This window comes from Neophocaena asiaeorientalis, unplaced genomic scaffold (assembly GCF_003031525.2).
Source record: "Neophocaena asiaeorientalis asiaeorientalis breed wild unplaced genomic scaffold, Neophocaena_asiaeorientalis_V1.1 scaffold684, whole genome shotgun sequence".
In the NCBI taxonomy this organism is placed as follows: domain Eukaryota; kingdom Metazoa; phylum Chordata; class Mammalia; order Artiodactyla; family Phocoenidae; genus Neophocaena; species Neophocaena asiaeorientalis.
The window spans coordinates 3029429-3097549 of NW_020174048.1; the positions used below are offsets into that span (position 1 = coordinate 3029429).

The 68121-nt window shown below is 39.5% G+C and overlaps 1 protein-coding gene across 1 annotated transcript; it reads right to left on the bottom strand.

Annotated features, from left to right (window-relative positions):
• Nucleotides 1-24854: 24854 nt before the first annotated feature.
• TNFSF13B (TNF superfamily member 13b) lies at nucleotides 24855-59830 on the bottom strand. Its single transcript, XM_024754000.1, has 6 exons — nucleotides 59302-59830; nucleotides 59136-59223; nucleotides 42596-42652; nucleotides 29660-29772; nucleotides 29422-29572; nucleotides 24855-26306 (listed from the first exon to the last, which is right to left on the bottom strand). The coding sequence occupies exons 1-6, from the start codon at nucleotides 59629-59631 to the stop codon at nucleotides 26194-26196; spliced, it is 852 nt and encodes a 283-aa protein (XP_024609768.1). The 5' UTR covers nucleotides 59632-59830; the 3' UTR covers nucleotides 24855-26193.
• Between the last annotated feature and the right edge of the window lie 8291 nt (nucleotides 59831-68121).

Sequence of the window (68121 nt, forward strand, 5' to 3'; positions counted from 1 at the left end):
TTTGTCAATGGATACTGGCCAAAACGTATATTTTCACAGTACTTTTTAAAGAAACAGACACCAATTTGCTAAGATTTGAGAATGTTCCAAGAAGATCTTACAACTTATCATTTTTCCTTGTTTACTGTAATAATAAAATTCAATTATCGCATATTTATTTCTTTGGTCAAATGCCATCCTTACCACAAGAGCATTATTTACAATATGACGTATAAACTTTTAGGGGTCTAAGGACACTATAGAGCTGAGAGGAGATGCATGATAGAGAGGAAGGAGATTGTCACTTATTTAGTATTATTCTCTAGACGTGTTTATATATATTCATATTTAATGTCTGGAACAACCCGTTTTATAGATGAGTAAACCAAGGTTCAGCAAATTTAAGAAACTTATCCTAAATAATCATCTCATAACTATCAGATTCTAAACCCTGTCAGAAGACTACAAGGAAAAATGCTGAAAAACAGTTTCACCCTCTTCAGATTCAGTGCTCACATCAAAGTGGCTGGTTAATTTACTCCATTAAGACTGCAGGCACAAAAGCATTTGCATGAAAGGTAAAAAGAGTTACCAAAATGATTCTGACTTTTCTCTATTCGAACTAGTTGCTTTTGCCTAATCAAGAGGAAATATAATGTAGGAAGAGCATATTTTTTGGAAATATAATGTAGAAAGAGCATATTTAACTCAAGTGTATTTGTGTACACTTGAATTAAAAGACAAGTTTTTCACTTTCTGGTTGTGTGACAGGAAAAATTAGTTAATCTTGCTGATAAAATTAAATTGTTCTGAGAATAAAATGACTTGAGAATGAAGAATAAATACTCTTATTCGAGTACCTCGCACAAAGTATTTACTGAATAAACTAATGTCAGGATAATATATAATAATAATAACAGAAAACAGTAGTGGCAAAAAGCCTAAGAAGAAAGAAAAGACACTGCTTCCCAAATCTTTCAACGCAACAGTCATGGTATAGATTGTAAAACACAAAGCAGAAATCCTCACGTAACATGAAGACATGAAGACATTTATGTTCACTCTTGCTTTCATCTTTATGTCCCGTGTTTTCACAACGACTTTTTGCATTATGCAGTTTGAGGGGACTTCAAACCTAATCTAGGCTTTGTTTTCTAAAAGATCTACACCTCAGCCACCCTAGTCAAACAGCTGTGGGTCCGCTGTGTCCCAGCTGGGCTCCACCTGTCTCTTCAGACAACTGACAGCTGCTACAAGCTGCAGATAGAAGCTCAGCCCCGCCAGCTGGTGCCACTGCTTCTTGACATATATTTCGATTGTGTGCCTTCCCTTGTGCTTGGGAACACTCCAGTTGGGTTTTGAACCACAAGATTTTAGTTTTCCCTTGAGTGAGTACTTTACTGGAGACCTGAAGGCTGTAACCCAGGTTAGCAAAGAGGATGGGAGGTCAGGATAATGAAAGGGGGTTCCAGGAACTGACAAAGCAGGGCCATGGTGTTAGAGAAACTATTGGCTAAACACAGATCATACACCCTCTGGATCACTGTAACCATAGAGCCGGAGAGATAGAACACGAGACCAGGAATCTATTTGAAATGTACATGGCAAGGGAATTCCATGGGGAAGCAAATGGTAAAGCAGGCCAAGTATGACGGGGTCGGCCGGCCCAGTTATCAGAGCTCTTTCTTCCCCTGCTTTTTACAAGCCTCTGTCTTTCCACTTCTGGGCTTCCATGCCCTCTTTTCCTAGCCACCTCCAACACTCTCATTTTCTCCCCTCCAACATCCTTCACACGTTTGCCCACTTTGTCCTATAGCACGTGTACATAACTGCCTTCCTTCTGCTTAATAGAAAAACTGATTCCCCACTTCTCCTACAAGGTTGAATTTCCCTCCTTAGGTGACGTGTAAAGACCTGCACGGTCTAAAAGACTTCTCACTCACCAGCCTTAGCCCCTCACCGTTCCCTTCTGGCCACAAACACCGACACGTGGGGTCACTGGTGGGACTCAGCTCGCATCCCCTCAAATATTCTCTTACGTGGATGAGCAGTTGTACCAACACTGTCTGTTAAATAAGCCACACTCTTCTCTCCGGACTAAAACACCACTTATGTCTAATATTTTATCGCATGTATACTGGACTGTATTTCTCGATTCTCTTTGGTTAAAATTATTTGGTTTACCACTTTGTTAAACTAATCTATTTATCTATCTGTATTCCAACACTGTACTGAGTCGATTCTACTGGCTTTATAGTATTCGTTGACATCTGCCAAATAGGTTTTAAAAAGAGTTTTCTTGGCTATCTCCAAAGATTTGCACTTCCGTATGAATTTCAAGATCATTTTATCCAATTCCAGATTGGATAAATTCCACTGGAATTTAAATTGTAAATTTAATTAAATTTACATATTAATATTTAGAGAATTGACTTGTGCTGTAGACAATTCTCTTTATCATCACTGGCTTTTTGAAAATGTCAGATACATTTAAATTTCTTTATTAAAGGTCCTGTTAATTATTTTACAAAAAGGGTATGACAAACCAAAGTAGCCATTTCAGACATCTCAAAGCTATTCTACCTTTTTATAGCATTCTTGAGAGTAAGAAAAGAAAAATACATGTTGAAAGGAAATATTGGTGGGGAACTTCTAGGGAACCGAGGGACGGGCAGCCGCTTAACTCTGAACCACTTTACACATCCTTCAGAACACTATTTAGATCACCAAGAAGAACAAATAGCACCAAATAAATATTATGCCTGCAGCAAAACAATATTAATGGAAAGCACAACAAATTCAACAAAAATGACGTGACAGAGCTGAAACTAATCACATCAGTCATATCAATATTTTAAATTTGGTTCACAAAGCAAGAGACACACTCAAAACAAAGTGATTCAGCAAAGCCAAACTAGATGATAAGCAAATACACGAGGCCAGTGGAAACAACAGAATATCAGGGTGCTGATCCTGAGAGCAGACAACAGAATTTGAATTAAAAATGGCAAATGAAATGAATTAAATGCCATTTCATTATTTTAAATACTTTATACTAAGATATAGGAGGTATGAATAACTAGGCTCTAAATAACACAATTCATTCATAAGACAGAAACTATGGAAGACACGGGATAGATTGAAACACACTCTTGGTGCAAGAGATAGCTGGTGGGCCAAAGATCAGTAAGGATAGTAAAGATCCCAAGTGCAATTCTAGATAAGTTTCCCCTTAACCAGACACTTTTTATTGAAAGAAAACCCCACAATGAACAGAAAGTAAAGAAATCCCACAGCGATGGGGACATGTCAAAGGCCTACAAGAAACCTACTGAAAGAACCTCCAGTAGCCAAAGCCGAAAAAATGTGAGCGATAAAGTAGTATTGGATTATAACCTAAAGTATAGAGTAAACACCCATAAGTCCATATGCTATAAATAAAAAATTGAATAAATTAATAAATATTAGAGAAGAAACAAATCTTCCATGAAGAAGAATTTCAAATAATTTGTGTAGATACTCTACCCTCAAAAGGTGAAGCATAACTTCCATTCCTTAGGTATTGGCTGAACAGTGATCTCCTTCCAAAGTATACAGTAACAAGGGGATTAAAAAACCAATAATTTTGCAGTGGAGAAATCTGATAAAACACTACCTGAGCCAAGTGATCAAGCCTCACTCTCCCAGGCATTCTAGCAGTTTCCACAATCTCAATTCCCTATATTAAATCCTTTAAACTTGAAACACTGAGAGTGATTTCTCTTTCTCTGACAAAATCCTCCTTGGTTCTCAGACCCTGTCTTAGTTTTCTGGGGCTGGCAGAACGAAGTCCCACAGACTGTAGACTTAAACAGCAGACCTTTACTGTCTCATAGCCTGGAACCTGGACGTCCAGGATGGTGTCCACAGAGTCTGTTCCACAGAGTCCCAGGGCTGTAAGGAACGCTCTTTTTCACTCCTCTCCCCTTGGTTTGTAAATGGCCATCTTCTTCCTGTGTCTCTTCACATTCCATTCTCCCTGTGAATATATCTGTTTCCAAATTTCCCCTTTCTGTAAGGACACCAACCTTACTAGATTAGGGCCAACCCTACTGACCTCATTTTTACTTAATTATCTTAGTAAAGACTGTATCTCCAAATAAGATCACATCCTGAGGTACTAGGGGTTAGAACGTCAACATATGAATTTGAAGGGAAGACACAATTCAACCCATAAAAGATCCAAAATAATAGTGACTTATACAAGACAGAAATTGATTATTTCTTGTATAATCTAAGGATATTACGTAAATAGCTCGTTTACTGCCCAATAACATTCTCAGCTTGCCAAGCTATTTTTTCTCCGCTTGGCGTGGATGTTTTCCCTAAATTCACCTCATGGACCAAAACTATTGCTGCAGCACCAGCCATAAGGACTATATTCCGGCTAGCAGGAAGTAGTACTGGACAAAGGAGAAAGTGGCAAAGAGCATAAGCAAGTTACCTGTTAAGAACGTTTTCCCAAGTCCTTTTGCTTACATTCTTTTGGCCAGAATTAAGTTAAATGGCCCCATCCATCTCTTGTGTGAGATGCTAATTAACATAATATTTATTCTGAGAAGAAATTAACCTGGTGAAAACTTCTGTTGCTATGAAGGAAGGAGAGGATGGATATTGAGGTCAACTGGCAAAATGCTCCACAGTGAAGATATTACATAATTATAGGCTGTGGTTCCAACTATTTGGTTGGAAAAAGTAGTGAAAAGACTTACATAGGTCAATGGAAATACCGTCTATTCTGTGGATTAGTCAAGATCTCAAAGTTATTTATAAAAGCAAGGTTTCTTCTTTATCTTTGGACACACTGTATGTCTTGTCAAAGGAAGACTCAGAAGCAGAATCACTTTAAAAAGCGAGGAAGCGTTTTTTCACAAAGACTTCTAGGAAAGTCAGGCTTCAGAAGACTGGCTCACCAAACATAAGACGCAACAGATATTTTTAACAATGGCAAATGACCAAGCTTAGTCCATTTATATTAGTCTGCTCATGGTGGAAAAGGAGCAATTCTCAAGCAGTTATATTCACAAAGTTATGTTCCAATACCAACACATTAAAAAAAAATCAGGGATAAAATTTTTTGTGAAGTCCAGTTTATACAAAATAGTCAAGATTTTATCTTTTGGGCATTCCAGAACCCGTAAGTATGAACTGTTAGTTTATCCCAAGGGCACGCCGTATCTTTTATGACAGTTCTTAGACATCTTAGCAGCAAAGTGTTCCATTCTGATTCTGCAACGTCAACCAAAAATGTCAGTTTCTTCCTGCACGCCTCCATTTCCATTTTCCCTTTTATCTCCTTGGCAACAAGGACAAGACATCAGCATTGAGCTTTGCTTCCCTTCTTTGGCCTGTAGGTAAAATATCTGGATATTATTACTCTAGGCCCTCCTGGTGCTGATTTCCCAAATTACCAGCACTCCCACGCCACCCGCGTCCTGCCATCACTGGTTACCTCGCACTGTGGTCACTTCCTGCTGTTTCTCAGGCAGCACCTAGAGGACAGGGCAGGGATTGGGCAAAGGGCTATCCAAACACAGAACTGGTAAAACAGGAGGCTGGACTCAATGACAATTAAATGATCGATCTCTCATTTTCAAAAGACAGTTTATCAGTTATGTGAGCATTTGAGTGTACAGTTTTTGCAGCTGCTGAGAAGAAATGCTTGCTATTATTAGCCACTGAAGAAACGGAGAAGCGGGCATTGTTGCTGCATCCCATCTAGTGGTCATCACTGCTGAGACACAGAGCAGCTTTTTGGATTCAAAATCAAGGACCAGGACGGGACTGAAGCCAAATTTTCTCGTGCCTTCAACTGTTCCCTCTTATAAAGTAAGCCACCTGGAAAAGTATTATTTTTTTTTTAGCTGTGAGATGATCAGCCAGTGAAATTTAAGGCCGATACTTGAGGAAGAAATGTATTTCTCTGAAGATTTAAATTAAATGAGAGGTAATTATCGAAGATCATCATAGTTCAAGATTAGCCTCAGTAAATCACGACTTCCCTTTTATTGTCTCTTCCCTCTTCTCAGAAGAAGGCATCTTTAATATCATTTTATAATGCAGGAATTTAAAGTTCTGGCATTAACACTTTACTAACACTAGTGTCTATGTAAACGCCCTATTGGTTGTTTAGGTGCTGCTAAAGGCTTACACTTTTCAAGCAAGCAACAAAATACCGGGAGTGTCTTGCAATTTGGAAACTGTTTCTCAGTCCTGATTTCTTTTCTTACAAACTCCAAGCAAATGATTCATTTATCCCTAAAGACAATCTTACTAATGAAAAAGAACCCTTTAAGATCACTCCAATTAATTGGTAGCAGCTACACAAGGCCCTGTGTTAAGAAATCGCATATGATTAGGCTGAAGGCAATTTAGCCAAAGCAATCTGGCTCACTGTGATGGAGCCGAAAGTAACCGAAAGTTCTGCTTAAAAGCCTAATTGCAAATGAGTATTCTTCCAACGATGCGCTTGTCTTTTAGCACGGTGCTTCGCACGATGATTTCTTAGATATCTAAGAATTTTGGAGAGAAAGATTTCCATTTTATTCCTTCCTGTCAACTGAAAAAAATGCACAGCCTGAAAGTTGAGAATTATGTTTCATTCGGTGGACAAATCTGAGGACTTAAGCCAGGGACACAGCATCTCAGATAACTGTGAGAAACTGTTCCAAAGAGGCAAGGGGGGAGGGGAGGGAGCCAGGATATATAGGAGTTTTTGGCAACAAAAGACAAGAAGTCAGGGACTTTCCTAGCGGTCCATTGGTTGGGACCCTGCACTATCACTGCAGGGAAGAGAGAATAAGATCCCACATGCCTGGTGGCACGGCCAAAAAAATACATAAATAAAAAGACAAGGAACTCAGGACATCAAAATATTACTGTTAACGCAAGAAAACCAGATATCTCAAGTTAAGGAAGTTAGCACTTTGCTATGTATGGGAAGATGCAAGAGTCTGGGCTCACTGAAATCATTCCTTTGATGTGCACCTCAGCTCTCTGGGGCCAGTACCCTGTGCTCTCTCATCCTGTGGCTGCAGCAGCTGACTGCTAGATGGACTTGCCAGTGGGCAGACCTTTTGTCTCCATCCGGAGTTCCCTCAGGGCTCACCATCCGGGCACCTGTCACGTGATGGCGTCATGGCTGCAACACCCTTTGTTTCCTGATATGACAGGCAATATCTTAGTTCACATTCCTAATGTGCTTTTTTAAAATTTATATTCTTCCATTACTGCAGTGCACTCTTTGCAGTAGCAGAAATATGGAGAAGTCCAGCTCCCCACACACGGAGAATTGTGAAGTCTTTCTGGTGATTAGCTCTAGGGCTTTAATGTTGTGATACGTCCTTTGCAGGGGGAACAGTTATTTTTCTACTTCAATGCATTACAAGCAGAACTAAATCAATGAGAAAAATTATAAAAAAAAAGAAATTGAAGCTATTGGTAAAGATCTAAAAATTCGATGGAAATACTGAAAGACAGAAAGAGGTGCAAAACTCCAGTGAGGCACCGAAAGTATCACCGTTCAAGGAATATTGTGTGCTAATCATTACCTCTAACATTATTATTTGACTAAATTATCCTGGGGCCCAGCTGACACTTGGCTAAACAGTATTGACCAACCTATGAGCACAGGGGGATGGACCAAAAGACCTTGGGCCTCAGCCAGGGAAGAGAATTAGATTGATGAGAGATGAAGGGGCAACCACATTACAATATGCTCACCTGATAGAAAATAAATACTATTCCTATAAACAAAGAGAAAATGTTTGAGGAGAACACCTTGTCATCATCGTGCTGCAATGAAAACAGCAAAGAAATCGTGAAGACTTTCCCCAAGTGTTAGCCTTTAGTGGAGAAATATACTTCAAAACAGAATAATCTTCCAACCCGGAAATCCTCTCCATAAAGTCAGGAGAGAAAGAAAATAGTTTTATTGTTGAATAAGCATTAAACCAGAATGTGATGCACGTAGCAGGTAGTCTGCTAAGAGGTTTGTCACCAAGCGGACGCGACCCATTAGATACACGTTCTCAGGATAAACGGTAACTCGTCCTCAAGTAACGGGACTTGACGGAAACGTTTGTCCCATGTAATTCATCCTAAATCTACCCGGTAATTGGGGTGACCATCCGTGTTGGTTAATTGACTTTATACAAAGGAAGAACAAACACCGATCTCTCTACGGCAGGAGATGGAGCCCTTACCTTCCTTGATGTTACGTCTCAAGGAGATGGCTCCCAGGTCCTTGAGAAAGACTTTCCCGGGCTGGGAAACCTAAGTTTAGCTTTTGGAAAGATTTACAAATACTTCGAAGAGACAGAGAAAGAACTTTCAAGTTTTTTAAAGAAAATGTTCTAAGAAAAGGGAGATCTCCCTGATCTCTAACAGGTAGAATGATGCCTCTTCTTTTCACTTTTTATTTGCCCTACACCTTCCACGTTTGCTTCTCTGGCAGCAGCCTCACTGCCTCTGCCACCCTGCATCTTCAGTGCTTGCTGGTCGCCTCCGGGAGCCTGCTGTCAATGTGACCCCTTCCCCTCCAGTGTTGCCTGCGGCCACCTCGCCTCTTCTTCTTCAGTTTGCTCCAGACCCAAGCTGCCAGCCTTCTATCAAATCTGAAGTGCCTGAAAACACCGTTCTCAGGGAATTTCACCTGATAGTGTTGTTATGTCATCTATCATTTCCTTTATATACTTCAGTACAGACGGAAGGATGCACATGTGTGTGTGCAAGTTGCCTTTCGTTCGTAAGGGAGGGATGGGGGTCAACAAGGAGGAATCAGGAAACAAACTCCGGGTGGGCAACTCGAAGACCCTCGTTGGTATTCCAGCCTCCAGGGGGCTACGCAACTCTTCCTGTGATGCCAGCTCCATTCTGCACTGCAGGACTGTGAATCTACATAAGAGATGTAGTAAATAATAGTTCATGGGAGGAATGAGCGGTGTTCACCCTGCATGGCTGCAAAAGTTGTTTGGGGCACTTCAACTTTTACATGATCATATAGAAAAACCTGGAGAGTAAAGTAGCTTAACTTTCCAAAAAGGTGCCAAAGGTTTAACGTCCTAGTCAATCATGTGACCAAGAGCTTCAAAAATGTGGTACATCCACCTTCAGAACATTGCTGAATTTGCATCTGAGGAAACTTTTCTTGCAAAGTACTGGGCTATACACCTGACACTAACACAACATTGTAAATCAACTACACTTCAATAAAAAATGAAATTAAAAAAATTTTTAAATGTACTTAGTGAAGTACCGAAAAGGACAGAGAACTGACCATGTGACTATAGGCAAAACACAATACTCTCTCTTGCCGGGGTGCAGAGAGGTACCTGCCTCTAATTGTTAGAAACCACTGATACCCCCGCAAAAGTATATGGCAATTACGCATCACCAGACTATGTCCATTTTCAACAGATGTATATCTGTCTCAGAAAAAGTTTAATTCTTTAAGTAATGAGATAAATGATTGCGTATATGCCAGTACAAGACACTGAAGGTAATCAAACCAAAATTTAAGAGCATAAGTGCAGTTTAAATTTTTTCCAGAAAAAACAATGTTAACAGTAAATAAGTGAAAAAATACATATAGAGAGAAATAAAATTGGTTTCATAAATTATGAATCCACCAAAAAAAACTGCAATGAAAATCTAAAAAGATAAACTGGTAGGGCATTTTTCTTTTGAAGCTACTTGTTAAAAAAAAAAAAGGATTAAATTAGCTGAAAATAGCCCACAAAAGAGACAAAATTCTCAATTACAGTTAAATCAGGCTTTTCTAGTTTACCTTCATTGTTTCTTTTTTACTAAGATAGTGTTTATATAAAACGGCATATATAATTTTAGGTATATAGGTAGGTGAATGTCAGTAATTGTAGAAAATCATGTTAGCTGAGTTTGGGCTACAAACTGGATTTCTTCAGCAGTTAGTTTGGGTCTCAGTTCAGATATTTTGTCCTCCGCGTTTGTGCTTTGCATCTGTTGATTAGAGATGAGAGGGGCTTCCCTGGCGGCCCAGTGGTTAGGACTCTGTGCTCCCAGTGCAAGGGGCACACGTTCAATCCCTGGTGAGGGAACTGGGATCCCGCAAGCCAAGCAGTGGGGCAAAAAAAAAAAAAAAAAAAGAGAGAGAGATGGGGAGGTAGATTTTGGACATCCATTCTCAGACTCCTTCCTTCCAGGATTCCCCACACTCCTCAACAGTCATGTTTTACCAGCTCATTTCTGATTTCCTAGAAATCCTTCTGGAGTTTTCCACATGTGCTCCACAGCCCCCCAGAGAAACCTCCATGTACAGTTCCACCTCCCGGTTCAAGCAAGTGTGCTCTCCCCCCGGAGTCTGCTGGCTTCTCCTCACCCCCATGGCCTCCAGGTAGTTTTTGTACATGTCCGGTCTTTATAGTTTTTCCTTCCAGGGCTTTGTCTGGTAGAGACTTGGTCCATTTTAGGAGAAAGATAGACTCCTGCCAACAGAAGCTCTCCGACTCTCACCCTAACAGTTAATTCCCATCATTATCAGAAATCTCCAAAGGAGACGATGCTTGGACTAAAGAGGGAAAACTAAGCCAGGTGCAAATGCCCTCAGTTTCTCCATTAAAACATGCAGACAGTTGTATTACTTTTCCAGTTAGCCTTTTTCTATGGCGTTTAAATCCAAGGAACCCAAACAGTATCAACTTTACATCAAATCTTTGCTAACTGAATTGCGACTTGGCCAGAGTCATTTCTATTACTAGCTATTGACCACAAGTGCTACTGAACTGCTGTGTGGACACAGCAGGCGTTGTGTACACAGGAAGCAATACAGCACCCTCAGGAAATTCTCTGTGGGCATTTCCACTTTCTCTATCTACTGGAGATGCAAAAATGTTTTACTTCTCTCAGTAAGACCATCGATGATGCACAATGAAAGGGCCTCCATCTCTTGACAAAGTGGCATAATATATGGAAAGAAATGGATGTAGGCGCAAGAAAGTAGACGTGACACCGATTTCCAGATTTTCTAAGTTAGGGGTTATGAGGCGCTTCATGCCCTTAATAATTTTTTTAAATTTATTTTATTGAGGTAGAGTTGATTTACGATATTGTGTTCATTTCTGCTGTACAGCAAAGTGACTTAAGAGCACACATATATACATTCTTTTTCACAGTCTTTTCCATTATGGTTATCACAGGATACTGAATAGAGTTCCCTGTGCTGTACAGTAGGACCTTGTTGTTTATCCATTCTATATTGAATAGTTTGCATCTGCTAATCCCAAACTCCCAATCTAACCCTCCCCCACTCTCCCTCCCCCTCAGCAACCACAGGTCTGTTCTCTGTGTCTGTGAGTCTGTTTCCATTTTGTAAGTTCATTTGTGTCATATTTTAGATTCCACATATAAGTGATATCATATGGTATTTGTCTTTCTCTGTCTGACTTATTTCACTTAGTCTGATAATCTCCAAGTCCAACCATGTTGCTGCAAATGGCATTATTTCATTCTTTTTTATGGCTGAGTAGTATTCCATTGTATATATGTACCACATCTTCTTCATCCATTCATCTGTCAATGTACATTTAGGTTATTTACATGTCTTGGCTATCGTGAATACATTCCTTAATTTATTTCTCAATTAAGAAATGTAAGCTGATATCTTTTATGAGCAAAACACTGGGCTAAGTGATGGGGGATAGAAAAGTGGGTAAGACAGAGACATCCTTTGCCCTGCTCAGCATCAGCCTGGTAATAAAGGCACACATGGGATGGAGATCATTACCACACCTGCCATGGGCAGGAACTGAGCTACTGAGTGAGCTTACAAGTTTTATAAACTTATCTCTGGTTCCCACATCAACCTTGTACAGATTCCTATCCCTGTTTTACAGATCAAAAAACTGAGACTTGGAAAAGTTAAGGGCTTACTCAAGAACACATATCTAAAATTAACACAGTTGCAATTCAAACCAGTTCATCGGATTCCAAGGACCCCATGATCCTGTCACAACTCTATACTGCTTTTCAGGGTAATTTAATAAGATACACCAAACAGGTAAAAATGAAGTTCTGTGTCATTTCAGAAAAAGGCTTAAGCAACTCCCAAACGGAGAGAAATGCAAAATCTTCATGGCAAAGAAAGTAAATTCCTAGACAAGTACATACTGGTATTCAATTTTTAATTAATCAAGCAAAATGGACATGATTCCACCCCAACTGCCATTTTAGAGACGTATGTATACTGCTCTGCAATATTAATTCAAACTTGTATGTTCAGGGCTTCCCTGGTGGGGCAGTGGTTGAGAGTCCGCCTGCCGATGCAGGGGACACGGGTTCGTGCCCCGGTCCGGGAAGATCCCACATGCCGCGGAGCGGCTGGGCCCGTGAGCCATGGCCGCTGAGCCTGCGCGTCCGGAGCCTGTGCTCCGCAACGGGAGAGGCCACAACAGGGGGAGACCCGCGTACCGCAAAAAAAAAAAAAAAAAAAGCGTGAAGGTACCAGTCGTGCTGCCCTCCACCGCCCTCCCCTATCTCATCTCCCAAGTCCTCTCCCTCTCTCTCTCTCTTTCTTTTTTAAGAAAGATTGGTAGAGGTGACAATATACCCACAGTGTTACTCATCCACCTTTTCTCCTATGCATCTGTTTGGATGAAGTGGATAGTCTAGCCCTCTGCTGGGAAATTTCCAGGCCAAAGTGATTAAAAGTAAGGATAGTTGACCCCACGGCCTGACTTCTGAAGCTTCATTTTCACTTCTACCAAGGACCAAACGAAAATCCCCTGGGTTAAGTTATAGCGGATTTTTCCCTGCTCTTTCAAGAAACCATTGCATTGTTCTCTGACATTGAAAAAACCCCCGCTGTTGGTCTGAATGCAACTTTTTGGAAGCTGGATTTGATTTTACAGTATTTCAAAGTCTATTCTCAAACACTGACTATTGCTAGCTCACTGCATGTCCAAGTAGGCACCAGTATCTAGGGCAACATAAATGGAAAGTGGACCAATATCAGGGTCTCAGCATCACTACTGACCTCAGTGGAGCACAAAGGGGTGTAAAGCTAATAAACACTGAATACGAAAGTGAAGAAGCAGTTGGCTCTGCAGACCCTGTCCCCATCAGGGGTCACAGTCCAGATGCACATACTCTAGTTTCTGAGACCTTGCATGAGATATGGCCCCAGCTCCTCGTCTATGAAAGAGAGAGAATAATAGCACCTGCAATTCCACGGTTGTGGCGAAAACTAAATTAGATTTAAGGGAACAGAAAGAAAAACGACAGACTAGAAGGGGACCTTCACAGAACACACATCTGACAAAGGACTTCTACAAAAAACAGACAAAGAACTCTTACAACTCAACAGTAAGAAAACACACACCAGTTGAAAAGTGGCCAAAAGGTCTGAAGAGACCCCTCGGCAAAGAAGATCTGCAGATGGCAAAGAAACCTGAAAAGGTGCTCAACATCACGTGTCAGGAGGGAACTACAAGTTAAAACAAGGAGGCAACTCTGCTCACCTATTAAACGGCTAAAATCTGGAACACTGACAGTGAGACCCTTGCCAAATGCCGGCAAGGACGCAGAGCAATAGGAACTCTCATTCACTGCTGGTAAGAAGGCAAAATGCTGCAGCCCCTTTGGAAGACACTTTGGTAGCTTCTTACAAAGCTAAGCATAGTCTTACCATACGTTCCTGCAGTTGTTCTCCTTGACTTTTACCCTAGTGATTTGAAAATGTACATCCACGCAAAATTCTGTGCACAAATGTTTATAGCAGCTTCATTCATAATTATCAAAAATTGGGAGCGGGCTTCCCTGGTGGCGCAGTGGTTGAGAATCTCCCTGCTAATGCAGGGGACACGGGTTTGAGCCCTGGTCTGGGAGGATCCCACATGCTGCGGAGCGGCTGGACCCGTGAGCCACAACTACTGAGCCGGCGCGTCTGGAGCCTGTGCTCCGCAAAAAGAGAGACCGCGATAGTGAGAGGCCCGCGTACTGCGATGAAGAGTGGCCCCCGCTCGCCGCAACTAGAGAAAGCCCTCGCACAGAAACAAAGACCCAACGCAGCAAACATAAATAAATGAATTACTAAACTCTTACTACCCCCAACATCTTCTTTAAAAAAAGAAAAAAATTGGGAGCAACTCAGATGTCCTTTCATAGGTGAACAGATTAACAACTGCCAATCATTCATACAATGGAGGATTATTCAGCAGTAAAAAGAAACAAGCGTCAAGCTACAAAAAGACATAGAGGAATCTTAAGTCATATTGCAAGTGAAAGAAGCCAGACAACTTATGGATACCAAACGGGAAAGGGGGAGGATAAATTAGGAGTTTGGGATTAACATATACACACTACTATATATAAAATAGATAACCAACAAGGACCTGCTGTATAGCACAGGGGACTATACTCAATATTTTGTAATAACCTGTAGGGGAAAAGAATCTGAAACTGAATCACTGTGCTGGACACCTGAAACAACTCACACAATGTTACAAATCAACTATACTTGAATTAAAAAAATAAACATTAAAAAAAAAGACTATACACTGTGTGATTCCAACTCTATGACATTCTGGAAAAGGTAGAACTATGCAGACAGTAAAAGAGCTGAGTGGTTACCAGAGCCTCAGGGTGGGGCGTGAAGGGAGTGGAGGGATGCATGGGGGAGCACAGGGGACTTTTAGGGCAGTGGAAGTACTCTATATGATCCTGAGATGGTGGATACACGGCTTTAAGCATCTGTCAAAACCCATAGACTGTCCAACACCAAGAACCCTAATGTAAACTGTAGAACTTTAGTTAATAATTGTGTATCAATGTGGGTTCATTGATTATAGCAAATTTACCACATAAATACAATATGTTACTAACATGGGGAGTTGAGGTGGTGATGATTAGGTGGACAGGCTCTCTCTGTTCAATTTTTCTGCCAACACAAAACTGCTCTAAAATATTGTCTATTAATTTTTTTAATTAAAAATTAGATAGTGTGTACAAATTGGCTTAGTGCGGTTATATATATAAATGATTTTTTAAATTAAACAGAGGTAGACAGTATGCATTATATATAGGTATTAAAACATACTGCTCACCATTTCCTGGTTAAAAAGTCAGAGATGGGGGCTTCCCTGGTGGCGCAGTGGTTGAGAGTCCGCCTGCCAATGCAGAGGACAGGGGTTCGTGCCCCGGTCCAGGAAGATCCCACATGCCACAGAGCGGCTGGGCCCGTGAGCCATGGCCGCTGAGCCTGCGCATCCGGAGCCTGTGCTCCGTAATGGGAGAGGCCACAACAGTGAGAGGTCCGCGTACCACAAAAAAAAAAAAAAAAAAAAAAAAAAAAAAAAGTCAGAGATGGGAAGAGATTTCTATGAAAACTTAGGAAGGAAACTGTCCTCCAAATTTCCTTTCTCCAGGTTCTTCCTGCCATCCTTCTGCCCCTAACTTGTGTGGACTCTAGACATTGGCCACATTTTCCAGGTTTGCCAACCAGTTAGAACAACCCCACAGGAATCAGTCTGCGTCACACAGGACAGAGTAGAAACTGTGACATTGCAAAGCTTTCATTAGGAGTTGGATGTGATTGAGGAATCACTAAAAGGGTCTGGTTGGTCTTTTAACACTTGTCCAGTTCCTGGTTTTATCATTTTCAGTATTTCTCTACCCACTTAGTTGTATTTAAAAACAAACCATTTGGAGTGAGTTATTTGTAGTGAGGTGGATGGACCTAGAGTCTGTCACCCAGAGTGAAGTAAATCAGAAAGAGGAAAACAAATACCGTATGCTAACACATATATATGGAATCTTAAAAAAAAAATGGTTCTGAAGAACCTAGGGGCAGGACAGGAATAAAGATGCAGACGTAGAGAATGGACTTGAGGACACAGGGAGGGGTAAGGCTGAGCTGGGACGAAGTGAGAGAGTGGCATGGACATATATACACTACCACATGTAAAACAGATAGCTAGTGGGAGGCAGCCGCATAGCACAGGGAGATCAGCTGGGTGCTTTGTGACCGCCTGGAGGGGTGGGATAGGGAGGGTGGGAGGGAGAGAGACGCAAGAGGGAGGGGATATGGGGATATATGTATACATATAGCTGACTAACTTAGTTATACAGCAGCAACTAACACAACAATGTAAAGCAATTATACTCCAATGAAGATGTTAAAAAAAAAAAAAAGACCATTTGGGACTTCCCTGGCGGTCCAGTGGTTAAGACTTCGCCTTCCAATGCAGGGAGTTCGGGTTGGATCACTGGTTGGGGAACTAAGATCCTACGTGCCTTTCGGCTAAAAAACCAAAACAAAAAACAGAAGCAATATAGTAACAAATTCAATAAAGACTGTAAAAAAAAAAGACAATTTACTTTAGTTGTTCTAGGTTTCCCTCTGGTGGTTGTACGTGGGTACAACATCTCTACAAGGCAAAGGTAAGACACTGCTGTGTTTCCAAAGTAAGGAGAAACATGAATTTCCAAGGGATCTCTTGGGAATTTGGCAAACACTACCTAGCCAGGTGATTCTGTCTGATTTGATGTGATGAGAAGGGCACTTCTTTGGTGTTCCTTCCCAAAAGGCATAATGACTCCATCCTAACCATGAGAAAAATATCAGGCAAACCCAAACTGAGGGTCATCCTACAAAACACCCTCAAAGCTGCCAGGGCCATGCAAACAAGGACAGTCTGAGAAACAGTCACAGATCAGAGGAGGCGAAGACAGTGTGACAACTAAATGCAATGAAGTGCCCTGGGTTGGATCCAGGAAAGCAAGAGGACAGCAGAAGAAAAGCCAATAAAATCCTAATAAAGTATGGAGTTCAGTTAACAGTAACGTACTAGTGTTTGTTTCTTGGTTGTGGCAATGTCATGTATGTATGACACTCTACGGGAAGCTGGGTGAGGAGTGTACAGAACACTGTACTATCTTTGTAACCTTCTGTAAATCTAAATCCATTTTAATATAGGAGGATGCGCAAAATCTTTTCTCAGAAAATTCTTTTTCTTCTTTTTAGATCTTTCTCTAAGCCTCTCCCTTTCCTTCCTGAGACTATAATTTCAAGTTCCTAAGGCTTTAAGTTAAATTTGGTCACTTTCTGCACAACTCTTCAAATGTATTTTAAACAGGTAAATTTTATAGTATGTCATTTGTACCTTAAAAAAGTTGTTTAAAAAAGAAAAAATTCCAGGAGGGATAAATTAAAAGTTTGGGATTAACATATACACACTATTATATATAAAATAGATAATCAACAAGGACCTACCGTATAGCACAAGGAACTCTACTCAATATCTTGTAATAATCTGTAAGGGAAAAGAATCTGAAAAATAATGTGTATATCTATATGTATAACTGAATCACTTTGCTGCAAACCTGCAACTAACACAACACTGTGAATCAACTGTACTCTAATATAAAATACAAATTAAATTAAAAAAAGAAAACATTCTGTAAGTTTCATCCATTGATTCTAGTTTTACCCTCTAGCATGTTATGCCTCTTTAAATATTGAAAAAGTTTCTTCCCTCCTCTCTCCCTCCTTTTCTCCTCCCTCCCTCCCTTCCTCCCTTTCTTCCTTCTTTCCTTCCTCCCTTCCTTCCTTCCTTGCTCTTCCTCTCTGTCTCTTTTGACTTCTTTTGGGGGCAGGGGCTTTCTTTTTCATTTTTTTCTCTTGTACAGAAATTTGTAGTTTCTTGACACTTCCTTCCTTGACCTTTTCCACATTTCTCACTATTAGGTGACAGTGGGAAATCCGGGGGCTCTTTCACCTCATGTGCAAAAAAGCAGGCTTCCTCCTACATGAGACCCAAGTGGACCACCCATTCCCTGAGATAAGACTCAAGCAACAGCTAGAACTCCAATTAGTTTTAATTTTCACAAATGAAAATTCTTGTAGCTTTGCAAACTCTTCCAAATGGCTGGACGTATCCACTCAGATAATGAGGGTTAAAAAGAACTTCTGCTAAGTGCTGAATTTCCTCTCCTGGGATGTGGGGAGAGGGACTTCTGAAAGCACAGACCGCATCCTAGTTTCCCGAAGGAGATGCGATTTCAGCACTAAAGCAGGCTGTCTTCTCTGGAGGTGTTTCCTCCGAGGCTGGATGACAACCTTCCAAAGTGGCAGAGCAGAGTCCTCCGCAGGCGGGAAGCTGTTTAGAAATGTCTTGTTCACTTTTACTGTGATTTTTAGAGTAGCCCTGTCAACTCTGAAGTTAACGCTTACAAAAAATAATAATTTTTCTTCACTTCCAAGGGAGTCAAATTGTCATGTATTATGCAATAGGCTTCTCTGAAATGCAGAAGGAGAAAGTGGGCTGTTTTCATTTCCAACTGACTCTCTACCCACACAGTCCTGTTCATATTGAGTGTGGCTCCTATTCCACTGGGAAACAGGGACCCCAGCACTATGCTCTTCCCTGATAAGACCCCTTAAGAGGATCAATCCTTTCTCAGCACTTAAGAGAGAGGCTAGGTAGGGGCGGTCCTGAGGGATGTGAGCAGACCACGCCCCCATCTCCCTACTTGCCCCAGCTCAGACCTGTAGGCTGCTCCCATAGGACAGCCCCCGGCCCCGGAAAGACTCTTTCCCATGGACGTTTTCTTTCTCATAAACTCCCCCTTATTCTGCTTTCTTGCCACTCCTCCCAGATCTCCTGAATCCTGGTTCCTTTCACTCCTTCCATCGAGTTAAATTTCGGACGACCTTCCGCTTCCACACTGAAGCTCTCGCCCCACCTGCCTCTTAAATCCTGGAAACACGTAGCCTCCGGGCAGGATGTGGTCAGAGCTGTGTGTTCCCTTTTCCATTTGCACTACTGGACAGAAGGAGGCTCCCATGGGGCTGAAGAAGGGCAGGAGAGGTGTTCCCAGTCCCAGGGGGCTGCTTTCTCTCTGGTTCGGTTTCTTTATTTCTGGTCTATTCAAGAGATCTTAAAACAAAATAATAAAACTAGATTTCTCAATTTCCTTCCAATTTAACTTTCATATTTTTTCTAAAATAAAACCGAATAGTGCATGTCTATTTCCTTCTTTCGAATTCTGGTTCAAATCCCTCCTCCTATGTGTGTGTTTGAGGATGGGGGTGTCTTTTAAGCAAAAGTACTTAGTACCTATACGCCAATTGCTATTAACAGAAAACATGGAATAACAGATGTAATAATTATGTAATATTCTGAAGCTGTGCAAATGCATAGGCCTAAAAAGAATACTGTTACAGGCAGTGATCACATATGAAAACCTGCTAAGAAATTTCCCTTGGTATTTAAAGGTGGAACTATAATGTTAAAAACTGCACTTCCTTTATAACCACGAGACTTTTCTAACACATTTTTATGTTAATGTGATGGTCTGGATAGGAGCACAACATTTTGGCCACTTTGTGGTTCTTTTATTGACCTGGAAAACAATGGCAGCGGTGTCTATGCCACAGGGAAATGTGACTCATTACTGCAGTTACTATGGCAGACCCTCTGCCACAGAAAATATGGAAAAGCATCGTAACAGGCAGAATAGCTGTGAATAAGGACAGCTTGAAAGAAAGGAACCACAGAACATCCAAAGCAGCCAAAGTCTGAAAAGCACAAGGTCTAGAGTCACTATCGAAGTTTTATATATATATATATATATATACACACAATAAAATGTTTCATGCAAAAAGTTCTCATAGAATATATTCTACCACTATAAATACATGCCTACAGGTAAAAATATAAGCAGTGTTTCCCTCTAAGTGGTCTAAAATGGATTTTGTGAGTTTTCCCATTCATTTGTGAAAAAAAATCGTTGCTAAACAGATGGAAAAAATAAGACCCAGAAAAATTAATCAACTTGTACTCCAGATATATCATAGTTTTGTGTTGTTGGTCTTGTTTGTTTAGTCCTTTAAAGTGACAAATTAACTAGATGTCGGGAGATCTAAGTTGACAGTTCCATATCATAACACCAAACCTAACAGTCCCTCACACAGAGCTACCCACTCCATCTTAGCCCATTAGTTCCCACCTTTGTGATTAGTTTTAAATACAGTGTGTGATCGCAGCGGGGTCTAGAAACACAAGATAAAACAAAAACTAAACAAATGCCTAAAATCTTTTCAGGTGCACAGGATTAAGTATTCAGGAAAAGTATGGCATACTCTAAATACATGATCTTAACTTTTGGTGAGGTTCATGCTAGCATAAGATTGTAAAGTAAATCTAAATAAACAACAAATTGATACTCGTAACTGTTATTAACATCCTTCTACAATTTTATTATCTTTATTTTTTCAATGATCTTAAACATTATTTCCTTTTTTTTTAAGTAACAAAAGACTTAGTCAACTTAGCGATGGGGAAGGTGAGGAGGAAATCAAAGACACCCTCAAACGGAGCTTAAAAGAAAATTGCATTCGCTTCTTGATGGCCCGGGCATGGCTGAGCAGGGACATCCCCAGTGTTTGGAATTGCTGAGGGCCCCATGCCAGCCCCTGGGGCCCTCCCGTCCTCCACAGGAGAAGGGAAACCAGAGAGGAGAAGCTGATTTGATGGACACCTAGAGATCTTGGACCCCCTTTAACCATGATGAATCTGTGAAAGTTAATTAGATGTATGCCCATTTACAAAATTAATTTAGAAAAGTGAATGAGCCCACACATATCCAGAGTAAACTCTCTTTATAATCCCCAGGATCCTAGCACAGGCCAGACAGATAACAGGGGGGCAAAGAGAGTCCCAGGGGTCTGCAGCAAAGCAGAGAGCACGTGTCTGGCTGCAGTGGGCAGAGAAAAATTAGCCCTGTCAATTGTGGCCTTGAATAGCCTGGTTCTGTGTGATGTTCTGGAAATTATCATTCAGACATCTTTTTAGCAGTATTAACTGAAGCCGGACATATGCATAGTCTATGTCGTAACAGTTCCACTCCTAGGTATAGATCCAGCGGAAATAGGTACATAGGATCCCCAAAATATTTTCAGAGAATATTCACAGAAACACAACTCATAATAGCCCCAAACTAAAAATAGCCCAAAGGTCTTTCAACAGTAAAATGGACAAATACATTGTGATACATTCACAAAGTGAAATTCTATTCAGCAAAGAAAGAGAATGAACACTTCCTACAGGAAACAGTGTGGAAAGATTTCACAAAGCGGTGAGCAGATGTTCAAAAGATGACATCCCGTAAGGTGCCATTTGTATAAAGTTCAAATGGTAAAACTCTTCCTTTAAGACAGAAGTCAGAATGGCGATTACTTAAAGTCAGGAAGGAGGTGACAGGCTTCGGTGTGCTGGCGATGTCCTGTGCTGAGATTGCGGAAGTGGCCTCAGGAAGGGTCCACTTTGTAAAAATGCATCACCAAACCGTGCCCTGAAGATTCTGAGTATTATTGTACGTATATTATATTATCACCCTCCAAGGTTGTAAAATAAAACGTCTGTATTTCTGAAAGAAATGAGTGTCCTGTTTCATGTAATGAATCTTAGAAACCAACTCAGGCTGCTGAGTGGTGGAGAGCTTCCGGGAAGATGGCGGAAGAGTAAGACATGGAGATCACCTTCCTCCCCACAGATGCACCAGAAATACATCTACACGTGGAACAACTCCTACAGAACACCTACTTAACGCTGGCAGAAGACCTCAGACCTCCCAACAGGCAAGAAACCCCCCACCCACCTGGGTAGGGCCAAAGAAAAAAGAGTAAACAGAGACAAGAATAGGGCCGGGACCTGCACCAGTGGAGGGAGCCGTGAAGGAGGAGAGGTTTCAATACACTAGGAAGCCCCTTCGCGGGCGGAGATTGCGGGTAGCGGAGCGGGGAAGCTTCGGCGCCGCGGAGGAGAGCGCAGCAACAGGGGTGCGGAGGGCAAAGCGGGGAGATTCCCGCACAGAGGATCGGTGCCGACCGGCACTCACCAGCCCGAGAGGCTTGTCTGCTCCCCCGCCGGGGCGGGCGGGGCTGGGAGCTGAGGCTCGGGCTTCGGTCCGAGCGCACGGAGAGGACTGGGGTTGGCGGCGTGAACACGGCCTGCGGGGGGTTACTGCGCCACGGCTAGCCGGGAGGGGGTCCCGGGAAAAGTCTGCACCTGCCGAAGAGGCAAGAGACTTTTTCTTACCTCTTTGTTACCTGGTGCGCGAGGAGAGGGGTTTAAGAGCGCTGCTTAAAGGATCTCCAGAGACGGGCGCGAGCCACGGCTAAAAGCGCGGACCCCAGAGACGGGCACGAGACACTAAGGCTGCTGCTGCCGCCACCAAGAAGCCTGTGTGCGAGCACAGGTCGCTATCCACACCTCCCTTCCGGGGAGCCTGTGCGGCCCGCCGCTCCCGGGGTCCCGGGATCCGGGGACGGCTCCCCCGGGAGAACGCACGGCGCGCCTCGGGCTCGTGCAGCGTCACGCCGGCCTCTGCTGCACTCTGTGCCCCTCCCTCCCAGAAGCAGCGGCTCCTTTAACCCCGTCCTGTCTGAGCGAAGATCAGACGCTCTCTGGCGACCTACACGCAGAGGCGGGGCCAAATCCAAAGCTGAGCCCCGGGAGCTGTGCGAACAAAGAAGAGAAAGGGAAATCTCTCCCAGCAAACATGGAAGCAACCTAAGTGTCCATCAACAGATGAGTGGATAAGGAAGATGTGGCACATATATACAATGGAATATTACTCAGCCATAAAAAGAAACGAAGTTGAGCTGTTTGTAATGAGGTGGATAGACCTAGAGTCTGTCATACAGAGTGAAGTAAGTCAGAAAGAGAAAGACAAATACTGTATGCTAACACATATATATGGAACTTAAGGGGAAAAAATGTCATTAAGAACCTAGGGGTTAGATAGGAATAAAGACACAGACCTACTAGAGAATGGACTTGAGGATATGGGGAGGGGGAAGGGTAAGCTGTGACAAAGCGAGAGATAGGCATGGACATATATACACTAACAAACGTAAGGTAGATAGCTAGTGGGAAGCAGCTGCATAGCACAGGGAGATCAGCTCGGTGCTTTGTGTCCACCTAGAGGCGTGGGATAGGGAGGGTGGAAGAGAGTCGCAAGAGGGAAGAGATATGGGGATATATGTATATGTATAGCTGATTCACTTTGTTGTAAAGCAGAAACTAACACACCATTGTAAAGCAATTATACTCCAATACAAAAAAAGAAAAAGAAAAAAGAAACCAACTCAAAAATTGCAAAGCAACATGGGAGCCAAACCAAACACGTCAGGGGGCTGCACGGGTCTCCTAGGGCAGGGACATCTTCAGAGTAATAGTTTCTGGTTTGGACTTCGAATGACAATAGGATTTATTAAGCCCTTCTATCAGTAGGTCATTGCACCCATAACAGAGTGCATGGGAGGAGCTTCTCTGCACAGTGACCGGACAGTGGAGGCGTTTCTCCAGGCGCCAGTGAGGCTAGCACATTACTTCCTCAGGATGTTCTGCTGATGCATTGAGGGCCCTCACTGGGTGATTAGGTAGCATCACGAATCTTGACTTCGGATTTAAGACAGAAGAGTATCTGGCCTGGGCCCATACACTTAAACCTTAGAAATTTTCTTTCGTAGGAAATCCCAGGATAACATCCATTTTCTGCTAAAATAAATTGGAGGAAAGATAGCAAAGGCTGAACTTGGGCAATCTCACTCACTGTTGCAGTCACATCCCCCCACACCTCTATATTTACCTAATCTCTTTTTTAATTTATTTTTTATTGAAGTATAGTTGAATTACAACACCATGTTAATTACTGCTGTACAGTAAAGTGACTCAGTTATACATATATCTACATTCTTTTTCATAGTCTTTTCCACTATGGTTTATCCCAGGTTACTGAATATAGCTCCCTGTGCTCTACAGTAGGACCTTGTTGTTTATCCACTTTATATATATACCAGTTTGCATCTGCTATTCCCAAACTCCCAATCCATCCCTCTCCCACACCCCTCCTCCTTGGCAACCACCAGTCTATTTTCTATGTCCCTGATTCTGCTTCTGTTTCATAGATAGGTTCATCTGTGTCATATTTTAGATTACACATACAAGTAATATCATATGGTATTTGTCTTTCTCTTTCTGACTTAATTCAACTTCCTGATAACTGCATAAACTTTGACTCAACCGAAGTCTGATTTTCCTCACAATTTCACTGACGAGGAAGATAAAATTCACATTTTAAGGCTGGTTTGAACAGAAAGCAAAATAAGATTTAAGACCATTTTATGTGGCTGAATTCTACATCTGCTGACAAAATATGCTAAGCCATTTAGAAAGAAAAATGTTGCAAGCTGTAGATTTACAAGAGATTAGGGCACAAGCCTATTACAATGTAGTTTTATCTTTTTTTAACCTAGGCTCTAAGAAATATTTAATCCATAACTTTACATATATAGTATTGAGGTGACCAAATCCTCTTTGAAACATGTAAAATATTTATGACTTCAAATACTTTATATCATACCCTAACACATACTACTTTATCATGTTCAACAATTTATGCACCTAATTTTTTTTATCATTTTACTTAGTCTTTTTTTTAACTGAAGTATAGTTGATTTACAATATTGTGTTCATTTCTGTACAGCAAAGTGATTCAGTTATACATATATATACATTCTTTTCCATATTCTTTTCCATTATGGTTTAATCACAGGATATTGACTATAGTTCCCTGCATGCACCTAATTTTTAAGACAACATTCAGTGTTATGGAGAGAAACCAAAAGATGACTAGTGTTAGACAAACAATCCAAAAATGAGGCAAAAGGCACTAACATTTTTTTATTTGGCAATCCACTTGGCAGCAACACTAAGAAAATCTCTGACTTCCTTCTATTATCGAAACTTCTACCTCACCTATCACTTCTTTTTTTATTACAATATTGAAGAACAGAATAAACTGCAAAGTGTATTTTATTTTAACCAAAAAGCCAAAACTATAGAAATCAGTTTTAAACAAAGTTTAATTTTAGGCACAAAATACAAATAATTTTGTTTTGAAAAAAATACCTTTAAAAATATTTTAATGTAAACTGGGGAAAACTAGTGTAGACCAGGGTCTGTTTTTCCATCTGTTTAAACAATGAAGTAAACTGTTTAAACTGATGACATTTAAAAATATAAGCAAAACACATGACGTTATAAAAGATAAGTATTACAGCATCCTCAAAAATGAGTCTTTATAAAATGAAAATTAGGACAATGTCTTCTGGCATGTGATAATCTTTGGAACAAGCACATGGGATATAACATACTCAGGATGCCAAGAACTTTAATTAAACCTCAACTTCTGTAAAGCTAATAACATGAGTATTTTTTAAAGGCTGGGATATATGAACTACAATACCAGCAGTTTAAAATAGAAGGATAGGAAATAAAGGGAAATGATATTACATTATTACAAATGTACTTATTAACTTCTATGGCAGATTTTATTTTTAGGTTAAAACACTTACAGTTATTTCTTTCAATTAATGCTTATATGCATGAATTGGAATTACCCTACATTAAAAGTTTCTGAAGTAACTGAAATTAGCTATAAAAAATACACCTAAGTGTAAACACATGAGAGAATTATTTCCCTCCTGTGAAAGATGTCCAGGAGTGTTCCAGCAGGTAATATATGATATTAGAGCTAAAAACTGCAAACTTGAAATAAACCTAAAAGACTTAAATAGTACCTATATCCTATTTTGAGTCCGATTGTTTAATGATATTTAAATTTAAACTTTTAGTTACTTTTTCATGTATGGGATGCAAGATTTCTATACTTTTTCTTTTTTTTTTTTAGTTTCCTCAATATTAACTGAAAATGGAGAAAGGGTATTTAACATAAAAATAGAGGATAAATCCTCAGATTTCCCCCAAATGTCTTAATGTCCTACAGCCATGGGCGCTGTTCCATAGCAAACAGTGGGATACCATTTTTGAAGAAATGATTATTGCCCCTTTGAATCCTGTGCTTCTTGCAAGGTAAGAAACTATGACTAAGGTGTTCAACATGGCATTATAGTGAAAAGTCTTTTTTTTCCTTAAACGGGCTCTAGTTCTTGTAATTCACATGACACCCTTTGGCTGTGGTTGTCTGTTAAATTTCCTGTTTTGGTCTAGTTTCAGCAAACCAGGCTATGGTAACTACCTTTTTTTTTTCCTTTTGGTATTTCCAGTTAAGTGTTTTCTCTTTAGAGGTACAAAGAAAGGGAGGAAAACAGCCACACCAAGGTGTGTAAGTAGGTCACAGAAGTTTCAGTGCACCGAAAAACGTGCCGTCTCCATCCCGGGATATTTTAGCATCTTCGCGTGGTATGGCCAGTTGGAGTTCATCTCCTTCCTCCAGCTTTGCTATGCCTGGAAAAGAATGATTTGCAAGAACTTTAAGCAGTTGTACACGGAAAGGAGGGGGAGAGGAGAACATTAAAGACAACTACTTTGTTTTGGAAAAAAATAGTAGGCATTCACCCTTCAAATTACACCAGTGGACTTCTAAACCAGTTATGATTTGCCTAAACACCCCCCCCCAAAAAAAGTAAAAGAAATAAGCAGGAGGAGTTATAACAGACATAAATGGATGTATCACCTACTGTTCGTAAAATGGAGAATCTAAACAGGACTCAGACATCTAACTATAAGAAAAAAGTTTAGGAATTCATAGCACGTCCCTTGATGGAATGTTATATAGTTAAAAGTAGTTTTTGGGCTTCCCTGGTGGCTCAGTGGTTGAGAGTCCGCCTGCCGATGCAGGGGACACGGGTTCGTGCCCTGGTCCGGGAAGATCCCACATGCCGCCGAGCGGCTGGGCCCGTGAGCCATGGCCGCTGAGCCTGCGCGTCCGGAGCCTGTGCTCCACAACGGGAGAGGCCGCAACAGTGAGAGGCCCGCGTTCCGGAAAAAAAAAAAAAATTGGTTTTGCTTCATTTTATTGACATGGGAATCTTTAAAAAATAATGTTAAATAAAAATACAAAAAAATGAGCACACCCACGTATATATACTGCATAGCCCTAAATATACTTTCAAATGTGCATATAAAATGCATAAATTATTTAAAAGTGAAAAACAAAACACTACTTATTCACAAAGCACATCTGCTAACATAGTCTTTCTCTAGAGTACAAACTACGGGATGAGAAGTCATTTGGATTACTTTTCTAGCCCTCTATAATTTGTGTTTCCATACTTGTTTTTAGAATCAAAAGCAACAAGGTAATTAGCGTCTCAAAACTGATCAACTAATCTTCATTCATGCGCCTAATTTACAATAATGCAGCCTGTGATTCAGGAATACAAAACACAACTCAGGAACTACACTCAGTATACTATCAGGTCATTCTTGACATCATCTTAAAAGAAAAAGATAAAGAAAAAAGATAAAGAAAAAGAAAGAGGAGGAGGGGCAGAGAATAAAACCAACGAAATAACAAAGGAAATAGCATCTAAACTGTCAATACATTCAACTCACAATTTTAAAAGTAGTTGCATTGTTTCATTAACATGCCATGAAAATGTATTTACAGGAACACATCTACTTTAACCTCTATTCCACTGTCAAGCCAAAGCACCTGGGTGTCCTGCAGCACTAGCCAGTGGGTATTTATTTACGGAGCACCTCAGATATACCAGACACCTTCGTAGGCCCTCATAGGGCAGTGATCAGAATAACCAAAGAGTCTGTCTACAAGGACCTTGTTTTTTGTTAATAGACCAAGACAGACAACAAACAAAAGAACATAGTTCTAGGTATTGTTAAGGGTAAAGGGTACACTTTTGGGATTGGCAAGGCATTTGATGACTACATTAAGTAGTAGAAAAAAAAAGATTGAAGTTATTTGTTGAATGGATTAGTCATTATCATAGAGATTGAAGATAATCTAATAATTTGACAAAGGCTATAGGTCACAGATCATTAATTAACAGTAACTCTCCAAATAAAGTCTGTGTGAACCAACTACGTTTCAAAGTAGGTTCTATTTAAAATTTCAACACTGGGTTATTGGCTAGTTCAAGTCTTCCAGATTATAGCAATCAGCTCTAACTTTTTCTACAATAAACACATTCAATTTGTTAATGAAATAATAAGATTCAGCTTCGTTGGGCTCCTCAAATGGACCATTTAAATTTTTTCCAGATTATTATGGAAGCACTTTATACACGTATACACCAATGTGTAGCTTTTAATGGTTTTAAACAAATTCGTTCTAGAACAGATAAAGATTGAAAACCTGAAATTTCCTAGAAAACACTTTTCGTAAATAATACTAAGCTACTAGCACTGAGAAATATCTTTAAGGTCAAATTAATTACTCTTAAAAAGTAAGGCACCTAGGAAATCTGGCTGAGAAAGTAACCATGAGGGGCTGATGATTAGAAAATTTGAAAGAGTGTGTTGTAAAGCTCTAAGTACTAATTAATGTAAATACATATAACAGACTGAAGTGACCTCACCATTTATAAATATTTTGCAACACCAAAATACTGGTTACCACTGGCTGCAGGGAAACATTTCTCTATGAAAATTAGGGAATTCCAATTTCATTAACTTCCTCATCACCCTGTCAAAGCTATTCATGGCTGTGGATCCAGGATGACAATTGTCTCCATTATTGGGAACTATTTTGCCTTCTCACATGTTTCATCGTGCCTTTGTCAGTAAACGCCTTTGGAATATAGCACTTCAAATCGCACAGCCCAGCTGCACCCCGTGTTCCACACTGTCATTCACGCTGTCTGGAAGGGAAGACATTCCTCGGGGTCCTGAATGGATTTGTCAAAATCACCAGAGAGAAATAAATGTGTCGAAGGCTTTTTGTTTTTTTCCAAATACTGGCCTCGATTAATTTGAAATTACCCCAAGACGAGATGAAGGCTACGATGGCAATTACAGCCCAAACAGACCTGCAATGAAGCAAGCCTGCCCTTTCCCTTTTCTGAGTTGAAATGCAGCCTCCCTCCTACACTTTCACATCCCAAATGCATCCACCTGGTGTCCACTGACACCAGCAAAGCCACCGGGCCACTGGACCTGACCCTCAAACCAGCCAAAGGCACTTCTTCCGCAGGCGGTGAAGAAGAGATTCTGTGAGTCCCACTGGGGTCAGACTGGCTGGTTTAAACTAAGTTCTGTGCAGCCTAAGACAATGTGTGCTTCCTCTCTGTGCCTCAGACCCCACCTCCCTTCGACAGGGACGATTAAAGGAAGGGGCACAGGTAAAGTGCCTGGCACGCGCTCACCATTCTCGTATTATTCCAGCATTGTTATTACAGGTTGAAGAAAACACCGCTTACGATCGTTCTAGTGTGGATTGCTGTGAAGTTACTGCCCTTTCTAAATGTATGTAAAAATAATATACCTACTAATAATGATTTTGCCTCTATCAACACAGACTAGCTTATCATTCAAGATAGTAAGTACCACACAGTATATTGAGGAATGTCTTTCTGTCTATGTATATAGAACTATTATTTACCAGCTGAGTAACAGGAATTATTGGGTAGTGTTTCAGGCATATTTTGAATACATCGGAACAAAGTCACCAGACTCAATTCGTCCCCAAAGACATGGACTTTTTTCCTCTGTATTAGGTGTCCCATGGCAAAGGTGTTATCGGTGTATAAAACCTGAGAAACAAACCAAAGAACTTTGTCAGAAGTCAGCACAAAATGGGAGGCACTGGACAGTGACAGCGGTATTAGGGTGGAACCTACCTGACCGTATATAAAGAAGTAACCCGTTTCTTTGACCAATATTTTATTCTCTTTTTCTTCTAGCGCTCTTCCTCTTTTAAAGCTGAGAAGCCACGGAACAAATGTGTAAGCTCCTACAATGAAGAGAATCATTTATAAGAAAAAAAAAACTGAGAAAAGCAGTTCTTCACCTCCACTTAGCTGCTAAACTAAGTCTGAAACCTAGAGGAGAATTTCATCTTTTAAAAAAAGGGGAAAAGAAGAGAAATCACAATCCTCCACTGGTTTCTCAGCCATATTTACATACTCACCCAGGCAATTGTCAGATACAGGAACTTGAAAGCAAACACTTCATATGTAATGTCTGGGGTTTTGACTTCTTCTGTATTTCAGCAATTTTCAAAATATAGGCTGGTCTGGATGGGACAGTTTGAGGCCAAAAACATGGACAAACTGTCTCTGAATAACACACCAAGAGAAATTTTTGGTTTTCCTTTGATTCTGTCAGGGAGGAAGAGATTTTCCTCTACCCTTCTTGGTTCTTCTGGCTGGTCTAAGAATTAAACTGACACGAGACAGATCAACAGGAGAAAACCACACAAAAGTTTAATAATATGCATACATGGGAGAGTCCCAGGAAGACTGAGTAACCCCCCAAAGTGGGCAAAACAAATGTCTGCTGGGCCACCAGAGACAGTGGGACACAGAGTGGACTCTGGTCACTAAGCCCTACCAGAGTCTCCCTCGCTACCCTCAGCCCATATTCTTTGCAGACGTCTCTCAGGATGGTTCTGTTCTAGGAACAAGTCCTCTATCCAAATTCTTTTAGGCACTTAAGGGGAGAGGTAACAAGAAAAACTTCCCGAGTCTTCTTAAAAATAATCGCTAAAAATAATCAGCCTAAATTAATCCTCATGTCAAAGAGACACATTTTGGGGCAGCAAATTTTGCTCCCCTCCAGTTCCCAGAGAGGAGGGAGTTTGTATGTGGAGAGTTTAGCAAAGAATATGGAGAGGAAGCCACCCTCTCCCCAACATGGCAATAAGACAGAGCTTAAGGAGAGGGAGAGAAATTACTGAGACGCAACCTCTCCTAGGAAATGGTCCAGGAACGTTGTGATAACCATCCGTAATGTTCAAGTTGAAGTGGTTTCTGTTCAATACACCAATTCTCCTCCACTATCCCTCAAACATCACTTGGGGAGTGGCAGGAGAGCCACGGTTCTCAAGAGTTGGATAAAGGGGCGGAGAGAAGACAGAGGCCAAAGAAATGCATGGGCAAAAGGGGTGCAGATGGCTGAACCGGAATGGCCACTGAAAGAGTAAACACTGCTTTCCGGTGAATTCACAAGCTAAGGTCCCTGGAGCTCCCACCATCATGTTATGCATATAGTGGAGTAAACAGTGGACCCTGAGGCTAGGGGCTAGGAAATCTGGGGTATAAATAAAATGGCATAAAGTAAGGGAAAAGAAGATTAGGGAAATGGCAGTACAAGAAAAAAATAGTAAAATGAAACTGGGGTCATCTACAATCATATAAAAAATGTTCCCATATAATTGGCAATGTTGGACCACATGTGTCCCCAAGCTTCACCTTGGTCATAACAAAAAGAGAAACAAAATCAATAATAAAATTCAGAAGTCTACAAGACGGTATGACAGAAGCTCAAGAAAAGAACAACTTGTCCTAGATTGAGAATAAAGGAAATGTTCCCCTGCGGATTTTCCTAAGGCAGCGCCCTAGGATGCAATAGTTGACAATGCTTTCATGTTCATAAACACAATTTCTAAGTGGGCATGCCCGCTTCAATGGTGCCCCCAAGGCAAAACCATCCTACTTGAACTTTCCCCAAATAGGATTCTCAAGGGAAGAATACAAAAGAAGAACCACATATTTTCTGAATATTTCTGAGGAATTAAGAACCTGAGTGGTCAAACAAAGCCACTATACTGTGAATTCAAGTTACAATGAAACAATTCCTTAAGGTAGCCCTCCAGGATCACATGCCACAGACAGAGGGAGGGAGCTGAGAGGGAGGGGTGGGTGGAGAGAGGAGAGAGGAAGCAGCAGGAGGGGACCCCACAGATCTCCACTCCTCTCCTGTGCTCCCCTGAATGGCTCCATCTCTCAGGAGGAGTGAATGCTCCCCCCGACACATGAGGCAGGTCTGATCCCCGCAATCTGCTGTCCACAGAGACGGTCTCTGAGAAACCATTTCCTTAAATGAAAACTCTCCAGTGCCACACACTGGGTAATGACAGTCCATGAATAAAGATCTCCTCATTTACAAATAACAGAGGTAATCTCATCATCACCTGTTTTTATAAAATATTATTTTGGTGAAAAGATTATAATGAGGTAGTTTTAAGTTCTGTTTAAATAAAGATCACGTGCCCAAAGCATTCTTTAAGGTAGAGTTCTGAAAACATGAGGGAAAATTAATATCATGGTTGTTATTATTGTAAAATGTAAGCTGATGACTGAACGTGATTGTTTTCATGGAAGTGATACTTATTTGGTACTCTGACCACAAAGGGCTTTCCTTCCCCTTCAAAACTATACACATCATAGACTCTAATTTCTCTGAGCTTGGGGATTGTTTCTGTTTGGTTCCCTGCTGTTTCCCCAGGGCCTAAAATGATACCTGGCCCACAGCAGATGCAGCAAATATTTACTGAGTTAACTAATTCAACTTTAAACATAAAATAATTCAAAATGGTGGGGTGCTAGGCCATTAGTCACTAGCATTCGATTGTTTTTTAAAAGCATTTTATTACCTGGTTTCTGAAACTCTTGGAAATGAAACACCCTCCACTATAGAGGTAATATGAACTCTTGAAGTAAAACACGTATTTCTAAAACTGCTTGTTTATATTCTGACTAGAGATATTGAGTAAAAAAATGTTTTTGCCATACCTGAAATTGATCCTCTATTTCTTTACACAATACTTGTATCTATAAAATTAGCCAGGTCTTACCAAATTCCACTGCTGTATTGTCATAATAGAAAGAAAAACAAGTAGTTATTAGGTTTATATTCTTATTTACTCTTTTGCTTTCGGCATTTCATCATACCTCGCTGGAAATATTCTTATTAGAGAGAGAGTATACATTTACTTGTCTTTATATACTGTCTATGTTTCTCCTCCCAACCCCAGCCTCGCACATGCGTGCACACACGCACACACACACACACACACACACACACACACACGGATTACACTCCATTAGGCCAAGGCAATGACTATGCTGTAGTCACAGCTGGAAACTCAGACGCCAAGAATGGAGCCTAGCACACAGTATGCACTCAATCAATACGTGCTGCTCCATGAAGTTTTAATTTAAGAAAACAGACTGAACAATTAATTACAAGCTAAAGTAATTGTCAACTTAAGCGTAAATGTTATGTTTCTACATCTTAAAATTCACTTAGGTTTTTTGGCCTGCTAGTTAGGCCACAGATGGATGCTAACAAGAAAATATGTACTAAATGACTCTTCTGTAGGACGCTTATCTAAGCTAGTGTGAATCACTCCTTATAGTATCTAGGAATTTGGAAAGGAAAAATTTCAATGACCACAGATTCTTACAGCTTCTCCTCATACATAGAAAAGCACTAAAGTCATTAAACTCAGAGTCTATGCTTTGTGATTAGCAGTAATCTTTTGATGTTCAACTAAACATTCTTTTCCAGAAAAAAAAAAAAATTAGATGTATCCAGGTTCCTCCCTTGCCTTTTTGGAACCTTTCTCAGAGCTATCTGAGAGGCTGTCTCCCGGGCTATAGTCCTCAATAAGACACTGAATGAACTCCAACTCATAGATCTTATATTGTGTGTTTTTATTTCAGTCAGTGGAGGTAAATTCTAGGAGTATTAATGCTTAATTTTGCTAGTCAACAGCTAAAATACTGATATATCTTGGTATATAAAGTGTGAACGTCCCAGCTCCACTCAGCTTTAAATACTTGATGTATTTAAATGTTTCGGAAAACTTAATAAATTACTGTGTACATTAATATGTGAAATTAAATAAAAATAATGCCAGTATTTAAATGTAAAAATAATTTACATGTATTTCTGAAAATGCCTGCTTTTGAAAGAGTAGATCTTTCCTGTACTGATATATATGAAAGACTTGTAGATAAATTTTAGGACAAGAAATTTTTATAGGAAAATCAGATCTATTTCATTAATATTTGTTTTCTATTCTATTTTATGAATAGGAAATTTCCTCCCCGATATTTATACCTCCAGTGTTATTTCCCTCAGTAATTGAATATAGACGCTCCTGAGAGCAGCTGTCAATCACAGCTATCACATTTGCTTACTGTTCCTGATTTTCTATTTTATTATCTTAAAACTCCTGGAAATAGTTTTAAGGGAGAAGATACTAATAATATTTTTTGAAGATAGATTAAGTAAACCAATTGAAGAAATAGGGATTTTTTAAAAAGAAATAGGGATTTTTTTTATTGAACAAATATAGTTTAGCAGTGAAATCCACGTAATCATATGCCTGATTCTGTAGATGAGGCAGGACTAGAAAAATCAAAAGGAACAGAAGCCAGACAGGCAGAGCCATGCAGGTTGAGCTACCAGAAGGGCAGTGAGAAGCCCTGTAGGGGCTGTGAGCAGTGGGGGAAAATGACTATATCTGTGTTTTAGAAACATCTCTGTGTGGTTACCAGGTAAGAAATGCGCAAAACGGGAGGCCAGGAAACCAGCCAAGGTGAGAGACGATGGTGGTTTATACTAGGACGGTGAAATGAAAATGAAGAAAAACAGATTCATTCAAATTATATATATGAGGAATCACTGATAAAGTTTTGAGATTAACGTACTGACTTCGAGGAAGCTGTCAAGAATGACACCCAGAATTCCAGACTGAACAGCTGAAGACATGGTCAGCACTTACTGAAACAGGAGACACTGGAAAAAGACCAGACTTGGGGAAAAGTTCTAAAGAGTTCATGCTGATATGCCACCAAGATACTCAGGAAAAGATGTTAAGTAGACAGAGGTATATATAGGCTTGGATCTCGGAAAAGTCATCTGGGCTAAAGATCTACATTTAAGCCATCACACGTGCATGTTAAGTGACAACACATGAGGATTTAGGAATGCCAAAGAAATAAGAACGAAGACAATGGGACTGTGTCAGAGGTCTGAAAAACATCAATACTGAAGAAATTTAAGAATAATTTGCAAAGAAGTTTAAAAAGCAGTGGCCAAAAAAGCTAGGAACATGGTTGGAGAAACAAACCAAGAAAAGCACGTGTTTCAAAAAGAGGGAAATCATCAAGTGTCAAATTCTACTGTGAGATTAAATCTCATCATTGCCGCTGTGAAATAATTATGTTGAAAAACAGAATAAACGAGAGACTTCCACTATCAATGACTGTGGAAATCACATCTCTCCTTTATTACCTCCTGTAAATCCCATGAAAGAAACATAGATGTGTGTTCTCCAAAATAACTGCAAGGGATGCCCAAAGCAACTGAGATCACACTGAAGCTGAGCATAAAAGTGAAGAGAGGGCTTCCCTGGTAGCGCAGTGGTTGGGAGTCCGCCTGCCGATGCAGGGGACATGGGTTCGTGCCCCGGTCCGGGAAGATCCCACATGCCGCGGAGCGGCTGGGCCCGTGAGCCATGGCCGCTGAGCTTGCGCATCCAGAGCCTGTGCTCTGCAACGGGAGAGGCCACACGGTGAGAGGCAAAACAAAAAAAAAAAACAAAAAAAAAAAGTGAAGAGAAGAAGCAAAGGAAATAGTCAATGGCCTGGAACAGCAAAGTTCACATAGAGTCACAGCAAAATCAACTCACTAAAGGTGACGAGGCCCGCACACACACACACAGAAGTCTACAAACAAACAAACAGGAAATGTCAATGTTAGCTAAAAGAATTTGGGAAATTAGGGGGGTAAAGTGCTCACTTAAATGAAAGTAAAAGTTTCAGAAGGGAAAATGGGTTTCACACAAAACAAAATGAGATGGAAATTTAAAAAAGAGTTAAGAATTTGAGAAAAATTGTAAAACTATAGAATATAAAAGATAGGTAATGAATTACCAGCATATACATAATTGGAACCCAGAGAGACAAAACAAAAACAAGAAAAAGTCAAGCAGAACAACCACGTAGAGCTACTGCAGAATTAAAAGACCCATTATGTGTCAGAGAAAGTTGATTCAGAGTTTTATTAGTTTCTTATTGCAGCTGTAACAAATTACCACAAACTTAGTGGCTTAAAACAACACACATTTATTATCTCCCGTCTGAAACATCAGAAGTCTCACTGGGCAAAAATCAAGGTGTTGGCAAGTTGTGTTCTTTCTGGACACTGGAATGTCCACCCCTTGCCTTTTCCAGCTTCTACAGTCTGCCTGCTTTCCTGGGCTTGTGGCCCTTCCTCTTCCCAGACAGCAATCACATCATTCTGAACTCTGTTTTCATCGCCACATCACCTTCTCCGACTCTGACCCTGCTAACTCTCTCATACAAGGACCTTTGTGATTATACTGGGACCACACGGATAATCCAGGATAATATGCCCAAATTCCTTATCTTAATCACATCTTCCAAGTCCCTTTTGCCAGGTGAGGTAATAAACTCACAGGTTTCAGGGATTACAGTGTGGACATGTCTGAGGAAATATTTTTCTACCCACCACAATAGTCTACCTTCAGATATATAATAAAATAAGTACTGAAATCTTAAGGTAAATATATACTTCTTTGTGTAACTAGGCAAGATAGTCAAGCCACTTATGTGAAGGAATTTTCTCTTACTTCAGTTTTCTTCAAAGTGCATATAATGCCAAAGGCAAAAGACAGTGGAGAAATTCCTACAAGCTACCCAGGTAAAGAAAGGGTAAACTGAGGATTTCATACCCAGGCATCTGTCCTTAAAGTATAAAAACTGCAAGGAAACAGCTTTATTAATGCAAACACTAAGAGAGCATTGTTCTCCTGTGGCGATTTTGAATAAACTAGTAGAAAACAAAATTCAGGAAACTAAGATATGAATGAGGAAACCATAGCAAAAGGACTTGCAATGGGTATTGAATATATTTACTGTAAAAACACATAAAGAGGGTGGTTTGATGATAAAGAATAGAACAGTTTTATGCCATGACAATGTAGAGATTATATAACTAGCAAATACTGAGAAGTAGTGGAGAAAAAAATGTTGACAGTAAATTCACCAACTGCCTCATTTGTAACAGCTGGGGCTCAAAGGATATAAAGCTGAGAGATCAAGTAATAGCAATATAAACATTGCAACAGTGTGTAGATAAGCATTAGGAAATGTAACACCACTATCCAAAAAATGGATGGTGGAGGACAGGAATGATAGAAAAAAATAAAGAAAAATCATATTTAATTTTATTACAGACCAGAGTAGACAATCAATATATATTATCTAAAGATATAATTATAGATGTCAGAGTAACATCATGAAAAATGACAGAGTACAAAGCTCAAAAATAAGTTCCTTTGTGGAGGCAAGGCTATACAATGGAGAAAAGACAGTCCCTTCAATAAGTGGTGCTGGGAAAACTGGACAGCTACATGTAAAATGGCATCGGGGGTGGTAGTGGTGTGATGAATTGGGAGATTGGGATTGACATATATACACTAATATGTATAAAATGGATAATTAATAAGAACCTGCTGTATAAAAAAATAAAATAAAATTCAAAAAAAGAGAAAGAAAAAGAAAAGTCCCTTTGCTAAGGCAGCAATTAAACTTGCAAGAACTTATAGAATCCATGTTTTTGGATATATGAAATCTAGTAAAAAACTTATAGAAACCAAGGGAGTGTTTAATGAAACAAAAGGTGTAAATTTCAGTAAGAAAGTATTGTGGTATTTCTGCTTACTCATGTACCACCCCTCATTCTCCAACTTAGTGGCAGCCATGGAGATGGTGGCCTGGGTTCCAGTTGGTGTCTTGCTGATGCCAGGAAGTGCAATACTCACTTTGTTCTCAAAACATTGTGACTCTGGATTTTGACCTGCCTGGAGTTTCCATTTAGATGGGAGCAGCTCCTCAGGCTGGTGTCAGTCAAAAGCTTTACAGAAATACACTACCTGTAGCCACCTGTAACAAGGAGCAGTGGACAGGGCAAGCAGCAAGCTGACAAGAAGCCTGAGAAGGATGAGGCTAAGGAGGAAGATACTTCAAGGAATAAGGGCTTTGAAGGGTTACCACATACACCAAGGAATCTGCAGTGGGCTGTGCATGACCAGAGCAGGATGCATGTTCAGAAAACACCTGAAAGAACCCTAAGCTAACACCTCTAGTCGATCTTTGCTCTTTGCTCAAGCAGGATGGGAAGTCTAAGGCACAGTTGCTGGTAGCCTAGCTAAACGTGGAAGGAGTGCCCCAGCCCAGAGATAATCTTCTCAGAAAAAAGGGAGTTTGGTTTTTGTTGGTGGTGGTGGTTTGGGTTTTGTTTCCTGGCATTAACGTAAATCTCTATCAGGATTAGGATTGGAGACAAAAGAATCCCCAACAGGATTACTGCAGAGATAACAGAAAAAAGACTTCAGTGACCACACAGAACAAGGAGTACAGTTTATTTTTTTGAAAAAAGGTTTTGGAAAATTCAGTAAACAAATGGACAACTGCAGCCCACAACAATCAACAACAGCAAACCCTGGGGATGGGATTTCCAGAGTTACCACACTGTAATATTCAAATTGTCCAATTTACAAAGAAAAATATAAAGCATGCAAACAAACAGAAAATTGTGGACCATTCACAGGGAAGAAAATGGGCAGAAACCATTCCTGGGGAAGCCCAGATATTGGACTTACTAGACAAAGATATTACATATCTTAAATATGTTTAAAGAGCTAAAGGATACCATGGACAGAGAACTTAAGAAAACTGGGAGAAAAGTGTATGAACAAATAGACACTATCAGTTAAGAGATAAAAATTATTGTAAAAGGAGCCAAACTCTTTCTTTAAAAAGAACTTGTGGAGCTAAAAATTAAAATAGCTGAAATAAAATTTTTACTGGAGAGGTTACACAGCAGACTTCACCAGGCAGAAGATGGAATCGGCAAACTTGAATATAGGACAATTGAAATTATCTAGTCTGAGTAGAAGAAATAAAAAGGAATAAAAGGAAGTGAAAAGAGCATAAAGGACCCATAGGACACTCTCCTTCAGACTAATATATGCATTATAGGAGTCCCAGAAGGAGAAGAGAAAAAGGCAGAAAGAATATTTGAAAAAATAATGGCCAAACTCTTCCCAACTTTGTAGAAAGAATGAATCTACATATCCACAAAGCTGAATGAATTTCAAGGAGAATAAACTTAAAGAGATCCATACCAAGATGCATTATAGCTAGCAGCTGAAAGACAAAGGCAAGCACAGAATTTCGAAAGTAGCAAGAGAAAAGCAATTCCTCAAGTACAAGGGATGCTCCATAAGATCAACAGCTGTTTTCTTACTTGAAACTATGTAATCAAAAGGCAGTGGGATGACATATTTAAGGTTCTGAATGAGGAATTATGCCAGTTAGATGGTAGAGCAGGGAGACTTACCTCTCATCCCTCCACAGAAATGCTGATTTAACAATAATATTGTTATCAAAATACCGTGAAGAGACATTCAGGATCCAACTAAGAAGCAGAAGCAGCCTAGAGGAGCACAAACTGAGAAGCAGTCATATTTATACAGGTAAGAAAAGCAATTTCAATTTACTCACATCAGTCCCTCCTCCAGACAGGCTTAGCTCCACCCCAAGAAGACTGCCTCAGCCCATGATCCTCGCATGGAGGGATGGTGAGGTTGGATTGTGCATAAGGCCTCAGGGCCTCCTAGGGTGCCTTCTGAGGAACTGGTTTCTATCTTGCCTCATACTGAGCACTGAACAACCAAAGATCTTGGTCCCTTGAAACAGTTAGAAACAAAAAAGGGGAGTGCATCCCCTTAGAGTCAGAAATTTTTTTGTCGTGATTGTGGAAAAGCAGAGAACTGATACTTTACCTCAGGAGGGAAGGAAGGACGCAAAGGGGCTTTGCTCCCAGCCTTAGAGTGACTAACACTGAGCACTGCTGACAGTGAAAGTGTATCCCAGTCAAAATCAGTCCAAGAAGATGGGGAGAAGTAGCTGCTTCTTCAAATGCACAGACAACAAAGCAAATCTACAAGGAATATGAGGAATCGAGAAAACACAACACAAAGGAAGAAAAAAAATCTCCAGTAAACAACCTGAGAGAAATGGCTAAAATGAGTTGTAAATCACTTTTAGCTCTAGTAAATATAAAAGTTAAAAGACAAAAGTATTTTTTAAAAAAGAATTATGACTACAATAATGTGTTAATACATACACAAGATAAGCAGATGTAAGTTGTCACATTAACAAGCTAAAGTGTAGGGGAGGGAGAAGTAAAAGTGCAGTTCTGGGATAAGATCAAAGTTAAGTTGTTATTAGCTTCAAGTAGACTATTATCACTAGGTTGTTTTATGTAAACCCCATGGTCAGCAGAAATAAAAACCTGTAGTAGATACAAAAAACGTAAAGAGACTCAAAGCATACCACTACAAAAAATAATCAGAGAACACAGAGAAAGACATTAAGAGAGGAAGAAAGGAACAAATGAACTGTGAAACAGCCAGAAAACAATTAACAAAAGGGAAATAATAAGTCTTCATTATCAATAATTACTTTAAATGTAAATGGATTAAATTCCCCAGTCAAAACACACAGAGTGGCTGAATGGATTGGAAAGAACAAAATCCAATCATATGTTGCCTACAATAGACTCACTGTAGCTTTAAGGACACACATAGACTGAAAGTGAAGGGTTGGAAAACAATATTCCATTCAAATGGTAAGCAAGAAAGAAGAAGTGGCTTTTCTTAAATCAGACAAAATAGATTTTAAGTCAAAACCTGTCACATGAGACAAAGAGGGTCATTATGTAATGATAAATGGATCAATTCATCAAGGGGATATAACAAATATAAATATATATGCACTCAACAGTGGAGCTCCTAAATATGTAAAACAAATATTAACAGATCTGAAAGAAGAAATAGACAGCAATACAACAACAATAGGATAATTCAGTACCCCATTTTCAACAATGGATAGATCACCCAAAAGAAAATCAATAAGGGTATAGCATACTTGAACAACCCTACAGACTAAACGAACTTAACAGATATATAGAGAACATTCTAGCCTACTGTGTAGCAAAATATACATTCTTAAGTGCACAAGGAAAATTCTCTAAGATAGATGAAATGTTAGGACACAAAATACGTCTTAACAAATTAAAGAAGACTGAAATCATATCAAGCATCTTTTCCAACTAAAATGGTATGAAACCAGAAATCAGTAACAGGAGAAAATTTGAAAAACTCACAAATATGTGGAAATTAAACAATACACTCCTGAACAACCAGGGAGTCAAAAAAAGAAATCAAAAGGTAAATCAAAAAATATCTTAAGACAAATAAAAATGAAAACACAACATAGCAAAACTTATAGGATGCAGTAAAGCAGTACTGCTGCAATGTCCACACACACTAACATTTACACGTTCAAGGTTTACTGGCATCACAACGCATCAGCCCAAATGGCAAAGCGCCCAGATAAGCAGCCAGATCTTCCAAGGAGGATCAATGTAGAGCAGCCACCACGCCAGGAAGATCACAACACTCTGTGAAATTCAAGCTCACAATGGAGTAGCAGCTGCATTTTTTTTTTGCATGATTTATAGCATTTTTGGTTTTGGCCAAATGTGTAAAACAAACCTTTTCCAAGTTATATTTTTTAATTGGTCCTTAGGGTCTTCTTCTGGCTCTATTCTAATTCTTAGGGAACAATTTGCTACCTAATAAAAGTTGCAAACATATGACTTTGGAAAATGCAGAACAATAAATAATAAGAGAATTTCAAATAGTTTATTATTTGGGTTACATTTAGGATAATTAAAGTCACATAGAAAAATATAGATGAAAGGTAGCGTTCCCAGGAATCATTGCAAAGGCCAATCCAAATTCATTATCTTTCTTGTGTCTCCACTCCTGGCCCCCAGCTTAACTTCCTGACACTTCTGAACTCCCCCTTGTGGTTCACAACCCAAATATTCCCTTGCCCCCCGCCTGCTTTATTTTTCTCCATACCATTTAATTTTATCATTCTACATTTTACTCGTTCATTTGTTTGCTTTTCTGTTTTCCCTTCATGAGAAGGTAAATTCCATAAAAATGAGGACCTATATATATGTTTCACTGCTGAGCCCCAATACCCACACAGTAACTGGAACATTGTATGTTTTTAACCAGTATATGTAAAATATAAAGCAATAATTTCACACTGGAGATTTATCACAAAAATGTTATATTTATTTGTACATATACTTATTGATAAATTAATATAAAATGTATGTTCAGTTTTATCTTCATCCTATTGTAATATTCTACAACCTAATATAACAGAGAATGAATATTTGTGAAGAGGATCTTGAGGTACCATAGAAGCCAAAATCATTTCTAAATAATAAAATACTGAACTGGGGGCTTCCCTGGTGGCGCAGTGGTTGAGAGTCCGCCTGCCGATGCAGGGGACGCGGGTTCGTGCCCCAGTCCGGGAAGATCCCACGTGCCGCGGAGCGGCTGGACTCGTGAGCCATGGCCGCTGAGATGGATTTAGTACTGATTTTGCTTTATCATGTGCTACTTATTTAAAATTTGTACGTATTAGTATCCTTAAGGTAATTCTCTTTGTTAGGTTATTACATTAGTCTAAATATTTACTCCCCAATCATTGTAAATAAATTTATTATTTTAAATCTGATTGTAAGAAATTTTGAGGCAGATAGGTGATTTGAGATGGAGTTTGAATACAGTCTTTAGACTTGAAATGTACAGGTAATTGGACTGAATTGAATGCCAAGTGGAGACGTTCCTGGGAATGTTTTATTACCTTTTCGTATGGTAGGCGTGTCAGTGTCTGCAATCAGTTGCAAGCAGTCTTGAGTGACTGAAAAGCAAAAATGTATCATTTTAGTTACTTGAATAGAAATTGTAAGGCACTAAAGATGACCAAGAATACAGAGCTGCAAACCCACTCTTCCAGTGACACCAAATCAGTTATACTTTCTATATTGCCTGTATGCTCTTCTTAAAATTACTTTAGGAAATGTGCCCACAGGTTCTTACTATAACTCGTACTTGAAATACAATATGTACTTGAAATTCAAGCTTTAGAAAAACTCTATGTGCTGTTGAAATACAGTGAGTATATCATCTAAACAGTTTAGCTTAACTTACTCTAAAATGTTTATGCCTGTATAGAAAGCAAGTTTAGCCACTGTCATTTGTTTTTCAATTCTCTTAAATACACAAGCCAAATTATCAGATCACTCTAAAATGATTTTTTGTTTAAAAAATCTAACATTAAGTGACAACTCACTAGTACTGAAACTATCACTATTAACATTACTGAAAATAAAAATAATTGCTAAAATGCATTGAGCTAATATAAATCCAGGCAACTTCACAGAAATCCCAAGATTTACATACTGGAAACTACGTCATGGAAAGTGTAAACAACCTGTCCAGTCCCCAGGGATAGAAAGTGACAGGGCCAAAGTTTAATCACGCCTGTTTCACTGTGGAGCCAAAGTCAGGCTTTTGGTAAAATGTTTTGGACTAGAAAGAGAGCTACAACGTCTTTTTAAGATAAAAATGGAAGATTTCCCTGACACTGCATCACCAGTAAAGCTTCTGGGAAGCATCAATTCACATCACACATCACATATAGAATATTACACAGAGTATTCCAAAGAATACGTAACTACGCTATTAAATAAAGACAATGCCTTCGGGTAACAGCAAAATAGGTACACTGCCTGTAGGAAAAGGAAACAAAGCAGTAAAGATCTACGGTAAATATGGAACATGAACCTAAGTATGCCCACTTTAAATTCAGAAAATATTAGTTTAGGTCGCTTATTATATAGCAGGTATTTTATTCTGCATTGAAGTAAGGCTTTAAAAACACGCTTCGCAATGTATACACTTTAGGAGCTTATTAACACAGTGGAGAGTTCCTGCTGCAAGTCACTAATGGAAAACATGGAATAACAGATGTAATAATTATGTAATATTCTGAAGCTGTGCAAATGCATAGGCCTAAAAAGAATACTGTTACAGGCAGTGATCACATATGAAAACCTGCTAAGAAATTTCCCTTGGTATTTAAAGGTGGAACTATAATGTTAAAAACTGCACTTCCTTTATAACCACGAGACTTTTCTAACACATTTTTATGTTAATGTGATGGTCTGGATAGGAGCACAACATTTTGGCCACTTTGTGGTTCTTTTATTGACCTGGAAAACAATGGCAGCGGTGTCTATGCCACAGGGAAATGTGACTCATTACTGCAGTTACTATGGCAGACCCTCTGCCACAGAAAATATGGAAAAGCATCGTAACAGGCAGAATAGCTGTGAATAAGGACAGCTTGAAAGAAAGGAACCACAGAACATCCAAAGCAGCCAAAGTCTGAAAAGCACAAGGTCTAGAGTCACCATATTAAACCTATTTTTCTAACAAACACTTCTTGAGGAATTACTACATACAAGGCACCATGATAAGTTTTGTGAGGGATGCAAGGGCCAATCAGGGCGTGAAAAGCTCTAATCTTTCCTCCACAATGAAAGAGGATCTTGACGAAAGTCAAAGTTAAATTTCCAAACTTTCCATCTTTCCTTTGTCATGTGCATGCATATTGTAAAGATTCAGTGAGATAATACATCTGAAACATTTAGTACTGTACTTGGGACATAACAATTGCAAAGTCAATCTTGGCTATTATTAGTGCTATTGTTCTTAGTAGCATCGAACCAAATAAACTGGGAACACAAGGGAAGGACATTAGGAGAGCAAGAAGACCAGGTGAAGCTGATAAAGGGCCCAAGGAAATACTAGAAATACTATTTCTTGTTTTTTGGTGTTTTTTTTTTGGCCACACGAGGCACCTGGGATCTTAGTTCCCCAGCCAGGTATCCAACACTTGCCCCCTGCACCCCTGCAGCGGAAACGCGGAGTCTTAACCTCTGGACCGCCAGGGAAGTCCCTAGAAATACTATTCCAATTAGCCCTCTCCTTGACTGTTTCCACAAACTCCTGTAGGAGACTTACCTTTTCTATTTAGACAGAAAGGGGTTTACCTAATGAGTGCTGCCTGGAAACTACCAAACTGATATGAAAGTATCTGAATTTTAATCTCCAAAGCCCAACTAAAACTTGGCCACAACCTACACATTGAAAAACTATGGTCTATTCTATCACACAGTAGCAGAAATCTACCTTTCAGAAGAAAATACACTATGGAGAGAAATTTTTATTTCATGAAATACTCTTCAGAAAAGAAAATGAGATATTAAAATGACAGTTCAGGAGTAGTGTTTGGGGCTTCCCTGGTGGCGCAGTGGTTGAGAGTCCGCCTGCTGAAGCAGGGGACACGCATTCGTGTCCCGGTCTGGGAAGATCCCACATGCCGTGGAGCGGCTAGGCCCGTGAGCCATGGCCGCTGAGCCTGTGCGTCCGGAGCCTGTGCTCTGCAACGGGGGAGGCCACAACAGTGAGAGGCCCGCGTACCGCAAAAAAAAAAAAAAAAAGAGTAGTGTTTGAATTATACTCACTAAAGCTAGTGCTATTCATTAGTTTTCCTTACTCCAGAGAAAGTCACTGAGCTTTTCAAGGAGATAAATTCTTGGAAATAAGAACAGGACTTTCCATCCTGCCCTCATTAGATGCTGTTCAGGTCCCATCAACCCTATCAGTGCTACTTACCTCTTCAGCTTTCAACTCCTCCTTTTAAGGAAATTTCATATCTATTATCAACTTATCTCCAGTTCAGTCTTTTAGGACTCTCTTTCCAATTCAACATAGATCTGATTTTAGACTATAGATTATTGCTCACAAAAAGTTGGCCAAGAGAGCAGTACTGTTTTTGTATCTCCCAATAGCATAGATATCCAACCACAAGAGTTTTGAGAATGCATAGTCTAATATAAGAAACATAATATTGATAACAATTGTAGTATTAATTGACTGTGTTTGGTTTTCAAATGTCTTTCACACATCTTTCCTGCTGCTACAGTTGAGGGGAATTATACAAGAGTTTGAGAATGGTTTATCTTTTTAACTAAGCAAGGCAGTAGCATACATTAAAACATTTCTGTGTCAATGGGGAGGCACGTATTTCTAAATATATATATATCTCATATTATAATGATGTGAGAACCACAGATAATTAATCTTAAGTGCATTTTTACAGCATAAGAAAATTTACTCATAATATTAAACCATGTGAAAAATATTTCTAAAAACAAAACATTATACTGATGACAAAACTAGCTTACAAAAGAGAATTCCTAAAATAAGAACTTTTAGACAAAAGTCATTTGCTATTGCTCAGTATTTGATATAATAAAATCCAACCAACTCCACAATTAGAATAGTGGTTGGACTGATTGAGATTGAAAACCACCTTTTAAAGTGGCTTTTAATCAGGAAAAGAGATTTATAGGTTTATGGAATTGCTAATATCTGTTGTATTGTTTTCTGTGTTGGAACCAAACCTTTTCAAACTGGAATCCAGTTTATTATACATTATTTCCACAAAGCTAAATCTAATAGAAACTACCATAAATAATGCAATTATTGCAGATTATACGTGGTTCCCATGAAAAGCATCCCACATGAGCTTTTCCCATTACTCGTGTCCTGTCCATATGACCTACACCCACTAACTCCCAAATTTCTCACTCATCTCATTCGAGAAGCTTCTTCTAAGCTCTTCAGTCTGAGTGAGACGCCCTTCCTTCATCTTCTTTTATCTTTCTTCTTTTTTCTGTTGCCTTACTTATTACATTGTACATTTTTCAACAATGAGGACTCTGGAGATGATGCCTCTCTTCATTTCTGTAGAGCTTTCATTCAGTGCATGGAAGTCATGACAAATGTAGGAGTTGGAATTTTCTTGAGCTAGTTTTGAATAAATCATCAGTGGCTGGAATAGTTAGTTAAGAGAAATCCCTTACAGATCTAAATATTGACCTAATGCTGGACATAGATTTATGAAGAAATCAAAGAAATCATGGTTTTAGGATAAACATTTCTACTGGAACGGGAAGAAAAAATTTTTGGGGTGGAAACTGGATTATAAAGTATTGTTTGATCAGGGATAAGCAGTTTGTGTAACTGGCAACATTTATTAAGTTACTTATTGGTAACTTACAAAAACAATGAGAGAGTTCTGAAAGAATTTCTAGAGAGCTAGGTTGAGAAGTCTGTATTTGACTTACTAGAAAATAGAAAAAATATTAGGAGTTCTTAATCTTGAGAGGGGCTTGCCTGATACATGTTGTGCCTGAGAAAGACAAAACATGTGTCTATGTGTAGAATGAACTGCTGTAAAGGGAGAATGAAAGCCAAGGTTCAGCTCTTGACTGGTAATAAATATATGTGGGTGATTTGGTCTAAAATGCAATTATATAAGTGGAGCACCCAAGACAAACTGTGAAAAAAATTTAAAAGTTTCTGACTAATGAGTATATGTGCTTGAAGGAGAATTAAAAACTAATATTAAAAGCAGGTTTTCAATTCTGGGGAATTCACAAAGATGGCAGCACTATAACGGCCTTGGGGAAGTGAGGAAGGGGTGCTGAATTTTTGGAGGGCTTGGAATGAAGCTGATAAAGTAGAAATAAATATAACGGATAGAAGTAAAGAAATATATTTGAATTGAAGATTTTCTATGTGTATATGTGCACAGAAAGAGCCTTGACGTGAACTGGACGTTGCCATGTACCACTCATAATATAATCATGTTCTATGACTAAAGTAAGGCAGGATATGTAAGATGGCAGCCCTCTGGATAGCCTCATAAGAGTAAAGTAACAAAGATAAAAAAACCCCCCAAAATACCATCTTCATCTAATGTTGTTTAATTTTGCAAATGATCAAATATTTTAACTTAAAATTACCAATTTTATAGTGGTCATCATCTCCATAGGATATGTTTTTTCTTCGGTCATGACTTCTTTGCATTATTTTAGGATATTTCACTTTTTTTTTTTTTTTTTTTGCGGTACACGGGCCTCTCACTGCTGTGGCCTCTCCCGTTGTGGAGCACAGGCTCTAGATGCGCAGGCTCAGCGGCCATGGCTCACGGGCCCAGCCGCTCCGCGGCATGTGGGATCTTCCTGGACCGGGGCACGAGCCCGTGTCCCCTGCATCGGCAGGCGGACTCTCAACCACTGCGCCACCAGGGAAGCCCAGGATATTTCACTTTATTAATGACGCATACTCAGAAGGCACTGGGTATCACTGACTTACCAGTGAAGGACATTGGCTTCATAACACAACGTGCAAACAGCTCTGAAGTCAAGGAAGGTAAAACCAAAAATAGAAATACACCTGAATATCTGGAGAAAGGTAGCAATAAATGGCACAGTTGGCTGTTACATTTTCAACTCCCACTTGGACATTCCCACCTGAATGCCATAGTGATACCTCAAGTTTCATCTGCCTCAAATCTATTTCTTGATCTTCTCCACACACACTCACCTCTCACTCCTTCTCTGTTTTCTCTCTTAGTGGATATATAACTGTCCTCTGAGTTGCCCAAACTAGAAACTTTATAAACATGCCTTATTTCTTCCTCCTCAATCTTGAAATTCAACTAATAACCAAGTTCTAATGGTTTGAACTTTTAACTTTCATCCAATTAAGATTTCATCTCTCATTCATCCATTCAACAATTTTACTGAGCACTAGATTTGTGTCACATGTTGCACTTAGGGATACCAAAAAAAGGAGATATAATTCCTACCCCCATGGAGATTACAATCTAGTGGGAAGAACAGGCATGAATGAGTAGCACCAAAACAGAATTAAAATTGCAACTGTAAGAGTGATACAGTGCCTAGATGTCTGATCCAATGAGGAAGGCTTCTTTGAATGGTGGCAAGTTTGGCTGAAGGAGAGAGAGAGAGAGAGACAGAGAGAGACAGAGAGAAATGGTAAGATGGAGAGCATCGTAGCCTAAATTCAGATCTTTACCCTCACCATTCTTCACAATTACCTTAGTCTACCTAGTTGTGCCTCTTCCATTTTCTACAATTCCTAGTCCATCACTTGCATTTCCTCCAGAATTATCTTCCTAAACCCAAATCCTATCTTGTCCTTTTCATGTTTATAATTCCTTCAAAGGATTTCTTTGCACACAAAATCCAAGTCTACCTGCACAGCCTCATGACCCTCCTCTCCCACCCCCACTGTACTTAAACACACCTTCTCAGAACAGGAGGTCGGCTTCATGTTTCCAGGACCTTGTATCTGCCATTACCTACGGCTAAATATTCCTCACCTTTCCAACTGGTGAAACCTCATTCATGCTTCAGGGCTCAGGTCACATATCAAATCTTTCCCTGATCCTTCTAGCTAAATATTTGATAGCATTACACTTTGTACGTACATCTATTGAAATACATTTCACTATATGTACTAATTGTTTCTATAACTGCTTCCATCCCTAGACTGTGAGTCACTTCACATTAAGGTCCATCATTTACAAATTTGCAGTGTCTCATTTACAGCACATTAAAAAAAAAATCTGTGGAACAATTTAGAAAAGAAAGACATCATACCAACGTCTAACCTTTCCAAATAATTTTTAAAAACCCCATCCTTACATCCAAATTTATAAGACATGTTAAATCAAATTAAATTAATGTTTTAGGGAAAATAGGTTCCATTAAAAAAAAAAAAAACCTATGTCCATGATGTCTGAACTCTGTAACAATAAATCTTTGGGTCCACGGTTTTATGGAAAACATTCTTCATAACGAATAATCTCAGTAAGTTTTTGAAACGTCATCCATAGAACTGTAGCACGCTATAATATTTTTAAAAGTAAATGGTTGTGTGCTATTTCTCTAGAATTTCTTACTCTCTAGTTGCCAGAAGAAGCTCTAGGGTAGTAGATAGAAGAGAAAAAAGATGAGCTGAAGTATAGCTTCACAACTTGTGTCAGCAGATACCATGAAGCAGTTATTTTCCATTTCTTTGTCTACCTGACACAGGGTAGTCAGAGGAGAGGGATGGAGAGAAGAGGAAAGCCTGAACTTCAATCAATCAACATTTGCAAAAATCCCCAAGGAGACGGCCGCTTACTATAATAAGGTCTCTTCTTGTATTTTTTCTATTTCCTGTTTTATTACTGTTACCATACCTTGGATACACTCTCCTCTTACCCACATCTACTCAACCTTTAAAACCCGGCTCAGCTCTTCTCGACCACGGTCTAGATGATCTTTCAGTCTGTGATCTCCACTGCGGACACCCTGTGATTCCGTAACTAGCTATCCTTCTCACTGGTAATAATATTAATAATAATTTAGGCTTCTCCAGGATCCAATGACTTTTCTCAAAACTGGTGCTTTATTTGAACATTAGGTACATATAGCTCACGTGATCAAAAGAGCTCAGAATTTATAACCTTAGTTCTTAAACCAATTAGCTATTTAATCGTGAGACTGACACAATTTTGAAATATTTTTTCTTATCTGTAAACTGAAAAAAACAATATCTATTTCATAGTGAGAATTAGTTGAAGGCATAATTTGCATGTGTTTTGTAAAGGCAAAAGACATTGTTATTTTTTAATTACTTATTATCTTGAAATTTACATTAGTTTTTTTAAAACTTCTCCAACTCAGTACTGGGTTTCTGAAAAGAGGGGTTGGCTGTGCCTGCTTCAATTCTCTCACCTAAAATGCAGACAATAATGCCAGCACTGCAGGGTTACGAAGAGGGCAAATGATAATCACAGGTCCACAGGGCCTAACCCAGAGCTTTCACATGGACCGTACTCGGCTAATTTCATTTCATTTCTCTCCCCTTTTCTGCATATTCTGGAGAGCCTACCTCAGAGCTTTGCACAGTAGGTGTCTCCTCTATTTTGAGAGAAGTCTGTTTCTTCTCTAACCCCTCAGAAATGGGGATACTTTTGTTCTTTTTTGATATGTCCTTAGGAATTTTTATTTTTTTAACATCTTTATTGGAGTATAATTGCTTTACAATGGTGTGTTAGCTTCTGCTGTATAACAAAGTGAACCAGCTATACGTATACCTATATCCCCATATCCCCTCCCCATGATTTGCCTTTCTCTAATGATTAGTGATGCTGAGCATCCTTTCATGTGTTTGCTGGCCATCTGTATACCTTCTTTGGAGAAATGTCTATTTAGGTCAAAGAAAATCCCACCACAACAAAAGAGCAGCTGCCCAATGCAGATCCTGTAAGTAGGACTTGACCTATAAAAAGCATCATTAACCGTTAAAACTAATATCACCCATTTCTACGAACTATTAATGAGAATGCATCCCTCGACGTTATGAATTTATTGTTAAAATACCTAGAATGTCTGCAATTTTTGTTAATGTTGAAACAATAAAGAATTATTGAGCTTTCAGGGATTAGATAGAAAGACTTACCCCGGCCTCCCTACTTAAAATACAGACATGTCCTCTTACCCTTCTTCACCCTTAACTCTGCTGGTTCTCTTAACCCTGCCCTAAATTTTTCACTTTTGCAATGTATTTGACATTTTCTAGTATTATAATTTCCTCATTAATTATGTTTATTGATTATTTTCTATGGCTTTCCACCTCACTGCAATGTAATCTCCAATGCACGGGAAACTTTTATCTGTTTGTCTTCTAATCGATACCCAACAACTAGAACAGCGCTTGGACCTCCTATAGGTCAGGGAAGGTTGGAAGAAATACAATATCGCTTCTGGCTTCACTGGTTGATTCGCTTCCTGGCTCTTCTGTTTCCCAAAACTTTAAACTTGATAAGAACAGGGTTCAAAGGTTTGGTTACCAGGTCACTATTTCCATTTAAAATACTTTTGTGGAAATTGAACAGAATCCAGCTCTTGCAACACTGAAAAGAAGGCTCTCCTTATTTAAAGCAGGGGAAAAGAAAAATAACACTCAGGGAAGATTCTGGTCAAAGGTCACCATGAGAGCAGCCAGCTGTTTCTGTTCTAGGAAGGAACACACCCTTGCTGGGTAAGAGGCTGCCGTTAGCCTCATCTGGGGACAAATTGGATGGCTGAGTTATACACTGCATGCTTTTAACACTCACTTTACAGCCTTGTAAGTTACAGCTGAGCCCGAAATGCCGATGAAGCAAAGACTGGATGTTACTGGATGTTACAGACCCTCAGACACCCCATCTTTTCTTGCAAAGGAAATGCACTATGGATTTCAAGAAAGAAATGTTGATATTTCAAATATATTCATAGTATTGATATCTTTATGTTTAACAACAAAAGTGTTTACCCCAGAGAAATACTTTAGTTATACTATTAGGTGTTAACTTATGTGCATTATATTCAAAACTCTGATTTTTAAAAACTATTAAATGCATTCTGGTGTCCTGGACGGCTCCCGGAACATGGTAAGACCTTAGCGGAAAAGCTGGTGAAATTCAAATAAAGTCGGGAGTTCAGTTAAATCCTAATGTTGGTCTCTAAGTTGTGACAAAGGTACCATGGTAACATAAGATGTTAACATTAGGGGAAACGGCATGAGGGATATATGGCAGCTCACTGCACTGTTATTGCAACTTTCCTGTAATTCTAAAATAATTTCAAACTAAAACGTTTATTTAAAAATGGAGAAAAATAAAGTAGATTGGTCAGAATTTTACAATAAATATTTGAAAGATAAAATATGGGCAAATTTTTCTGCTCTTGTTTTTATATTTCTTTGAAATGCTCACGCTTTCACCACTTCATGATTTTTTTTGTTTTTTGTTTTTTGTTTTAACTGTTTGGCTGTGCCATGCAGCACGGGGATCTTAGTTCCCCGACCAGGGATAGAACCTGCACCCCCTTCACTGGGAGCACAGAGTCTTAAGCCTGGACTGCCAGGGAAGTCCCTTTCACCACTATTTTTAATATTACAGTTGAGATGAGTATAATAAACGTTATTAATAAAAAATAATTTTTGTCTTTCTATAATCTAAAATACATGGGTTTCTGATAACTTAAACTCCCTACTGAATAACAAGGGAAAAAATGAAAGGTCACCTAATTTTATTAATAAACTGTTTTAATTCAGTAGGAACGCATTTGGAAGAATTCACTTTCTTGATGGACTCTGAAGATGCTTATCTTTAGATTCTTGAAATGAATAGAATTATAGTTAAGTGCAGGTTCAAAACATGGGTCATCATGATTTCATCTGTGAAGAAATTTTCATGTGTAATATTTTCAAAGCCATGTCACTTTAGGGTTTTTGTTTTTGTTTTTTTTTTCTAATTGGGACTATCTCCAAATACACTTATGGGCTTAAAAGTGAATTTTTGGCTATTGTAAGCCATTTGGCAATTTAAATCCTGGATTTCCCCACATTTGTTTGTTATATTGTAATCATAAATTATCTTATGAAACACATGAAACTTACTGAGACTTTCATTTGAAACACAACATAATTAAGAAAAACAAAACTGGAGCCACAGCACCAAATTCTAGAATGAAGTAAAAGCAGCACGTTTACTCCAGGGGTGGTCTGCAAGAAAGACTAAATGGGTGTGTAGGCTGATGGTGATGTCTGCCCTTCACGTACTGCTGTTCAGCTTGCGAATTTCACTGACCTGTGTCCTGAAGATGCACGCCCTTTTCTGTGTGTAAATAATATGTCAATTAAAATTTTAAAAAATTAAGCTAGAAACCCAGGAAATTATAGTGAAAGAAGTTGCTGAATATGGGAGCTTCTCTATGACTTTTCAATGAGCCCAAACAGTGCCTCTACCTGGTGCACCAAGAGAGTCTGAGGCGAGGGGTCTCCAGACTGCCCCTGTGACTTTAGCCTTATGATCATGTTCATTCTTTGGTTCATTAGTTATTTTAAAGGTCAAGTTAAAAAAATTTCATAAGATGGCCTTTGATCAAAACCTGACAAATGAAGAAATATGGGAAAATCCCTTCCCCCTAAAAATGATGCCAAATCATTCTATCTTATTTGATATTGAGCCCAAAATTGATTAACACATATTCATGGAATACCTACAGGGTGCAAGTGTCATGATGAATATACAAAAGGAGAAATAGGACCAGACCACAGAAGTCTCTACTCTTTAGTTGAACAGACGGGGTATACACAAATGAAAAGAAAACAACCTTCCTGGGTAATATGGGATGAGTATCAAATACCAATGCAATAACTAGGCTTGCTGTGTGCTGGGGAGGTTCGACTTTCTAGCCCACGGCATACTGGAATTTACTTACAAACTGAATATCCACACAATAAAAACTGAGATGCCTGGTGAAATCTGGGTTGGATTTATAGAAAAATAAGAACGAGTAACATTCTGGTATGTTACTTAGCAATATTCAGCTGTGAACCTTTTTGACACAGTTATAAAATAATGACCACCTGATGTTGAGGAGTATATACAGAAAGCAGAGTATTTTAGACAAAGTCTAGAATAATATTATAAATCTGTTAAGTATAGATCCACTGAGTGTACTACTGACGTGGCTTAAAAATAAGCGTGAGATCGAATACTAAATCATTTACTGCAAATTCTATGTTTTTTAGCAGTTTAACAAGCTATTTGAAAATGCTAAGACTCCTCATAGCAATAAACCCTTTTTCATTTAACTATGAAAGAATAGTGAAACCTATATAAGGAAAACTGTCTTATTGTGAAATTTAAAATTCTATATTTAATATATTAAAAATTCTTGAATATATCAATTCAAAGTGTGAAAATTCATTTTCTTCTTCAGAGTTACAGTTTTTCTAAAATTCCAACAAAAACGTTTATAGAAAATGAATAAATAAAATAGAAACTAATGCTTTGAAAGTCAAAGGGATAACTCTGGCTTTTGAGTTTTACTTAAAATAAATCACAACAACTAGAATGGAAACCAAAACCAAAGAAACTTGCTAGATTCAAACTGAATAGAATCTTCTCAATTCCAAAAAAAGGACCCTACCAAACCGAAAACAAACGAAAATCATGGAGTCTCAGACAACTTTCTTGGTATATATATATGCATTAATTTTGGAGTAAGGCTAAACAAAATAAATTTTCCCTGCACAAAGGGACAGTGTCTAAAACAACATTCAAGCCAATTTCATTGACCGGGAATAAATGATATTACCTATCACTAAGGTTCTGGTCTTCAAACCCTTCATGTGGGATCTATGAATGTTATAAATATATGTAGAGAGAGATTTAGAGATATATATGTACTAAGTATATTTATAGGGTATATATATATATATATACACTATATATACAATACATATATGTGTGTGTGTATATATATATATATATATATATATATATATACACATATACAAACACCATATATATGCTACATCAGGGTTTATAAAAATCTAAGGCAAACCATGATAATGACCATAGTGACGACATCTGGGCTATGGAAACCAGGTGCATTCTGATTCATTGGTTAGAACTTTCTGCTATTCTCCAGACTTTCTAAAAATTGCAAATTTGGGGGGGAAAATTTTTGTCAGTATACAATTTTTGGATGCCATAGTAACACAAATATGAAAAAATACTCACATGGGAGGAAATTTTAAAATATTAATAGAACATATTTTGGTCAAGTGGGACTCAGGGAGTTATTGATTTCTTACTCAATTCTTTCCTTCTTAAATCTGATGTAATGAGTCTACATCCTCTTTGGAATGGAAAAGTTAGGGTTTCGTTTTAATATTAATATTTAGAGGCAGGGGAATACTAGCAGACAAGGTTGAAGAAGATTGAGGCATCCTCACCCTACTAGGCACTGAAGCTCATTTTATTATAAAATTACTTAAAATATTTAATACAAATAGGAAACAAATCAATGAAAAAAAAGTCTCAAAATAGATTCAACTATAAATGAGGAACTTAATATAATATAGTAAGCATTCCAATGCAAATGAGTTAAAAAGAACCATCTAATGAATTTGGCCGAGATACTTAGCAATAGTTTGGAAGGAAAAAGTAAAAGAAGAAAGGGGAAGTTAAGGAAGGAAGGAAGGAAGTTCCAAAGAAAGGAAGTTAGTATGACATGACCTACCAAAATAAACTCCAGGACTAATGGATTAAATACCAAACTACAACACTAAATTACAAAAAAAGTCAAAATGGCAGAGAAAAGAATAAACTACTTAAGAGATTATGAACAAATATATTTTTAGCTTTGATGTATTACAGAAAATTTTAAAAGTGTATCACATTGAATATACAGATGCAAAATCTCTGTACAAGTTTAAAAACCTGCAAAATATTGTGAAAATATTTACATCAAAATTTTGATAAACAATATGCCTAATATAGAGTTTATTCAAAATTATTTTAAAAATAGGACAAGTGAGGAAAGTTATAAATAAAAATTAGAAGATAAAATTAGAAGTTATCAAAATATGCAGAAATAAGTTAATTCTTATTTGTAAGCAAGCAAAAAATTAAATTTGAGGCATTCTTTTACAACTACTAAACTAGCCAAAATATATTTTTAAAGATAAGATGCTGTAAGAATGTGGAGAACTTGTATACTGCATTTCTGATTACATACATTTGTAATTCATTTTGAAAACAGTATGGCAACAGGTAGCAAGGGTGCTAAAGATGTTCGTCCTAATATATATATACACATATACAAACACCATATATATGCTACATCAGGGTTTATAAAAATCTAAGGCAAACCATGATAATGACCATAGTGACGACATCTGGGCTATGGAAACCAGGTGCATTCTGATTCATTGGTTAGAACTTTCTGCTATTCTCCAGACTTTCTAAAAATTGCAAATTTGGGGGGGAAAATTTTTGTCAGTATACAATTTTTGGATGCCATAGTAACACAAATATGAAAAAATACTCACATGGGAGGAAATTTTAAAATATTAATAGAACATATTTTGGTCAAGTGGGACTCAGGGAGTTATTGATTTCTTACTCAATTCTTTCCTTCTTAAATCTGATGTAATGAGTCTACATCCTCTTTGGAATGGAAAAGTTAGGGTTTCGTTTTAATATTAATATTTAGAGGCAGGGGAATACTAGCAGACAAGGTTGAAGAAGATTGAGGCATCCTCACCCTACTAGGCACTGAAGCTCATTTTATTATAAAATTACTTAAAATATTTAATACAAATAGGAAACAAATCAATGAAAAAAAAGTCTCAAAATAGATTCAACTATAAATGAGGAACTTAATATAATATAGTAAGCATTCCAATGCAAATGAGTTAAAAAGAACCATCTAATGAATTTGGCCGAGATACTTAGCAATAGTTTGGAAGGAAAAAGTAAAAGAAGAAAGGGGAAGTTAAGGAAGGAAGGAAGGAAGTTCCAAAGAAAGGAAGTTAGTATGACATGACCTACCAAAATAAACTCCAGGACTAATGGATTAAATACCAAACTACAACACTAAATTACAAAAAAAGTCAAAATGGCAGAGAAAAGAATAAACTACTTAAGAGATTATGAACAAATATATTTTTAGCTTTGATGTATTACAGAAAATTTTAAAAGTGTATCACATTGAATATACAGATGCAAAATCTCTGTACAAGTTTAAAAACCTGCAAAATATTGTGAAAATATTTACATCAAAATTTTGATAAACAATATGCCTAATATAGAGTTTATTCAAAATTATTTTAAAAATAGGACAAGTGAGGAAAGTTATAAATAAAAATTAGAAGATAAAATTAGAAGTTATCAAAATATGCAGAAATAAGTTAATTCTTATTTGTAAGCAAGCAAAAAATTAAATTTGAGGCATTCTTTTACAACTACTAAACTAGCCAAAATATATTTTTAAAGATAAGATGCTGTAAGAATGTGGAGAACTTGTATACTGCATTTCTGATTACATACATTTGTAATTCATTTTGAAAACAGTATGGCAACAGGTAGCAAGGGTGCTAAAGATGTTCGTCCTCTTTGGCTCAGACATTCCATGTATGGAATTTATATTGAATATATGCATAAAATGCCTCAGAAACAAAGAGATCTGCACAAAAATTTTGGCATGTTCCATTCTATCAAAAAAATTGGAAATGACCATGATAAATAATTGTATGATAACAAATAAATATGGATGTGTGAGAATTACCTAGAAACAAGGAAAACATTTATTGTGTAATATACCACAGTAGATATACTGAATTTTTTCAATTATGTAAAAAATATAGATGATAAAATGCAAAATATGAAAATAATCGATGTGTTAAAGCATAGTAAAAATATGAGTGTTTTCCAGTTTTAAAATTTTTAAACCCATTTGTTTCTGATAATTGGCACAAAGATATGATAACCAGATACAAAATTTACAGCTGTATAAAACGAGGAAGAATTTTTTCCACGAATAAGGCATTTAGTGAAAAATAAGTTTACAGAAGGAGCATCGTGTGTGTGTGTGTGTGTGTGTGTGTGTGTGTGTGTGTGGTGTGACAGGACACCTATTCTGTCTCTCATGCACTTCTGTTCAGAAGTACAAATACATGTAAATAATTACACCTGCTGGGTCTGACTCACATTCACCGTGAAGATGAAAGGAAACAGGAGGTGTGACGATACCTCTTAGTACAAGCCTGCCTGGCACATTCTAGGGGCTCAAGAAAAGGTTCCTTCAATATAAAAGGGAAACAGCACCAAGGATTTGTTAAATTGCAATATTAGTAAGTGCCATTCAAATGCTCTTTCTCAGCCTTGAGATGAAGGAACTAGAGCTGAATCACGTCTTGGGAGGCCCCACCAAACCTGAGGTGTCAGGCACGCACACAGTTCTGTGGGACATGCGCAGCAGGAAGAAAGGTAGCGATCGCTAAGGAACTATTACAAGGAGGCTATAAACGTGTGTGGAGCTCCAGGAAAAAGCACACATTAAAGAAAAGCATTAAAATCTCTGTGTGTGTGTGAGTGTGTGTGTACAATAAGCTTTTTTTTAAAAAAGCAAGACACCAAATAAAGCAGAAACATGCACCTGCCTCCGGGGCGATCTACACGTGGTTTCACGGCGGCTACGCCCCCCAGGAGATGCTGTCTGGCTGCCTTTCGCTGACAAAAGCTCATTCTACACTGGCACGTGGTGCTTTGTTCCTGCACTGCCAGACGATGCTCCTGACGTAGGAGTGAACTATCTATTGGAGGGGAAATGTGGGCCCCTTTCCCCTTTTTTAAAGTGCCGCACAGATAAATACCTCTCCTCACCGTAGGACAAAACGTGCTGTCGGCCTATTACATCGGCCAGGACTTGGCTTTCCCTGGAGCCACACCCGGCTGGGACGGCAAGTTGGCACGTGTCCAAGTTTCCACGTCCTGTCTGGCTCCCCTCTGCTCCTCACCTGTGAACTGGGATCCCTGACTCCTAGCCGCTTCTGTGCCCCGAACATACCTGTTTCTTCTGCATCCTGCAGGCCACGCTTACTCCTGCTGCTTTGGCTGGAGTTGCTTTCTCCTGGAGCTGGTAGTGCAAAGCTCCCCTGCCAAGAGAAAAGGCCCCCGTTATTGCCAGGGCGTCTGGGTGCGGGAGCATGGGGCTGGGGCTGCCGCAGACTCACTTTCAGGGCGGAGGTGGCGGCTGCAGCCTCCCGCAGGGCGGCCCTGGGGGCTGCGGCTCCCGCCTGGGGGGCGCCGGGCAGCTCCCGCAGCTCCGCCCGGAGCCTTCCCAGCTCTGCTTGCAGGGAAGCCAGGCGGCAGAAGGACAGCACCGTGAGGCAGCAGGACAGCAGGGCCAGCAGCAGGGTCACGGCCAGCAGCTTTCCATCTTTGGAGAAGCGGACAGAGGGGCTTTCCTTCTGGGGGAGGATGGAGACTGTCTCCTTCAGTTTCATTTCGTCTCTGGTCTTAAGGCGAGAAAGGCGTGACTGCTCCCCTGTGGAGTCATCCATTTCCCTCCTTGAACTTTGAAGGTTCGGGCCCTTTGAATAAGTGACCACAGAGAATGGATCATTTCCTGTTATCTGTGTTTGTTGATGTCCTACATTGACTACATGGCCCAGCCCGGCGCTCGCCCTCCGGAGAGTTCTCCTGAATTTTCTTCTCTCTGCCCGGCCGCATCTCTGCCCCTACTGTATGATAGGTCTTCCTGGCATTCGCCCTTCTATGTGATTGCCCAATCAGTCTTCCTCATTTCACTTTCAGTTTTTGTAAGAATTTTAATGGCATCTCAGAACACTCATGCACAAAAGGGCCCCTTAAATCTACTGACGGCAAGGAGTTGGGGGTTTGGACCAGCACACTACAGACAACTTTTAAGATAGGAAGGTGTTTAAGGAACTCCCCCTCAGGCATTAGGAGAGAACTGGGTCCACTTGGGGCCACGTGGCTTTGTAGGGAAGGGGGAAAAGAATATTAATAAGTTCCTGCTGGTGTGATAAAATTAATGAATGCCAAGGTCAGATAAGCTAAGTACTTCAGCATTGAACTGTAGTCAGCTGGAGAGTGATTTAGTAACAGTCTCTAAGTGGGAAATACAATGAAATGTCCTTGGACAAGGCATAAAAGTCCGCTGGGGAGTACTGTCCCCACTATCACCTTAGTAATGGAATAAGAAGGAAGTGCCTCAATTTTGGGGACCTACTTAGATTAGGTATGCAGGGGATTCTCTATGTGCAGGTGTATGCATTTTGAAAGGGACTCTAAGTAATCCTCTTCCTCCTGGGACTCACTGCTAGAGAGGCAGCCACCCACAGGATGGCCAGTCCCCAGGAGCTGTCCCACCTCTGCTGTCCCCACCTCTGGAGCTGCAAGTCCCTGCTCCGTCTGACACCATTTGGGGGAGAATCGGTCTTAGCTCGGCTCCAGATGCCTGGGTCCCGTCATTAACTGCTCTTTCCCTAAAGCAGCTTATCTGCTCGTCCACATTAGGCCGACTCTGCTCCAATCTAACCTGTATACAAGACGACCCGACTCGACCCAGACAGAATTTAGTTTCAAATCTCTATTGTTGCGGGCTTCCCTGGTGGCTCAGTGGTTGAGAATCCGCCTGCCAATGCAGGGGACACGGGTTCGAGCCCTGGTCCGGGAAGATCCCACATGCCGCAGAGCAGCTAAGCCCATGAGCCACAACTAATGAAGTCTGCGCGCCTAGAGCCCGTGCTCTGCAACGAGAAGCCACTGCAGTGAGAAGCCCGCACACTGCAACTAAGACACAACACAGCCAAAAACAAATTAATTTTTTAAAAAAGTCTCTATTGTTGGACGTAGCGTGGCTGTAAGGACACCAATCCCGCCTGTGATTCTGTGTCCTCATCTGTTGGATGGGGTGATAACTGTCCCCGAGAGCTGTAAGGAGACTTACAGGAATGTAGAACAAGCTACCTTCAAGATGTTCCCATTTTTCATTCATTCCATTCATTCATCATGTGGAATCTATTTCATTCATTCATTTTATGAACAGAATGCTTCATTTATTCAGTCCATGGAATCTTTTTCATTCTTACAAACAGTGCTGCGATAGACGTCTTTGTACCTGTCCCCTGGTCACAGCTGCACACACCTGCTGGAGAAGAGCACACAGTCACCTTGACCGGGTGTCTCTGAGCTCCCTCCCAGGACCGCCTGTTTCGTCCTTGTCTCACTAAGTGCGATGTCATCCGCCTTATTCATTTTTACCTCTTGGGATTGTTGTTTTTTCCTTTGCATCTGCAAGTTCCAAGACCTTTCAAAATGACTTTAAAATTTTTTTCTGTTTAAAAAAAGGTTTTAGTGATTCCCGTGGTCACCCCAGTTAGCTGTTCTCAGGTGGAAGTTGTCGTCTATAAGTAAGCGTGCAGACTCTTTACTGTAATACAATTCCTTTGTGACAGTCCTTGTTTCCAGATCATCACGGTAAAACATACTAGGTAACATTTCAATTTTTTACAAAAGGATTAGTTTGGGGATTACTTTCTGACTGAAAGTAATTGAAACTCTCTCAGATTATAAGTGTGTGCCTTCTTAGTACCTAAATACATGGAGAAATAAAAGAATTCAAGGCAGTGCTAGAAACCAATTACTCTCTTTTCCACCCTGGACACCTGCAGCCACCGCTTCTTTCTGTGAGTGGACATTCTTCCCCTTCTGGCAGGCCACTCCGCTCCGTGTTCTGCTGTAAAAGTTCTCAAGAGAGAGGGAATAACTTGCTTTAGGGAATTACCTTTGCCTTCAGCTGCTCTCCTGGGAGAGCCACCGAGCAGTCTGCCTGCGGCCAGTTTGGAACCAGGAGCTGGTCTTGGACCACCAGCGGGCAGCCGCAGCAGAGGAGGGCTAGTTCTCCCTCGACCAAAGGCAGCAGGGCAGCTGGCCCAGACTGGACATGGCCAGGTGATGTCCTCCATAGCCATCACGTGATGCGGTTTCTCAGAAGACAGGTAGAAAACGAAGTGGCATTTATGTGCTCTTGAATTTCTTAGTAGAGGAACAAAAGGAAGTTACTACTCCATCAATCAAGGATCTGTTTCCTGCAAAGGAAAGGGTGTGACAATAATTTAACTGAAATTCTGTTCAACAGATAGCAAGCACGTCCATAGTCACTGACTAGCTCACCACATTCACGTTTATTTAGGGCTGGACCTGAGCCACAGTTCTCTTCCATGGTTCAGCTCCTTTTCAGCCACTTCTTTTTCTCAACTGGAGTGTAAAACATTCTCCTGCAACAGAGCTGAAACAAAGTGAATAAACAAAGTGAGTCCCACGTTCCCTGTCCCATCTATTCAGGAGAGAGTAGACAGGAACATGGGAGAGTATATTTGAAAAGAACTGAAGTCAGGGGTTTGTCTGATGGATGAAACACAGCATAAAACAAACATCTACGCTGACTGCTTGCTTCTTATAGTGACAACCTCAAAAAGATTCAGAAAGCTTAATTTTAAACTTCTGGCTTAACAATCCTATAAAGAATTGGCTGGTTTGAGAAATCTATCCTTTACCCATTTCTTTGAGGAAAAAAGTGTCTTTCATAAGGATTTGGACAACTCAAGCATGGAGACAACAGCTCTTCTAGAAATGCATATGTACCTAAAAATAGACCTAGGTAAAACTGGCTTCCTCAGGTGCTCAGAATATGGAAAATGGCTTGATGCAAATAATTATTAATTTCAGAAAAAATCATGCTGTTTTCCTGTAGAAATATATACATGCAGTCAGTTGCTATTATAATTATAGTGAAACCTGAGTTGGAAGGCCAAGTGCTATTTGCTCTGTGAAACTGAACCAGGAAGTAATGGTGTGATTTTAGACATAGACAACACTGGTCATTTCTTATACAAAAAATAATGTCAGTCCCTGCGATGTTGACTTTTATTTCTTAATAGTTATATTCAAATGAGGAGTGTGTATGTATTTACTGGAGCTTAATTTTTGTCAGTTTTGAGAAGAAAAATCTGCTAAGAATTCAGTTTCACTTGTGAATTGTCCTCAATTTGTAGTGTAACTGCCTTCAGATTTAATTCTCTTCAGTGTTTATTTAAGTGTGTGTTTTTAAGAAATTTCTGTTTAATACTATTTTCAATTAAATTGCAATTTAGTTTGTTATTCTTTACCTTTATAATACTTACGAGAATATTTTCACTAGTATTAAGATGAATATGTGTCAGATCATCTGTCTATTTCATATACATCAACTAATTTTTCTACTTTACATGCATGACACAGACAATACACATTGACGCAGAGGGGCACTCAAATAATACCTGGTCAGATTTGACCATCTCAAAAATGTTGGGAGAAAGGATTAATTCTATCCATGCAGGAAACGTTACTTATGAAATTCTCTCTGTCTTTAAAAACGAATAAAGCAGAGTTTGCAAACGTTTTTAATAATTTATTTGAAATTTTGCTTATTAAATGTGAGAAGTAAAATGATGGGGGTGAGATGTATGGCCTCTGAAGTCAGACGCATCTGTATGCCCAATTTTGTTCTACCATCTTAACAGACCCTTCCCTGCCCCAAATCTAGAAACTGATTTTGTTTAGATAGACATTTTGCTGGGATGCTGACCCACTGCAAGCTTCAATTCTAATCACTGCAACGCAGTCCTGGTGATTCCATCCGCATCAACATTGATTGCTAAGAGTGGACGGATAAGAAAGGTTTCTAACAATCAGATGGGAGGGGTGGTCTCTTTGGGGGCTCATGAGAAAGAGTTCATCATCTTTAAAGAGAAACCCAAGAAAAAGACATCCTTCCTGCACTGCCACATGTTCACATATGGCACACAGAACTGTGCTGGCCATCCACCAACTGCTGTGCTGTCTAGGCCGACAGGTGGAGGGTAGGAAGAAAACCTGGGTCTCTAACTGCACTATTGCGCTGCTGAATTAATCAACTCTTCGTGTTCCCTATTTGGGGATGTTTTATACTGAGTAATCCTTTTGCCTTATTCTTTAAGCCAATTTGAGACAAGAGTGGACGTTAATGGATCCCGAAACATCCTAACTAGTTCTGCTAGCGTGAGGATATTTATATTCCTACAACCCAAAAACTGTGTGTTTCGAATGTTCTTCCAGAATTTTTCCAAATGTCTTCATGTTAAAAATTACAATGTAAAGAGAAATTTTTGTTTTATATTTCATCTAGCATTTATTGCTGGAAAAACTAGCTCATTCACTAAGAAGAATCTTATTTCCATTTCTACTCTAAAGTTACTTTTTGATAACTTCAACTATTTAGTAGAATTAGGAAACAAGAAAACAACATCTTTAAAAGTGTTACTCTGTGGAGATGTACTGAAGGGATCTGTCTTTTCTATGTGGACCCAGAATAAATTCAGTGACCTCTTCAGAAAGGGAAATAGGAAATCAGAATTGTGGGTCACCATGTAAGGAGGGAATCACCTCGCATTAAAGAAAAACCAAAGGAAGCCCAGGGTATTCTGAGAAAAATGCAGCCTGAATCCATTTTTCTTCTCCTTCCTACAGGCTCTGAGTTATCCATCTTTCTTGAGCCAAACTACAGAGGAACCCATAGGCAGCTGGATGTTGGGCTCTAACAGTTCTTAGACAAAGAAAAATGATGTGAGGCTTCTTCCCCCAAAGCAAGGTTAGGTAGTATTGAATCTGGGACTGGAGTCTCAGGGAATCTTCAATAAATGGCAGAGCAGGAGTCTGTGGGCCCAGGCAGTGGGGGCCATCAGCCCCCCATGAGTGTGCCAGGTGTCCTTGACCTGGAGACGGCATGGAGGAACCAGGTGAGTGGAGGTATTCCTCCCATCCCTGGAGCTGGGATAACGTAAGGGGTGAGAGGAAATGAAAGCCTCCCCAACGCCCATGTCTCATCAGTAGACGGCAAGCTTCTCTGCCGGCACCAGGCCGGCTTATCCAGATGGAGAGGACTTGGTTTCCCAGCAGTTGAGTGAGTAAAGAAAACTGATAGGATGCTTAGGAGAGGTGAACAGGCACAGAAGGAAAGAGAAACAGGAATCCTCTTGCCAACATGCAAAACAGAGGTGATGGATGATTTGAGTTCTAAAAATTAATAGAAAATTCAACTGCAGTAAGTTTTCTTAGAAACTAAAATGATCCCCATCATTTTCCAATGAAACAGTTTAATAGATGAATTAAAAAGGAAAGGATGGTCACTTTTTTTTTTTTTTTTTTGCGGTACGTGGGCCTCTCACTGTTGTGGCCCCTCCCGTTGCGGAGCACAGGCTCCGGACGCACAGGCCCAGCGGCCATGACTCACGGGCCCAGCCGCTCTGCGGCATGTGGGATTCTCCCGGACCGGGGCACGAACCCGTGTCCCCTGCATTGGAAGGCAGACTGTCAACCACTGCGCCAGCAGGGAAGCCCTCTCTGAGCGGCCTGGAAATCTGTAACTTCTCTTCTTGTGTTTTCCTGCTACTCAAAATATAAAGACTCTCTTAAGCTCAGATTGTTTTATTACCAAGTCTGATTGCTCAACAGAAATATAATTTTATAGGAAATTTTGTAAAAGCTGTATTAGATAATCGTGAAGTGTCATAAAACATGTCTAATATGTCAGAGTTCATAAACTGCATTTATTGTTAATTACATCTGAATGTACTGCATTTAAAATGAATTTGCTGATTTTTGCCTATTCCTTTTAAATATAAGCCTCTTTTTTCTACCACTGGTATAAAAAAAAGAGGGTGATTTCCAGAATTTTAACCAAAAGCATAATCTGTTATCTCACAGCTACAGCTGTTTACATATTTTAAACTAAATAATGAGTTTCTATTAGTTTCAAAAATTAAACACAATCCAGACCCGTTTTCGTATTTCCACACTCAAGAGAAGTGATCACGACGCAGTACAAAATTCATGTGAAATTTTCACTATCACTTGTCAGCCAGCAGTATTAGTAATAATTAACTAAGGATAACAAGTCAAATAAAATAAAGTATAACCTGGGCTGTGCTGGTGGCTATTAAAATCCTTCAGTATTTTAGAACACTAATCTTAAACCATTAACTGTAGACACTTTCTGAGTTTTTTTAATTGAGGTAAAATTCGCATATGACATTATGTTAGTTTCAGGTGTATAACGTAATTCAATCTTTGTGTGCGCTACAAAGTGATCACCACAGTAAGTCTAGTTAGCATCTGTTACTGTACAATTGATCCCCTTCACCCATTTCACCCACCGCCCCCAAGCCCCTTCCCCTCTGATAACCACCAATCCGCTCTCTGTATCTGAGTTTTGTTTTGTTTTGTTTGTCTGTTTGTTTTTTATATTCCACATGTAAGTGAAAGCAAACAGTATTTGTCTTTATCGGTCTGACTTATCACACTTAGCATAATACCCTCAAGGTCCATCCATGTTGTCACAAATGGCAAGATTTCCCCCTTTCTCATGGGTGAGTAGTATTCTACTGTATATGTCCCACATCTTTTCGATTTAAAAAAAAATTGTGTTAAAATACACATAACATAAAATTTATCACCTTACCTTTTTTTAAATTGAAGCGTAGTTGATTTACAATGTTGTGTTAGTTTCCGGTGTACAGCAAAGTGATTCAGTTATACCTATATACACATTCTTTTTCAGATTCTTTTCCATTATGGTTTATTACAGGATACTGAATATAGTTCCCTGTGCTATACAGTAGGTCCTTGTTGTTTATTTTACATATAGTCGTTTGTATCCACGTTACCCTTTTGAAGTCACTTTTCAACTTCTCTTTAACATGGTTGACTTTTTAAAAAAATACATTTATTTATTTTTTTATTTATTTTTGGCTTTGTTGGGTCTTCGTTGCTGCGCATGGGCTTTTCTCTAGTTGTGGAGAGCAGGGGCTACACCTCGTTGCGGTGCGCGGGCTTCTCTCTTTGCAGAGCATGGGCTCTAGGCGCACAGGCTTCAGTAGTTGTGGCATGCGGGCTCAGTAGTTGTGGCACACAGGCTTAGTTGCTCCACAGCATGTGGGATCTTCCCAGACCAGGGATCAAACCCGTGTCCCCTGCATTGGCGGCTGCTTCTTAACCACTGCGCCGCCAGGGAAGTCCCAATATGGTTAACTTTTGAATTGATAATCCTCACCCCATCCCAGAGAAGGAAAGATATCTCATTTGGGGAAACTTCTGTATGTCATGGATCTGCAACACGAAGAGGACTGCAGGAGGCACTGTACATGTCATCTCAGGCTCCAGAAGGTGGCAGTGCACGGCGGACAAAGCCCCGGCCACACTCAGAAAATCTGGGTCTGTGTACACACACACACACACACACACATACTAGAATACACGTATATTTACACATCCTGTTGGTTCTGGAAAACACTGATTAATATAATACCACATTTTGTTTATCCGTTCATCCATCGATGATGGATGATAATCAACTTGGGTTTCTCAATGATCAGTTTGGGTTGCTTCCACATCTTAGCTACTGTGAATAATGTTGCTATGAATATAAGTGTGCAAAATCTCTTTGAGATCCTGCTTTCAATACCTTTGGACAAACACACAGAAGTGGAGTTGCTGAATCACATGTTAATTCTATTTTTAATTTTCTGTGGAACCTCCACACTGTTTTCTGTAGCGGCTGCACCCATTTTATTGGTACATGTCCATCAAAGTGCTCAAGGTTCCAGTTTCTCCACATCCCTTATTGTCTGTTTTTTGATAGTAGCCATCCAACAGAAGTGAAGTGATATGTCATTGTGGATTTGATTTCCATTTCCCTGATTAGTGATGAACAATGGACATTTTTTAAAGGTCTTTAAAGTTTACTTTAAAAAATAACACAGGGCTTCCCTGGTGGCGCAGTGGTTGAGAGTCTGCCTGCCGATGCAGGGGACATGGGTTCATGCCCCGGTCCGGGAAGATCCCACATGCCATGGAGCGGCTGGGCCCGTGAGTCATGGCTGCTGAGCCTGCGCGTCCGGAGCCTGTGCTCTGCAACGGGAGAGGCCACAGCGGTGAGAGGCCCGCGTACC

Coding starts and splice junctions, on each gene's coding strand:
- TNFSF13B (XM_024754000.1), bottom strand. CDS start 59,631: ATGGATGACTCCACAGGGGAGCAGTCACGCCTTTCTCGCCTTAAGACC. Junction 42,653..59,135: donor GCAGGATGCAGAAGAAACAG/GTATGTTCGGGG, acceptor TTTGCTTTTCAG/TCACTCAAGACTGCTTGCAA. Junction 29,573..29,659: donor ACTTCTTTATATACGGTCAG/GTAGGTTCCACC, acceptor TTTGTTTCTCAG/GTTTTATACACCGATAACAC.